This window comes from Emys orbicularis, chromosome 22 (genome assembly GCF_028017835.1).
Source record: "Emys orbicularis isolate rEmyOrb1 chromosome 22, rEmyOrb1.hap1, whole genome shotgun sequence".
Lineage (NCBI taxonomy): Eukaryota > Metazoa > Chordata > Testudines > Emydidae > Emys > Emys orbicularis.
The window spans coordinates 22,019,038-22,087,904 of NC_088704.1; the positions used below are offsets into that span (position 1 = coordinate 22,019,038).

The 68,867-nt window shown below is 53.3% G+C and overlaps 2 protein-coding genes across 2 annotated transcripts; one reads left to right on the forward strand and one right to left on the reverse strand.

The window, feature by feature from the left end:
- The first annotated feature begins 4,942 nt into the window (after positions 1-4,942).
- HES3 (hes family bHLH transcription factor 3) lies at positions 4,943-6,575 on the forward strand. The gene is made up of 3 exons (XM_065421209.1): positions 4,943-5,023; positions 5,205-5,286; positions 6,184-6,575. Exons 1-3 carry the CDS (start codon positions 4,943-4,945, stop codon positions 6,573-6,575), a joined length of 555 nt encoding a protein of 184 aa, XP_065277281.1.
- A 16,639-nt stretch (positions 6,576-23,214) lies between these two features.
- GPR153 (G protein-coupled receptor 153) lies at positions 23,215-48,466 on the reverse strand. The gene is made up of 5 exons (XM_065421453.1): positions 48,111-48,466; positions 44,879-45,308; positions 27,700-27,889; positions 26,197-26,381; positions 23,215-23,982 (listed from the first exon to the last, which is right to left on the reverse strand). The coding sequence occupies exons 1-5, from the start codon at positions 48,464-48,466 to the stop codon at positions 23,215-23,217; spliced, it is 1,929 nt and encodes a 642-aa protein (XP_065277525.1).
- Positions 48,467-68,867: the final 20,401 nt, after the last annotated feature.

Sequence of the window (68,867 nt, forward strand, 5' to 3'; positions counted from 1 at the left end):
CAATGGCTCTTTGAGAGTCAGAAGCAATGTTCAGCTGGTTTGAAAGCCGATCAGCTTTGCAGTGTCTTGTTTAATTACGCTCTGCACTTCACCAAGTGCCCTTTGCTTCCTTGGCTTCCTTTGTTCTAGTGAGATCAGCATAACAAGGATCATTTGGTTGCTAAAAGAGCCTCCTTTGGAAGACTTACAGAAGCCATCGGGGGTTTATGACAAGGAAGCATATCATTAGGTGACAAATTACCCTAAACAAGACCTGGAGTTTCCCCTAACAATACAGACCACTGCCTAATTCTCACTGCACTTTCTCTTTGAGCAGCTACCAGCAACAATTCCCTCTCTAGTCATTTTAAATCACATTGTGGTTTGAAAGAGTCCTCAGTTCTTCCAGCCTGTGATATCTGAATCTTTAGGGCTATGGCAAGCTGTGGCCCTAGCATTGTATTTACAATATTAATAGCCCTTAACAGAACTGCTTAGGCACCAGATTGAGTGATGTGCAGATGAATGGGGACATGGGCCCAGCCCCTAAGTGTGTGTTCAATAAAGGGGATGCCACTGCCCAGTGCTGTGGTGGGCCCAGATGCCTGTACTGGGCAGGCTGGGAACCTGTCCTGCAACGCTCTAGTAGTACTGGCTGTCCCCTTTGCTAGCACTGCGGTGCTAAAGGGTCCCTCCCGTGCTTTGGGGGGCTGTGCCAGGACGGGCCATGACTCGCGCGCGCCTGTGATGTACTATTCATATTGCAGCAGTGCCTAGGGCCCCCATCACCGAGCCGGGCCCCATTGTGCTTGGCGCTGTACAAAGGCGGCAGCCCCTGCCCCGGAGGAGAGGGGCCTGGGCAGATGCTGGGGGTGGGAGGAGGAGGCTCCAGAAGGACCGGGGTTTGCGGGGTGGGGAGGCTCCCCACCTGCCCTCCCAGCCCAGGGCTGCCTTGGCTCTGAAGGGCAAACCCAGGGGGTTTCCCCCGCTCCAGCCCGTGCGCTGGGCCGCCTCCTTCGAAGGGCAGAGCCCCAGCACTGGAAGGGGCTTTGCAGGGTCCCCATCCCCGCCGGCAGCCTGCTCAGCGGCCCCTCTGCGCCCCGCCCCGCACTCCACCAGCCGGACAGCGCTCCCAGGGGCCCGGCTGGGGCGAGCCCCCCCAGGGCCGGCGGGTGCCCAGCTCGGCGGGGCAGGCGGGTCTGGCTCCCCGGCGCTCACAGGCTGCCCCAGCGCGGCCCCCGAGCTGGCAGCGGATTGAAAGGCCGGGGGCGGGCCCGCGATTCTCCACGCTGCGAGGTGCCGCCCGAGCGGCCCGGGCCAGACAAGCTCCAGCGAGCGGCCCCCCGCGGGGAGAAGGGGCCCGGCCGGCGGCGGGGGGCTGCAGCCGGCCGTGGAGACCGGGCGCGGGCGGGGGGAGCCCAGGGGCCCGCAGGCAGGCAGGGCAGGGGCCGGTCACCGGGGGCAGGTGCGGCTGGAGCGCCCCGGCTCTCTGGGCATTGCCGCTCGGCTCCAGATTCCCTCTGGCCAGACCCCCCGTGCCCGCGGGTCCGGCGTGCCGGGCTCGCCCGCTCCCTGCCCGGGGTCCGAGCGAAGAGCGTGTCGCGCCCAGGAGAGGCGGTGTAACCCCCCCCCCCCCCAGCCGCCCAGGGGTGCTGGGGGCCGGGGTGGTGCCGGGGGGGGGGGGGGCGAGTCTGCAGCGGCTGGTTGGGCTGGGCCAGCATCAGCGCCGCCACCCAGCCCCCCCTCCCCTGTGGGGCTCCCGACAGACGCCCCCTTTCCACTGCGCGGGGGCAGGGCCCATGGGCTGCCCGAGCTCCTGGGTCCCTGGCGCGGCTGGGACCCGGACTGAGGCCGGAGCTCGTGGGAAGGTGATTCTCCCCCCCCCCCTGTTTAATTAAAGCGGGGACCGCGTGTCGGGACACACCCAGGCAGCCCCGAAGCTGACAGGCCGCTGGCGATGTCCCCCCGGCGGAATGCAGCGGTTGGGCCGGGCAGGGATCTGCCGTCTGCAGGCCGCACCGCGTGAGTCCTGGGCACGGGGGCTGGCACTAGGGCTGGCGGGGGGTGGTGCTACCACGTACGGGGGTTACAGTGCGGTTCAGTGGCTCTCAGCCCCCCACATCCTTCCAGCGCCCCTACTTGGGGGTCACGGGAGGAAATCCAGCTGCCTGGCATCGTTCCCCCACCTTGTTCTAGGACAAGATCCTCAGGCCTAGTCGTGGGGGGCTGGAACAATGTGTGTCGTGGGGGGAGGGGGGCGCTGAGAGCCAAACCCTGTGTATGATGGAACCACTTTAAGCCAGGGGGGCCACAGCCCCCCCCCAGCACCCCGAGTTCCAGCCCCAGGGCCTAATCGGGCCTCTGGGTTGTAGTCTCGGGCCGTGAGCATAGGTGCCTCTGCGCTGATCTGCAGGCGGGTCCCGAAGAGAGGGACGGGGGGGGGGGGGGGAGGTCGTATCCTGGACGGGTTAGAGACCAGCCTTCCGGCCACACAGCGCCCTGCCTCCGCGCTGGGCAGGTATGGGCGGGGGTAATAGGATGGCAGAGCTGGTGCCCCCCCCCCCAACCCCTCCATCCCTGGTGGCCCGGCCCAGGAAGGCCCCTTGGAGTGGCTGGAGCGGAGTAAGCGGACAGGAGAATAACTCCCCGGTCCCCTTCGCCGCGCCCCGCTGAGCCCGCAGCCCTTTGGTCTGTTGTCCCCAGCCAGCGGCGCAGGGCTGCAGGGACAGCGGCGACAGGCGGGATTCAGCGCAGCCCGTGGGCACTATAAAGGCGTCATTAAAGGACAAATGCCGGAACGGGGCTGCAGGCTGCTCGCTGTGCCGGGGCCCCGGCTGGGGAGCGCTGGGGGCTGGCGGCCCGTCGGGGGAGGGGGCCCCGCTTGGCGGGACGGGCAGCGGCCTGCCCAGGGGTCTGTCCGCACGGCGCCCTCGGGGACACGCAGGGACCCTGGGGCCTGGGCGCCTGGCACCGACTGACCCGCTGTGCACTAGCTATTCACATGCTGGATCCTGGCCCTTTCCGCCTGCCCTGCCCTCTGCGGGCTCGCTCCCCGCCGCCGGCTTGCCCCCCCCCCTTTCCCTACACACTGTGGGGTGAACCTGGGCTTGGCCCCTCAGCTATGGGCCCGAGCCTGCACCTCTCCCGTTGAAGTCAAGGACACGGCCCCCCCGGGTCCATTTCAGCACCCCAGGGCGGCCACGAGGCACTCAGCAGGGCATCCTGGAGGTTTGGCTTTTAGCAGCGTGCGAGGAGCGGAGAAGTTTGGGGGGTCCCCTCCCCAGCGAGCGGGAGAACCCACGTTTAAGGACCCCCCCCCCCCGCGGGTTTGCTGGCGACCCGGTGCTAGAGCAGGGGCGCGGGCTGGCTGCAGCCTTCACTTTGCATTCTGCCTGCGCTGGTAAAAAGCGCCGCGGCCCGGGCTCACACAAACGGTTTGTGGCTTTGCAAACATCTGGGGTTTTGTATCTGGGACCAGACCTAATTGTCTATTATAAAAACCTTTTAAATGAGTGAGCTGGAGGAATTTCGACTTTGGAAGGCAATTTTGAAGCGAGGCGAATCCGGGAACGCCTCCATCCCCTCCGCCCGCTCTTTGCTGAGTTCCCACGTGCAGTCGGGGAAGGGGCTCCCGGAATAGTTATGGCTCTGAGGACAAAAGCCAGCCGAAGAGAGAGGAAAGCGCCCCCCGCAGCACAGCGAGTGCACGGGGCAGGAGAGAGGGAGAATTCCCTGGCTTTACAGAGGGCCCGGGACCCTGCCTGGGTCCGGGGAGCTGGAAACAACAGGTCCCTGGACCTCTCCTGGGGGAATCCCACGTGCACCTGTGAGCGCGCGGGGCTGGCCTGGCCCTGCCATGCTTTAATGAAACATATGTTCGCTCATGTCTCCGCTTAGAGCGGAGAAATCGCGCCTCCGCGCTCTTTGAAGGGCTGCAAGCAGAAAATTGCTGCATTGTCCGGGCATTAGGGCCGCTAATCTAGCCTGGCCTCCCCGCGCCAAGCGTGAAACGCGACCAGAAAGGAGGACTTGCTGGGCCTAGTTGATATGTCTTCATCTCCCGGCGGCCCGCCTGGCACGGGGCTCTCCCAGAGGCTGGCCGGGGCCGGGCCGCGTGCGGACTGCAGGGAACAAACCCTTCGCTAATTAGCAGTGCCCCGCGGAGGGACTCGACCTGCCCCAGCAGCTTCGGTAGCGCGCTAGGGATCCCCGGGGCGCACAGACTGCAGCGGCGGGACCCGAGCATAAGCCAGCTGGTGTCTGCGAGCGCTGGGGCGTGCGCGGCGCTGTACAGCCAGTCACGGCCCAAACAAGCCCGTGCAGCCAGAGCCGCGTGTTCTCCGGCACCCAGGGGCACGGAACACAAAGGGATCCCTATGAGAGTTCAGAGCCGCACGGCAAGGGCTTGGTGAACCCCCGTGGGGGGGGGGGCAGAGATAACTCGAGTGATGCCATTTGCTTCCCAACACGGAGCCCCCCCCCCCCCCCCGAGGTGTGGCGGGCTGGGCGGTGGCTCCCGTTCTTTAAATCCAGTGAAACACACAAACGGCACTTGAACATCTTGGTAAAAGTCATTGTAACCCTTCCCAGCCTCCCTCGCCTCGCCAATCACAGCTCCTGGGCCCCAGAATTCCCCCTTCCCCAGCTGCCCGCCCCCGGCCCTTGCCCCCCTCGGGGAGGCGCTCAGCGCCTGAATGCCGGTATTGACATGTAAAGTGGGTCCCCGGTATAAATCCTGCCTCCCTCCCCCGGCTGCGAACTCCCGGGGCCGCTCGTTCCCGGAGAGGGGGAACATGGTCACCCAGCCCGGAGGGCAGGAGAAACCGCAGCTTTGCAGCTTCCGCAAGGTTTGCTAGCAGCACTCGGCCGGAGGAAAGAAGCGGGCCGGGGGCCGGGGGCCGGGGGAGTGAAAGCCAAACCCCGGTAACATTTCCCTTCTCCCCCGCAGATCTCAAAACCCTTGATGGAGAAGAAGAGAAGAGCCAGGATCAATGTGTCTCTGGAGCAACTGAAGGCTCTGCTAGAAAAGCACTATTCTCACCACGTGAGTCACCCCCCCCCCCCCCGGTACCCACTACCCCTCGCCCCCAGATCACCACACTGTCTAGACAGGTTTCCCAGGCCAGCGGGCACTTCTTGGCTCCGCCTTTACAGTGGAACCGAATCACTGGACTATGGCCCGTTCAGTACGTTATTGATCGCGGTGGGTCTCTCTCTCTCTCCAGATCAGAAAGCGCAAACTGGAGAAGGCAGATATCCTGGAGCTGAGCGTCAAGTACATGAAAAGCCTCCAGAATTCTGTCCAAGGTAAAACTTCCGTTGCCCTCCCGTCTCCTCGCGGGAGTAGCAGGGCTCATGGCGGTTGTTGCTGGGTAGAAGGGGCTTGTGTTAATCTGGATCGAAGCTCAAGGTTGCGGGGTCCCGCCGGTTGCATCCCAATGATGCGAATCCACGAGCTGTGGTGCAAGGAGCCAGAATCTCATCTGGGGCACCGGGGCGGCAGCAGTGTCTGGTTATTGGGCTGCCTTCGGCCGTGCCTGGGCTCCCTGGGCGCCTCAAGACACTGGTTTGAAATTTACTCTGGATTTAGATCCCACGCCCTGTTAGATCGATGGCACCGAGCCCCGTGTGGACACGACTCTGCCCGGTCCCTTTGCTCGGTCAATTGCAGTTTCTATGAATCCCTTGGAGCCTCCGTGGCTCGCAGGCTGGGGCGGAGCAGTGCCGGACTGGCCGGAGAGCCCGCGGCGGTAACTGGACCCCCCAGAGGGGGAGGGGCCGAGTAGCAGCTGTTTTCCTGGCTTGTCTGCAGGCCGGATTAGGGCAGGCGCGTGCCGCGCGGATTGGCCCCGTCCTCCTCCCAAGAGCAGGTTGCACTCAGGCAGGACGGGTTGCGCGCGCAGGAGAGAGCCGCGAGTAACGCAGAGTCCTGGATCCACGCGCCCCAGTGTGGCGAAGCGGGGCTCCCCCAGCGCCCACTGGCTGTTCAGAGACCCCGCGCCCCGCTGGCCAGGGGCCCAGCGCAGAGTCTTGGGCTCCCAGCGGTGCGGATCTGCAGGATGGGGCGGGCAGGAGCAGCAGTGATGCTATCGGGGTGGGCCCTGGAGGCTCCCGGCTGGCATTGATGGGGCGGGCTGGGGCCCTCCCCGGCGCCGGGGGGGTCCCGCTGCTGCAAGGCTGCTGATCCGCTCTCCGTTCTCCCAGGGGCTGACTACCAGGCCGGCTTCCGGAGCTGCCTGCACGGGGTGAACCAGTTCCTGCTGCGCTCCGAGGGGGCCAGCGAAGCTTCCTCCTTCCACCTGCTGCAGGAGCTCGCCCGGGCCTCCCCGCGGGTGAGCGGCTCCGGCTGCAGCACCACGGACAGCAGCCCCCTCGCGCCGCGCCCGGGGCCCCGGGGCTCCCGGCCCGGCGGCCGCGCGGCCGAGCAGAGGGGGCCTGTGCAGAAAGCCGGCGGCTCCACCCAGCGCCCCCGGGCCCCTGGCGCTCCCAGCTCCCAGCCCCGGACTGAGCCGGGCGCTGCTGCCCCGCGGCGCGGCCCCGTGCAGCAAAGACCCTCCGGGCCCAGCAGGAGCCAGGCACTGTGGCGGCCCTGGTAGCGCGCGCCTCCCCCACGCGCGGCTTGGTCAGGAGAACGTGGGCGGGCGGGGGCGTTTCCCTGCCCGCGGGCGCTAGAGCGCAGGAGGGACGTGGCCGGGGGTTAGGCTCACCCCCGCTGGGCTCGGTCCTTCGCTAGCCAGCGCCCCGGGCGCGCAGAGCGCAGGGGCGGAGGTTCTCCGCCCAGCCGGGGAGATGCAGGACCCGGGGGACGCATTTCATTGTTTTAAATATCGCCCCCGCTTCCAAGGGGCGCCGAGGCGGCAGCGTGTTTGTACCCGGCTCCCGGGTTTAATAAACCGGCTCCCACATCCCGTGTCTCGGTTTCTTTCCCCGCACGGCCCAGCAAGGGAGCTGGCGGGGTCAGGGATGACGTGGGAGAAAGAAACACAACAAAGTTCCCGGAGAACCGAAGGCGCCTGCTCGCTCCCCGGGCCGCAGGGCGGGGGCAGAGGAGCTTCAAATATTAAACGAGTTTGAACAAAACTCTCAAGGCAGCTGGGAGCGTTGAAACGCGGAACGGCGGGGAGCAAAGCGATGCTGCAAAAGGCAAAGTGCCCCCCAGAGCCGGGACATTGTCCGCGGGAAGCAGGGACCCGTGTAGGGCGGCCCATTGGCTCCAGCCAAGGTCCTGCACAGGGGACACGATCCTGGGGAGGCTGCAGGGTGCAGAGCGTCTCCTGCCGCCCGGACAAACGCTCAAAGGGCGGCGACTGTGCCGGACATTCCTTAGGCCCGTCCACACTGGACCCCGTCGGGAGCCGCCTTGCGCAGCCTGCCCGCAGAGCGCCGGTGGGGGACACACCCCGGCCCCTTTGCCTCGATCAGACTTCTCCCCTCCAACGCCTGGCAGTCACTGCTGCTTTCCACCCCAGAGCAAGTGCGCGTCCCCCTGGTGCTCGGCTGTTTGCAGTCAGCCCAGGCTGTGGGGCTAACCAGCCGCCAGCTCCTCCCCCCCCCGAGGACCTTCCCGGCCAGGGAAAGGCTGGGGGAACAGGAGGCTTCCATGGAAAAGAACATTTCGGCCTCTCCCTGAGCCTGAACCACTTAATGAAACAGGCAGGTGGGGATTAACCAGTGCGTCTAAAGTACCCAGCCTCAGCTCCTAATTCCTGAGACCTTTTACTCCCAAACCACCTAGCAAAAGCATCCTGCCGCTAACCCACGGCTAGCCTGACCCCAGGACTCTCAGTAACTGGGACTATTCGCCTGCCAGTGCCAGCCCAGAGGGGGCCCTAAGCAGGAATACTTCCCCCCCCCCATGCCAAAACAGGCAGGTGCTTATAATGAAAAGTGAATAGGGGCCCCCCCTGAGGGTTCAGGGCCCTAAGCAAGTGCTTAGTCTGCTTCCGCCTAGGGCCGGCTCTGGCCGCTTCACCCCTTGAATGGTGAATGAAGAAACTAGGCACCGGCAGAAAACCCTGCACCATGCCAGGTCACTGCGGGCCTGCAGGGCCTGCCTTGCTGGACTGGGTCTGCTCCTGGCCCCTGACCCGCTGGGCCCAGCTGGCAGCACCTGCAGCTCCCATGCTGGCTGTGGGTTACTGGTAATGCTCCCCTGGACTGGATGCAGTTCCAGGCACCCACCCAAGGACTGTGCTTTGTGCTGGGGGCCTGCCCTGTGTCAGGTGCCTAAGGGGGATAAAAAGCCACCGCAGGCCCTGCCCCGCAGAAGCTCCACCTTTTTGTGCCCTAGGACTCTCCAAGCACCTTTTCTCAGCACAGCTATTTAGCACAGTTCCGGATAGTCTCATTGACCCCTTCGGGAAGGAAGGAAGGAGTGTGGCAGCAGGGGGGGTTGAGCTCACTCCCTGCTACATTTCAGCATTTGTTTGTTTCTTTCTTTCGGAAAAGCAGCCTCAGGCCCTTGGTTCCAAGCCCCAAATTTACCAGCTTTTATGTGCCAAAGACTAACAGGCAATGTTTAAACACCCCCACGTGCGTGTGTGTGTGTGGTTTATTAGGGAGAGATGTGTGACTTTCAACCTGGGGAGTACTGTGAAGTATCACCGTGCAAAAAATATATACAAAGAGCACTTACAATTCTGCGATGTTGCTTCCAAGCCAGAGCTACTGTGCTGCATCTCCAGTGAGCAGATAAGGTTGTAGGTTTAGCAGAAATTTACAAGGCCATTGCAGAGAAACTAAATTAATTCTTTGCCTCGGTCTTCACTGAAGAGGATGTGAGGGAGTTTCCCACACCTGAGCCATTCATTTTAGCAGACAAATCTGAGAAACTGTCCCAGATTGAGGTGTCATTAGAGGAGGTTTGGGAACAAATTGAGAAATTAAACAGTAATTAGAACAGAAATTAAACAGTAATAAGTCACAAGGACCAGATGGTATTTACCCAAGGGTTCTGAAGGAACTCAAATGCAAAATTGCAGAATTACTTACTGTGGTATGTAATCTGTCACTTAAATCAGCCTCTGTAACAGATGACTGCAGATAACGTAACACCTATTTTTAAAAAAGACTGCAGAGGTGATCCTGGCAACTACAGGCCAGTAAGTCAAACTTCAGTACCAGGGAAATTGGTTGAAACTTATAGTAAAAAAACAGAATTATCAGACACATAGGTGAACATATGTTGGGGAAGCATCAACATAGCATGTGTACAGGGAAATCATGCCTCACCAATCTATTAGAATTCTTAGAGGGTGTCAGCAAACATGTGGACAAGGGTAATCCAATGGATATAGTGTACTTGGACTTTTAGAAAGTCTTTGACAAGGTCCCTCACCCAAGGCTCTTAAGCAAAATAAGCAGCTGTGGGATAAGAGGGAGAGTCATCTCATGGATCAGTAACTGGTTAAAGGATAGGAAACAAAGGGTAGGAATAAATGATCAGTTTTCAGAATGGAGAGAGGTAAATAGTGGAGTCCCTCCAGGATCTGTACGGGGACCAGTGCTGTTCAACGTATTCATAAATGAGCTGGAAAAGGGGGTAAACAGTGAGGTGGCAAAGTTTGTAGATGATACAAAATTACTCAAGATAGTTAAGTTCAAAGCTGACTGCAAAAATTACAAAGGGATCTCACAAAACTGGGTGACTGGACAAGAAAATGTCAGATGAAATTTGTTGTTGATAAATGAAAAGTACATAATTCCAACTATACTTACAAAATGGTGGGTCTAAATTAGATATTACCACTAAAGAAGAGATATTGGAATCATTGTGGATAGTTTTCTGAAAACATCTGCTCAATGTGCAGTGGCAGTCAAAAAAAGCTAACAATGTAAGTAACCAGTAGGAAATGGATAGATAATAAGCCAGAAATTATCATAATGCCACTAGATAAATCTAGGGTATGCCCACATCTTGAATACTACATGCAGTTCCGATTGCCCCATCTCAAAAATATGTATTAGAATTGGAAAAAGTACAGAGAAGGGCAACAAAAATTATTAGGGATATGGAACAGCTTCCATATGAGGAGAGATTAAAAAGACTGGGACTGTTCATCTTAGAAAAGAGACGACTGAGGGGGGATATGATAGAGGTCTATAAAATCATGCCTGGTGTGGAGAAAGTGAATAAGGAAGTTTATTACCCCTTCACATAACACAAGAAACAGAAAAAAATAGGCAGCAGGTTTAAACCAAACATAAGGAAGTACTTATTCACACAACGCACAGTCAACCTGTGGAATTCATTGTCAGGGGATGTTGTGAAGGACAGAAGTATAACTGGATTTAAAAAAGAATTGGATAAATTCATAGCGGACCAGTCCATGGCTATTAGCCAACATGGTCAGGGATGCAGCCCTATGCTCTGGGTGTCCCTAAACCTCTGACTGCCAGAAGTTGGGACTGGACAACAGGGGATGGCTTACTTGATAGTTACTAGAGCCCTGCAAATCCACGGATATCCACTTTATATCCACATCCACAGATGCCAATGAGTATATCCACGGACCATCAACATACCCGTAGGAAAACACCCTGGTTCAGTAGGAGAAAAACATCATCATCAACCAGGCATAGTCTGCTAAGGACCATTGCACCAGCTAGCATGACCATGGTTGATGGTGTCCCACCAGGCTTCCTGTAGGGAAGTTCCCACTCTGTCTCAATCCTGTGAATCCATGAATCTCTGGGGCAGGCAGCACCAGGCAGGGGTAGGGATGCCCCCTTTGCCCGTGAATGGAGAGTTTGCGAGAACACAGACTGCAAACTGTCGTTTCTTTTGCACTGGTGGAAGGCTTTTGTTAGGGACTGCAGGGAGCATGCGTTGCAAGAGCAGGAGGCAAACAAGGCCCAGACTTACAGTCAAGTGTCATTTATCATTCCGCCTCTCTGGAGCAGATGCCCTGAGCCTGCATGAGCAGGAACATTCTGCTCGTGGGAGAGGGAGCTGCTTTTAGTGGGTTGCATTGAGATTCACACTGTTACCTTCACTGTTGTGATTTCTCCCGCCCAAGCGCACGCTGCGTGCATACAGCCACTTCACCCCCAAGGGGCTCGCCCCGCTCAGAGCTTTCACCAACATTATCTTCAAAGTTTTGAATGGACTCCCAGGGAGCCAGATCCTCAGTGGTGCAAACCTGAACAGCCGCACTGGCTTCAGGCTCTGCCCTTACACCAGGATCTGGGTGTTCCTTGGCAGAAACATAGACCCGCCTGTTTATTAGCAGCTGCTAGGAAAACCTGCCAGTCCCCAAAAGATCATTTTACCTGCTCTGTCGGCATTTACTGAGGCCTGTGGTGTAGGATGAGCTGTAAGCGATTGCAGCCTCCCACCTCCCAGCCTGCCTTTGTGCCCTCCCGGGGCAGGGTGTGCTCCAGGCACCTCCAGGGCTCTTTTCCCTTCACACACACATTAAGTGGCACTAATTATGCACTAAGTAGCCAGTCATGTTTTGAGTTACACGGTAATTGAAGTGTTCCTCCAGCATGTCACAATCCTTTGTTTGCTTTCCACATGCCGACCAGTGAAAGTTAATGCTAGCAGCTTCCGCTGGCCCATGGTCACCGTTCCCGGAGCAACCTGCTGACTTATCTCCCTGACAGTCGTGGAGCGTAGGAGTGCTTTCTTTGGCTCTGTCTACGTAAGATTTGGACCTAGTGCCCATCACCGTGTTATCTGTGCTGCACAAAGCCCAGAACAGCAGGCCTTTCTCTCTGGGGCAGAGCAGGCATGCTCACTAAAGACAAGATGCAAAAAGTGAGTGTTGTAAAAAACTGGCGGACAGGAGGGAGCAAGACTAACATGCTTTTCCGAGGACCCACCATGGGCCCAGCATGTAGGTCCTGAGGTTTAACATGCCCCATTAAGGGAGGCCCCCCATCAACCCCCCCCTTTGTGCAGGGCTGGTGATAAACTCCCTGAGCTGAGGGTAACCGCCAGCCTGTGTCTGAAGTTAAGTGCTTTGGCGGGGGCCCGGAGTCAGCAGCAGGGCACCTCGCAGCTACTCCCTCCAGCTACTCAAGCAGCCCCAGGCCACGCCCCTGGCACCCAGCCCCCACCCTCCAATCAACCGTACCCCTACATTACAAGACAGCCGGGTCCTCCGGCACCTCCAGGTGCTGTGGACAAGCCATAAGGAGCTTGCAGAGGGAAGGGAGGGCAGGAATTTCTAGCAACTCCCTGCACTGTCTCCTGGGATTTTCACTTTGGCTTGGAGCCTGCAGAGTGAGCAGCCAGGAGAAGAAAAGGCCCTGCTATTAACATGACACTGGGACTAGTCAAGGGGTAGAAGAGAGCTGATGGTGGAAGAAAAGGGGCACTGGGGCCACGCTGCCACATCCCCCACTGCAGGAAGAGCTGAAGGCACAGGCATCCCTTCGCACTGTGAGCTGCAGCAGTGCCCAGCCGAGCTCTCTGCACGAACTGCTGAAGGTCTCTCAGAGGTTGCGATGGGCAGCAGTTGGAGCAGCACATCCATGGCCATGGGGGTACAGAGTGGCCCAGGTTGCTGCCTGTCTCCCTACTTGGGCACCTCCATGGTTATTTGTACCTGAATGTTCACAGGGCCGGAGGATTCTGGCTGGTAGGAACTAGCGTATTCTGCAGCACAAGGCCTGGAGACTGCTAACTTCTCACCGGTCACACCAGCTGCTTATCTTACTACTCTCAATGATCCAGCAGCTGTTTGTCATGAGAGCGCTCAGACCTGGGACGTCTTCTATACATCACGTCGGTCTGAAGAGTTGGAGAAACTGGGGTGCTAATGGCAGACCCTCCTTTTATGATATTCTTCCTTATGTCCACACCCTAAATTCCTACTTAAGGTGTCATCAGAGTTTCATCTTAGTCAGTCTATTCATTTACCATTCCCTCCCTCCCCCCGACATAATTCTCAACAGGAGGCTCTCTTTCATACCTTAGATGACAGACGAGCATTGGCCTTCTATCTAGATAGATGTAGTTTGTGTAATTATATTTTGCCATCATCGCCTGGTAATTCACAATCCAAAATTGTAGGGTTGCAGATGAGTGTAACTTCCATGTCTGGTGAGCTGCATGCTAGGTCATCGCTGAGCCTCAGAGAGAGGGAAGCGATTTCTGTCTCTTCCATTTCACGTTTTTCCCCATGAAGAGGAATTAGGGTAGCGCCTGTAGTAGCTTGTGTTTGAACAACTGGTCACAAAAGGTCACATTGCTTCCTGGGCCAGCTGTCAGAGAAAGAGACTTCATCCCAGTCGCCAGCAGTGAGTGGAGACAGGCAGTTGTCCTGTGAGTGAGCAGGGGCAGAAGAGTCATTTTAAAGCCCTGATCACTGCTAAGATCTCAGCATGTGAAGAAGTTTATTCAGGGGCATTTAGAAAGGGTTAATGATTAACCTTCCGGGTTATAAAATGTTTTACCCATCCAGTCTGCAACTGAACCACTAAGTGCCTTTCACAAAGAGAGGAAGGCAATTAAGCAGACCCATAAATGAGAGAGACATGCAAACCCTAGAGAGACAATATCCCACCCTATTGTCTGTGTTCCCCCTTTCATCCTTAGACATGGGGGAGGAGAGGGTTTTATTGCTCGGGGGATTGTCACAGCCATAGTGCAGCAAAGATGGACATGTTGGTGGAGAATCTTCCCGAAAGCATAAGCCTTGATCATTCTTGTGTCTTATTGGCAAAGCCATAGAAGATCAAAACAAAGAAGCCGGGAGACCCCTTACAATAGGCCGGCGGAGGATTTTAGAAAGACAGACATGCTTTCCCAGCGATGGGAGAGGGACACTGCCTCATCCCACAATTTTGCTCAGTGAATGACAACGATAAGCATCTTTCCAATGGCCATAATTTGATACAGTTTTGTTTTTAACCCATCCTAGTGTGGCTGCGAGAATCACAGCTGGTGAAAGCGCTCCTAGGTGAGATGCACAGCAGAGCGCCTGTACCGTTAATGATGCCAGACAGGCCTGGTCTCCTGGGACCCACTCACTGTTGCTTGGAATGGCTTGGCCTTCTTCGCAGTTGTCTTTAGCAGCGTTCTTTCACTGCTCCTGCCTTTTCCTGTGAACTCACGTTCCTACGGGAGAGAGAGGAAAGACACAGAGTGCCAGATCCTTCTTTGGTAGATGCTTTATGGAGCTCTTCCAGTTTCTGCTGACGTACCCTTATGCCCACACTAGGTACGTGTGACAGTGAATGGAAACAGCTTATGTTAATGTGCCTCACTTCACCACCACGCCTTCCTTCCAGCTCCAAAAGGAGCCTCCTGCCTCGTGTCCAAGTAGCCTCTCGGAGAGACAAAAGCCCTTTTACTCTCTGAAGCCGCCCCCTTGTTGGGGTCAGTGTGTCACAGCAAACAATGATGGGACTGTTCTGCAACCTCTGCCCCTCTAGATGGCAGCACCGGCACACGCATGAAAGAGCCATTGCCTTGCCAGGCTGTGCAGAGACGCTGAAGAGCGAGTTGTCCCCAGAAGAGCAGCAAGGATGCTAGAAAGATGACTGTGGCCTTACCAGAATCTCACTGCAGCCAATGGAGGATCTGGGTTTCTTTGCAAACCAGTGCCTGTGCAGGGGAGCAAATACCCCAGCCAGGACAGCGCTGCTGAGCGAGGCTCCGGGGGGCCCTGTGTCCCCCTGGGCAGCTTGTCAGAAATAAAGATATTAAGCTCTGTTGTCCAATGTCATTCCAGCCACCAGTGAAACTTCAGCCACACTCTGCCCGAAGCTCAGCTGGAGTTCAGGTCCATGTTGCACAGGGAGGCAGACAGTCCCTTTTTTCTCTCCACTGCGCCTTGGATACCAAGGGGATGGGCGCGATACAAGAACCCAGAGAGAAGGCACATGTGGGTCCAAGTGGACAGGCTCATTCCTCCATGCACTGCAAGCATGAAGTGGAGTTTCTGAGCATTTGCCTGTAATTCCAGTCACTGTTTCCCCAGTTTCACCCTGCTGCTTTCATAACTAAAGGCAGCAGGTGATTCTCCTCCCGGTGGAGGATCCCTAACCCATCTTGCACAAGGCTGCCATAAAACATAGGTGAGATCATCTGACCAGAAGCTGGTGAGTCTGTCATGCAGTCTAGGCACTCATCCGACATCGCTTTTCAGCTTGCTCCGGGAAGCTCCTACCATCATGAGGCTGTGTCGACAGAGAACCCAGCCTTGACAAATCAGAACAAATGGGGAAATCTCTGCAAGATCAGACCTGCTAGTCTGCTCTCCACGTAGACATAACTGGGGCCTAAAAGCTTAAAAACCATAAGCGTTCAGGTGTTACTCCAAACTCAGCTGTAGTCTGTGGAGGGGGGCAGGGCATACGTTCTCCTCAAGGGCACTGACTCACATGGTCCAGGATGAGGGAAGTCATCACCATGAGCTGGCTGTTCAGTGAGTTGTGTGAACGCAGTTCGGCTCACCAGTGCAGTTTTTAGTGAGCAGGTGTGTCCTTCATACTAACCTCAGACATTACTGGTACTAGGGATCGTACTTGCTGGTAATTCCTGCAGAGCAATCAACAGCTAGGGAGGTTGAGATAAGCTTCAGCTCTGGGGCAGGTGGATCCTACTTGCTTGGATTCGTTCTGGGGACTTCAGGTTCTGGTCCCTCTCCCCAGCACAAAGCCCGCCTGAGGGGACTCAAACACATTGAAGTTGGTACATTCAGCACTTAGCAATACAAGGAGCCATTCCCCAGCCCCATGCACTACAGTGACATTTCGAGGGGGGACATTGCAGCCAACTGCCCAGAAATTCTCACTGATGCAAACAAAATGGAGCTGGTTCTGTCAGTTTTGACATCACTAAGTTCTGTTTTGGGACGAGCAGGCAAGCCCACTGGAGCAAGTGATAGCAGAAATGGGCCCAGGACAGAGTTTTGATGATTTAGGGTGGGAGTTTCCAAAAGTGCGTAATCATTTGGGAGCGCAAGTCCCAGGGAATGTGAGTGGGATTCCTGCTATTCCCAGAGTGCCTTGGGAGCAGGAATTGCTTCCCACTGTTGCACTGGGCCAGGGTTATGAGAATGCAGGAAAGCTGTGGCCTGCACCTGAAGAAATAGAAATGAAGTGACAGGACAATGTACATACCAAGTAGCAAGGTGAATGGAGTGTAAACAATACGGAAGGGATTTTTATTCAGTCCTTTACAAAGAGAAACCCTCAAGTTGTCAAAAAAGAGCAAACTACAAACGAATCAGAAATACTGTGAATAAAATGCTTTAAACTTTATACTTAAGACAAATCCACTTAGACCAATAGAAAGAATTGTTGCAAAGCATCAACATCACTGACAGAATGGAGATCTTACAAATGCATAGTACACACAGAACAGTTTAAAGAAGTAGTTTGAGTTCCAACAAAAGTACCTTATTGGAATAAATTGGAATTTACAAAACATCAATCATTATTGTGCAATAAAAAGACATTGTCTAGTTATCCCAAAGAATGGAGCAGCCTTTGTATTCTTTTTTTTTCTCCAAAATTCAGTAAAAATCAGGATTGGCTCTCTGCGATACGGTGGCACAAAACACATTCTTTTCAGAATATTGCCTTTTGACACTAAAAATAGTTAAAAAGATACAGTACTACAAATTGTTAACAACTGCTTAAAGCCTTGTTCTCCCCTGGTTAGAGGTGAAACACAAAGAGGTCACCAACAGAATTATTAATAAATGACCAGCATCAATATTTTTAATCCTTAAAGGCACAACATCACTTTCTGGTGGTGGAATTTTATCAATAGGAATAAAACATCCACCCAGACGCTCTGTTTAACCCCTTGTTTCTAAGTTTGTGGTTCTTTTTTTTTATTGCAATTGAAAAATGAATTAGTTAGAATGGTTCATTTAAACATTGTGCATTCCAAATTATAAGCATACCTCACACCTGTCCCCTAGACACAGAGACTCTCTTCACTCACTTAGGAGAAATCTCATTCTTCGGGACCCCGTTGAGAAGAGCTCAAGATTGAGTATTTTTTGCTTATGACAAACAACTAAGGATTCAAACGTAACACTGAAACCGACTGTGTTTCTTTAATGTTTCATTCATGGCTTTGAAGTTTAAGTGAATTAATGGCAGGGTCTGGATTGTTCTTTTACAGTCAGGGTTAGATTTGTCAAAAAGAAACACACCTCAAACCCAACAGAATTCAACGGGTGGCTCCAATTTCAGAGGAGTTGAATTTTGGTTCCAAATGCATTTTATTTTCAGTCTAGTGCAGTTGGCAGCACTTCATGTGTATAATTTAAATCAGTCTATTTCAGTAAAATGTACCGGTTCTTTGAATTCAGTCTGCATTTGTATGCTTCAGACCATCAATGACACAACTCAACTGCGGCTCTGTCTGTTGACTCTTTCACTGCAAAAGGCGGCAGAGTTTTCTGGCGATCTGTTATAGACTATTTCTTGCAGCGGAGGAGGATTCTCCCACCCCTTCTTCACATTCAGGCAAAGCAGATAGTTTAGCCACATGCTTTCCCTGGAATTCCTTTCCCCATCAGTGCTGATTAACAAGGTACCAGGGGTTACACAGGTGCCGCTCAGTACTCTCGCTGTGCAGGGAATTGGGGCAGCAGGCAGCATTCTTTAAGGAACTGGTAACAATGGTACTTTGCACTCAAAAGCACTTTTCACTGAGGGATCACAGCCCCGTGAGAAAGGCAAACGTTACTAAACTGCCACCACAGCTGAGGAAACCGAGGCACACAGAAGTGGTGTGAGCTTGGACAAGTCACTTGTCCTATGAGCAGCAGAGCCATGAACAGGATCCAGGAGTCCTGCCTCGCAGCCCCTCTAGACCCAACCGGCCTCCCTGTGCAGAGCAGGAAGGTTATCGGAGAGATGCTTTCTATTTACCTCCACCCCAGGGCAATCGGGGCTGATGGGAAAGGAAATGGCAGAGAACTACAGGGCAAGGCAGAGGTCCTGGTCACAGTCTTGTCAGCCCTCCTGAGCATGCTGCTGACACCCCTCAGCGCTCGCTTGTGAGCTAGCAAAATCTCACTTATTAGAAAATAAGCAGCTGGGGCACAGAGTCCCGTCAAAAGCGCTACTGGTAACTTTTCTATGGCATATGTATATTTTCTGTTCTCAGAGTGCTCCTGCTAGCATCGGGGAATCTCATCTGAGAGTGTAGCTGGTCTAACGCAAAGAAATGCAAGAGTACATGAAACCAATACATGCATGTTACCATATTTTACAGTATATATCGGGTTGCATTCACACAAGCATAACATCACAGACCAGGGAGGGAATGTCCCTCTTTATGCAGCACGTGGGGACTGCCCGTGAATACGGCATGCAGCTTGGGGCATCCCCATTCCAGGTGGCTAAAACAAATCGGAGGGGATCAAGATAGAGGGGCCCAGAGCATGATAGGTTCAGAGGGGCTGCTGACCTAACCAAACACTGAAAGAGCTAAGTATGAATAACTCAGCAGAGAGACCAGTAAGAGCGGCAGGGAACAGCCACAGTGTAAGTACTTAACAGAGAGCAATGAGTTTATCAAAGGGAAAGTTTAGGGTGGAAGTCAGGACAAATGTCCTAACGATGTTGATAGGACTCTGGAAGAGTCTCCCCAGGGAAAGAGGGTTAGCACTTCACCGGGAATGTGTGTTAATGCTAAACAATCTGTTCCACTTTGTATTAACCTGGGACACTGGGAATACCTTTCCCAGACCTGCAGAACAGCTCTGTGGGGCTTGAAAGTGTCTCTCTCACCAACAGAAGTGGGTCCAATAAAAGATTCTCACCCGCCTTGTCTCTCTGATATCTGGGGACCAACACTGCTACACAACACTGCAAACAGTAGGTTCTATAGTCAAATGTAACTTTTGCAACAACGATTCTCCCTGTTATAAGCTGCTATTGAAAAACCACAATATTCATCCCTTCCAAGCCGTCTGGAAAGGGCTATACTTGGGCTCACTATCAGATATGACGACCAGCCATATGGCTTCTGCTCCGCAAATGCAGACCTCGGGGTAAAAACATACGCCCATTTCCTGATAACCCCTGCAGGACAGAAGAGCACTGTGAACACCCTGGCTGCCGAGCAGAAAGGCCACGTCTCCTCTTAGCAACTCGATGTACAACTTGCCACTTCTGTCCCCGCCACCTGCAATGGCTGGGAATGGGGCAGAGTGACCCACTCCAGGCAACTCGGAGGCACTGGCAGGCTCCAGGGAGATTCACATCCAAGCCACTTTGCACAGCAGGGTGGATTAGGCTGACACAGACCTTTGAGGTAATAGAAGGGAAGGTAAAAATAGAAGGTAAAAAATGGCAGGGAAATCCCGATGGCTCTTACCTTCCCCAGCCATTTGGGGAGGGAGGGATAGCTCAGTGGTTTGAGCATTGGCCTGCTAAACCCAGGGTTGTGAGTTCAATCCTTGAGGGGGCCACTTGGGGATCTGGGGCAAAATCAGTACTTGGTCCTGCTAGTGAAGGCAGGGGGCTGGACTCGATGACCTGTCAAGGTCCCTTCCAGTTCTAGGAGATGGGATATCTCCATTAATTATTATTATTATAGCCCTCTAAAGCTGCCTTTGGGGGACTGATTTCTAAAGGTGTTTAAAATACACTGCAACCCGAGACTAGATGTTACTTGTTCACAGAACTCGCCATGCTCCAGGTTTCCTACTTCCAGGGAGCAAGTCAGAGGGGATTGGGAGTCAAGACTGGGGCTGTCCTCCCTGGGTGATTTTGGGGGCAAGACCCTTCCCGTCTCTGTGCCTCAGGGCTGCAGAGCAGCACCAGGGTAGCCAGAGATGCGATTTCAAAGTGATGTAGTTAAACTGGTGCAAAAGGTTGTGTGTAGGTGTCTTTCGGTCTAAGCCAGGCTTATCTCATAAGTTTAGCTGAAATTAAAGAGGGTTAAACTAAACTGGAATAAGCCACTCCTGAACCGAAATACAAGGGTCCACACAGGCAAGTGCAGGGCAGGGGCCCAGTCCTTACATCAGAGCTCAGCCAACACCAGGGGAAGTCATGCTGCACCATAAGCAGTCTGGACAAAGACAAGGACTCTACCTCCCCATCAGTAAAATGGCCCAATTCACGTATGTTTGCAAAGCACTCTGGCTCTTTTGGAGCTAGCGATGTGCTAAGCACCGTCAGGGAGTGTATGTAGCTCAAACATAGATTTTAAGAAGCCCAGGCTGAGGGAAGCAACAGAAAAGGATTGAAACCCTTTGCAAGCCAGATACTGTAACCCTCAAGCCCCAGCCTACGCCCAGGAGTTGAAGAAGAGAGGGGGCTACAGCTAGAGAAACAGGAGTAACAGCCTGGTGGGTGGATTAACTGATGGGCAGAAATATCTGCATTAGAGGTGCAAGCCAACTGGAACAGGAAACAAGATGAGAGCCCAGCAGAAAGCCAGCCACTCCTCCCTGCTCTTCCAAGGCACCAGCATCCATCAGCTGATGCACGTAACAGGGAGGGGTGCTACTGTAGCAGGTGTGTTTTGGCTCTGATGGGAGGAGCAGACGAGACTTTGACGTGGCAACTCTCAGTATTTTCCAGGGTACGTTGGCGGGGCTTGGGAAATAATCAGTGAATATTTCCGTTTTCTCTCTGCCTGTAATCAGGGTTTTTTCCTATTAGCCTAAATTGTATCCCAGTTATGAACTGCAGGGCAGGACACTGAAGCCTTCCACAGCTCTGAACTGGTTCAAGGAGCTAACAGCAAGCATGGCAGGGCCGGGACATATGCATTGTTAGTGCTGGATACACAATCAGTGCAGAGTGGCCTGCCACTGGGTACCAGTGTTCAAGTGGAAAAGTCAAAGCAGAGATCCATTGTTGAGGCTTCAGTTCCCCCCATTAGCAGCGTTCAGACTGTGGCTGGGAAGGGAACAGAAATGGCTGTGCCAGACCCATGCTTCTGATTGCTGCAGTTGGGGAAGAAAAGGAGTGTGTATGTGTGTGTGTGTGGGGGGGGGGGGGTACCAGTCATCACCAGCTTTGTTTTTTCCACTTCAAACATTGCTTGGTATAGTTTTAAGGACACAGAAATTAGCTCCACAGAGTGAACCTGCCACTTTACCTTTAGCTTGTGTCTGTATCAGCGGTGAAACCACAGGACACAAATTAGCTGGATTTCACAACATGAACCCAAAGGAGCAGGAGGCACCAATTCTCCAGTTTCATGCAGGTCCAGAGCAACAAGACTGAGATCTGCACGAATGCACAAGAGCAACGGAGCCTCGTGCGATCCTGTACAACGGAGCCTCGTGCGAGCCTGTACAACGGAGCCTCGTGCGAGCCTGTACAAGAAATGGATCCTCGGGCTGTGGCAGAACCCACGAGCACTCTGACTCTAGGAACTACGACTCTCAGCCTCGGCAGTGAGTTATGAAGATGCACTAAGTGAATCACAGATCTGTCTACGGTCACCGGCCATTACAGAATCTAGAAAAATGAGCCTAATTCACTTAGCCTGCCTTAAAGCTGGCCTCTGTTCTTGGTCCACTGGAGCCAGTGTCATTAGCTTATCAGGTACCAATCTTCTCCTTTTTTTCCCCCTAGAGAAATCAGGTATAAAATTTAATTCACAGTAATTAAAAAAATAACAATGAGGGTTCAAGTATTACAAAATACTGAGCCCCTTTCCCCTTGCCCGGCCCTGGGCTCTATCTGCTTCTTAGCTTAGCTCGATGCTGTTAGTTCCCTTCCATTATGCAAGACACTGTACGCACATGCACCCTACACATACTCAAAAAGTAGCACTTGGAAATTGGTAAGGGTCATGAGTGGAATGTAACTTCTCCCCACGAGCGAGAGTCCTAGTGAAACAAAGGAGCTCACAGAAAGTCTCCACCCCACCCCCCTTCCCCTGGACCCCCCTCTCCCTCCAGGCAGAACAGAGTGATCCTGACTCTGCGGAGTTTGCTGCATTGTAGCAGAACAGCAGGTTAACCCAGAGGCCTGGACACCGCCATTGAAATGGAAATGTCGCCTCCTCTTCCCTCCTGACCCACCTCTCTTTGTGGCTCACAGACAGTGTCAAGAAAGGACAGAAGAGACACACTGGTTTTGTCGGTGATTAACTCAGCCTTTCGCTGGCAACAAAAGCTTTTCAGTGCCTGAATTCTGCCCAGTGTATCAATGTTCCCTGCAAAACACACCCCATTCTTCTGCCCTCAGAAAGGCCTTGCCCTCAAATGCGGTGGGGGAGAGAGGGGGGGAGAGGCTGAGTTTGTCAGCCCAGAGCAATCTCTGGCTGGGTCTTGTTTTTAATCACATCAATAGGGGAAGAAAAAAACACCCTAATTTTTTCTAAATGTCAAAACTGAATCTATTCGCTCTGCTCAGGAAGCAGCTGTTTCTGTCTGGAGCAGCCTGGATGCATTGCAATGGCCCAGACGCACAGCACGCTCTAGCAACAACATCAGCCGAGTGTTGCCATAATGTTTTCTTACCTGCCATATGCTGAGCCCCATGTTTCCATCTGACTGTGACTAACCCAACTCCGTAACAGCGCTCAGTCTGTTTCCAGAGCACGAACACGGGCCAGTTCGTACTGTTCAATCCCCCTTTCCCCAGACAGAGAGGGAGCCAGGTCTTGAATAAGTCACACACACACACACACACACACCAGCCCTGCACTATTAGGCACTGTAGTGTCAGGCTACCGTACCTTGGAAATAAGGCTGCTTCCCTTGGTGAGCCAACCGCTCTGACTAAAATGAGAAATATCTTTATTCTTCTCTAAAGGAAACGCAAGCTCAACTTTCAACCCCAGCCTGAACAGGAGGATGCAGCGTGTTAGCGATCACTACAGAGATAAATGATGCACGTGTAACAGCTACTAATAAATACCAGGAGAGAACATGGGGTTCAGCTAAACCCCCACCAGCCTTTTACAGACGGCACAATCCTGCTGCCCAGAATAAAGCAGAGTATTCACTCTGTGCTGCAGCACCTGCTCCGATCCCCCCATCCCAGGCTCCCCTGCCATCCACACACAGAAAGGGTCTGGAAGGATGGTGCTGTGGTTTTGTCCACCTGAGTAGGAATTTCAAACATTTTGACACCATCCTCAGATCAGACATTCCTTTCTGTGACATTCCACGTCAGTCTCTCAGCCTCCCTTTCTTTATGCATGAGAAAACGTCAGATTTCTTTGGTGCTTTGCTCAGCTCCCGCTACTAAACCAAGACCACCTCTTTGAAGGACATAAGGAAAGCCATAGGAACCCAACACACACGGCAGAGGTGGCATTGGGGTCCAGCACACCTGCTCCTAGGAGGCCGAGCCGATGGAGTCGGAATGAAATGTTATATACCCAGAGGATGCAGAAGGGGAGCTTAAAAAGCTAGTGCTGCTTCCTTTGCTCCCACCTTTCTGTAGATTGTCCTGCTCCCCCCAGGAGATGCTCAAACTCGTCCGAAATCCCCCTGACTCGGAGCAGCTGCTGCTTGCTGGGCGGCTGTCTAGTGCCTGGGCCTCCCCGAGTTCGAAGGGAGTTTGGCTCCTGCAGGGGGCTCTGTTTCCCTCGGGAAAGAGGCATCTGGGGTCCTCCTGGGCGCGGAGAGGCCTGGGCACAGCGAGGGTGCAGCCCTTCCCCTGCGCCGAGAACCTGCGCAGCACCTGAGGCTCCCGCTCAAAGTCGGTCAGAGGGAAGTTGGAGCGCACGCTGGCCTGGGGCAGAAAAGACTCAGGCAGGAGGGAGACGGAAGACGAGTGCATGGGGCTTTTCCTGGGGCTGGGCAGGGGGCTCTCGTCAATGAAGTTCACCACTTCCTCCTTGCTGAAGCACTTGTACAGGTCCTTGCGGGAGAGCGGCTGGAGTGAGATGACGCTCTCCGCAGACTTCCGGCGCTTGCGGTAGGGGAGCCGCTCCTCGTGGTAGGAGGTCAGGCTGCTCCTCTTCTGTGCATGCCGCGGGATGAGGAGGTGGGCCAGCCTGGCCGCGTCCTCACCCGCCCCCCAGCGCTGGAGGTAGGCTGAAATCTGGCCCGTAGTCCAAATGTCCGTTTCATCGTGAGAATAACGCCTCAGAGGCGGGACCTGGAGAAGAGGAGAGAAAATACAACACAGGTCAGCCTTCCCCGCCTGGCCTGGGAGCTTCGTCGTCAGAGCTATGGAGTCATGTCAAACAAAACATTTATGGCACGTCAATGACTTGGTGCTGGATACAAACAGATCAGAGAAAGTCCTGACTGCCTGGTGCTCCTGCCGTTGGCCAGGGCAAGCTGGACGCAGCTCAGTGCAGACACACATTAGGCATTTATGGCGCTTCCTCAAGAATTTTCCATGCGGGTGGCACAGGGAGGGTCTAACCCCCGGGGAGAGGTTCCACAGGGTCCCCAGAGCTGCTGCCAGTGCTGTGCGGGTGGCACCATGACTGGAGCTAAGGCCGAGAAGAACATCCCTTTCCAAAGCCACGTGTTTTCACTGACTCCTGCTGAGTCGCTGCTATGGAACGATCTCCCGCACTGTGCAGAGGCAGGATGGTGTGACGGACAGGACACTGAACAGGGACTCAAGAAACCCGGCTCCAACGCTAACTCTCTGTGTGACCTTGGGCAAATTGCTTCTCCTCTCTGGGTCCGTGTTCCCCTCCCGCCCTGGGTCCATTGGGATGACACGTTCTTTGGGGCTGTGCCTGGCACAACGGGTACTGGCCTCAGTGGCACTACCACAGTGCAAATTAACAACAACTGATTGCTGGGAAATAGAGAAAATGGAAATGGAATAGGCGCACACAAGAGCAATGAACCTGGCTGCCCAACTTCTGGTACTCGCAGCTGCTCCAATTTTAAGTAAGCCTGTAAAGTTTTAGGACACAACATGGGTTCGGTGGGGTCAATGCTACCGCAAAGCGATTCTGAGGGAATAATGCTGACATCTGTCGGTTCCACTGGGTCTCAGAAGCAGGCAGTAAAATACAGAGCAAGTCGATTACACACAGCCTTTCTTACGGCCATCTCTCAAGGTGTTTCGCATGCAATAAGAGACAGTCCAGAGGTGTGTCATTTGGACAAGGCCTCATCTTGCACAATGTACTTTGCTGTTTTAAAGGCCTAGTCTGGAATCACAGCAAATTCAGAGGGTGCTGTACCCTGGGGTGTGAGCTCCATTTTGGAACAGTCAGGAGCCCGCCACAAGGGGCGCTGCAGTCAGCTGTTCTTGGGCCGAGACCCCTGATGGGTGCAAGCAACTGCCAAAAGTTAATTTGACATTTACAAGGAAACTCCACGGATCCCTCAAAACTGGACGAGCAGAGTGAATTGACGTACTCCAGGCTGAACTGCCGGCCAATATTAAACCTTTTCTTACAAGTGATTGTGTGGAGTGCAATGGGGCAGCTGTGAAAATCGGCCATGCCCTAGCAAATCCTGACTGATTTTCCGCCAATCATAACGTGGCACATTCTGGTAGGTTTGTAATTAATGTTTATAAAAACTTCCAATAAATGAATTATTACTTGTCAATTGTTTAATTCCTCAGGGCTGCCCTCCTTCGGTGTGGTCAGCACTATAATCAAGTATACTAAAAAAAAAATACAAACAGAATAAAGTGGGGGAGGGGAGGTTTGCATCTTACAAGGTCACTGATCAATGAGAGAGCATACAACAGCAAAGCAGAATAAGCAAAGGTCAAGCAAGGTCTCACCTAGGGGTCAGCGAGCCAAGGGACAGTTACTTTGCCCAGGGACTTTAAATGGCTCCAGTAATGGCCAGTCCATCTTATATAAAGTTACTTTGCTCCCATTCACCCGTCTCCTGCTCATCCTCTGCTGCGCTGCCGTCACCCACTAACTTTCCACTGAACTCCATGGAATGGTAAGACATGCTCATCCACACAGCACCAACTGGGCTCTTCCTGGCTGTGCCTGGGACGCAGGGCAGGCAAGCCAGTGCTCGCCGTCTGGACACTCGACAGCAGGCAAGGTACATTCCCAAACTGGACAGACATGGACTGTCCAACAGGAGTGAGCTGAATGTGCCCAGATACACCTGCCGGCGCCGCAGGGGCGTCGCGCGGGGACACACCTGGCAGCGCCGCGGGGACACACCTGGCGGCGCCGCGGGGGCGTCGCGCGGGGACACACCTGGCGGCGCCGCGGGCGCCTGTTGCACCTGGAATGCTGAGCCACAGCCAAGCAATTCACACATTTTTTCATACTTTGTAGGCACTTTCTCTTTCCAAGAGCATGTTCCAAGGCTGCTCAGAGGGGAAGGCTGCTGTTCAGCCACTGCCCATCCCGGAGCCCATTACCTGCAGATACTGCATTTTGTTCTCCTGCACCGATCGCACAGGATACACCTGAGGGATTCCTCTCTCCAGGGCCGAGAAGTCGTACTTGGCAATGTGCTCCAGTGCTAAGATATCCCCTCCGTAGTTATAGTCGTAAGGCCTCTCGTACATCAGGTCGGTGTGAATCGCACCATCCAGGCTGGTCTCTGCAAGGGGTTGGTTTCACAATTAGTTTGGAAGGGAAATAAGCACGTGCAATTTAGACCCAGGAGGGAGACGTGGTGCTCTGGTGGGCAGAGCTCTGCTAGCGGAGTCTAGGCAGGAGATTCTCCAGCGGCAGGGCCGGTGGAAGGATGTTTCGCGCCCTAGGCGAAACTTCCACCTTGCGCCCACCCCGTCCCCGAGCCCCCACGCTGAGGTGCCCCCCCCCCCGCGGCGGCTCCCCCCCTCCACCCTGAGGCACGCCCCCTGCCCCAGCTCACCGGCGCCGCAAGCCTGGGAGGTGGGAGAAGTGAAGCAGCCACAGCGTGCTCGGGGAGGAGGCGGGGCAGGGGTGAGCTGGGGTGGGGAGTTCCCCTGCGTGCCGCCCACCCCCCTTGCTGCAGGCGGCCCTCCCCGCGCTCCACTGCCCCAGCTCCCTCCGCCTAAATGCCAGCGGCGACCGGGGCGGCCGAAGATCCGGCCGCCATGGTCGCTACCGAAGAAAATGATGCCCCCCAAATCCTAGCGCCCTAGGCAACCGCCTAGGTCGCCCAAATGGTTGCACCGGCCCTGTCCAGCGGTACCAAGAGCGCTACGTCATCGACTGTTCTTAGCCCGAGGAGCCAGGGTCGCTGGGTCGCTCAGGACTAAATTAAAATGAATCTCCAGCCCAATTCCACGCGCCGCTCCTGGGGGGGCTGATGAGAACACAGCGATTCCACCTCCTCAGAGACGAGGCCGGGAGATGGGATTCACGTCCCAGGGCTGCAGATGGGGGGGCTTTAGAGGACACTCGACTGCAGAGCGGCGAAGGATGGGGTGGTTCAGAACGGGCATCACTAAGGAGCGCCCATTCAGGGATGGGGACCGTGCCCCACTCGAACCACCACTGGCATCATGGAGGGCTGCCATGCCCACCCAGGCTGCACCCACACTGGTGCTCCAACCCCACCCGCGGGAGGGTGGAAGAATGTGGCACAGTAACAGTTAAGGGCATGTGGGTGCCTGGTAACTCCAGACAGGAGAAGACTCCCGGCAAGTGACCCGTTTGCCCACCACCAGGCTTGGAATCGTCTTGGCTAGGCCTGGCTTTGGCTGACCAACCATAGAAACGCATTTGCAGCCACTTCATTGCCCATCACCCAGCCCTCTGCACCCCCATGTTAAAATGCAGAGGGTGCATTGTCAGTGGCGCAGCCCGCCGCTCAGCGGACACAGGACAAGCACCCCGGGAAGGGGTACTGCCGTGGCGGGCGCAGGCTGCCTCAGGCAGCTGCCCAGGGCATCCATCAGGTGTCAGCACAGGGCGTCGCTCGCTCTCACCTTCATCTGCGTCGTCGTTGGACATGATGGCCACGCACTTCTCCCAGATGGACCTTATGTCTGCTCGGTAGCGATCGCAGGCCCAGAGGAAGAGGGGGAGGAGCAGGGACTGGATGACCGAGCACCAGAGAACACACAACACCATCCAGCTGTAGGACATGTCAGACTTCAGGCTGGCAAAGCTCACCACCTGGGACATCAAAACCCCAATGTGTTAGTTACTCAGAATGGAACCATCGGTGCTCAGATGCTGGGGGCACGGCCCCCAAACTGGCCTGGCCCATCGACTCAGGGCCTGCGTGTGCCCCAGAGGTTAGTGCTGCGCCCTGCACAAACGGAGGCCCAGGCTGGATCCCCAGGCCGGCTGGCTGGCAAAATGCTGTGGAGACCTGGCCCGGGGCTAGCCATGTGCACTGCTTTCCAGCAGACCCAGCTCCTGGTCCCTGGGCTGGCAGAGTAACTGCTCTGGGCAGGCTCCGAATGGAGCCCTACACAGCCCCGCAACCCAGAAGCCTCCATGGGGGTGGGCGAGTCCTTAGCTTTCAAGCCGAGCATCCCAGCCCTGTCTTCCCTTCTCCAGGGAGCGGAGGGCAGGGACGCCTGGGAGGCGCCGGTACCCAGCACACAGCTGCTCTGAAGGCCCTGCCTGCACTGCTGGGTGTTGCGTTTGGAGGGCAGCACTTACAGCTGCCACCTCAGGGCCTTGCTCAGGGAGTGAGAGCCACAGACTGTGTCTGGGGGAGATGACGACCCAGGTGTCAGATTGTACCCCCAAGGGTGGCTCCAGCACCACATGCTCGCCCCATACTTCGGGGTGGAGGGGGCGGGTACCTTGCTGGCCTCACGCGTCATGTGTCAGCGCTGGAGCATCGGGAGGAGGCAGTGATTACAGACTCCCACACGCTGCGTGTGAACAGCACCTGGTGCAAAGGGGCCCAGCCCGGCTGACAGGCAGAGCTGGCATCACGGCCTTCCACACCCTCTACGCCGTGGCCTCCCTGCCCTGCCTCCCCTGCCCAGGAAGGGATACAGTCACTGCTACGCCGCTGTTATTCTTGGCACGGTCCCTCCCTCCCCAGGAGTGAGCAGGCTCAGAGACGCACTGAGCTCTGCTCTCCAAAGTGCTGCACGGAGCTCCCGGGAGCGTCACAGCCGTGGCCAAGCAGCCGAGCGTAATGAACACAAGTCCAAGGCAAGAGCAGCGTCACGTCCAGCAGGCATTCTCCGTCACTCTCTGCATCAGCCACTGTCTGGTGCCAGGACACTCCTGAGCGCTCAACATCTCTGTTAACACCGAAACAGGCCTTCATGCACCTGAACCAACTGGGTAACAACTGCGTGGGGCAGGGCGAGTCTGGAAGAGGGGCCCTGCTAACCGGCCTTCTCAGCAACCTGTGAAAGCCTCCAGGCACCTGGCAACCTGCTCCTCTCCAATCCATACGAGAGCCAAAAGCCCAGAGCAGCCTCACCAAGGGAAGCCCACTCAGTTCCAAGCCTGCAGTGCCCTGCAGAGAACAAAGCCTTCTTCTGCGGCTGCCTCCACTTGGGCCCGGTTTCCAGACCCGCTTGGCACACACATTGCTTGATGCAGGGGCACTGCCCTGATGTCAACATCCCACTTGTGACATCAGAGCTAGTCTCAGAGTGAGGCTTATGAGGTCATCAAGAGGATGACGGGAACAAGCAGCAGGGTCCAGAGAACCCAGAAGGAACAAGAATAGGAAGAACAGGGGCAGTAGCAGATGTGCCCAAGGAGAGATTCCCAGTTCCCCCACCAGCGCAGCAGGTATGAGATAGCGGCTTGCATGCAAACGGAGCAGGAGAGTCCTTCACCCCTTGAGCTCCTAGTGCAAAGTCCTCAGCGTAATTCACGCAGGACAATGACACAACCCACCCCAGTTACCACCAGCAAAACAATCTCACCGAGAGCAGCACTGACCAGGGCTGCAGCTGGCAGAGGTTAGAGGGCCACAATCCTGCTGCCATCAGCCACAACGCAGGCAAACAAGCATCTGCGCTTTCTCCTACATTCGGTTCCAGGATCTTTAAAGTTCAGTTCAGTTTGAGTCACTCCTGCAGGAGTTTCCCTCTCCCCTGCTTCCCATGCACCAGAGCTCCCTCTGTCATTCTCAGGCTCCCACACACAGATTCACTGACAGCCACTGCTCCATCCCTTCAATGTGGGATTTCACCATCCCTGCCTGGTCAGAGGGAAGCAGTGTGTGTGTCCAGGTGCAAAGTCCCTTGAGTGGAGAAAGTGCGGAGAAAGGCAGCGTTCTCCTCCTCTGAGAGCCCCCTAACTCCAGCTGAAGGCAATGGAGCTGAGCGCATGCAGCCTCGCGGAGGATCAGGCCCTAGATTCCGGACAAAAGGCAGACAGGCGAGACCGAGGTGGCTTTGCATTGTACTAAGCTCCGTGATACTCACTGGGGTGGTTTTGTCTTTACACGGAGAAACTCCTGTGCAATCTTTGCAGCATCAGTCTCCTGGTAGCAACCCCACCCCGCCCCCACACTTAGCTCCCACGTTCATCAGCCAATCAAGCCGCTGCTGATCAGATGAAATGCCATGCTGGTCTCTCTGGGGCTCCTGGTATCAAATAATGATTACACAAAAGTCACAAGTGAAAACAGCCTTTTGCAGGCACAGCGCCCCCAACCACTCACACTGCCATAGGGAGGCTGGCCGCAAAACCGCGTCCCCTCTTAACACACCTGCCTCCTCCAGCCAGAATTAACAGCAGCCACCCCGACCTTGACAACTGCACCACACGCCAGAAAGCAGGCGGCCCACGCAGCCACTCTGCGGGCGGCAGGGCAGGGCCCCTCCTTCAGTGATTTGCAGACAAAGTCGAGACCAGAGCTGTAAGGACGGACTCAGACAACACGCTCCGGGCTCAGGTGCAGCCGTTTTTCTCAGTGTTTGGGAGCTCGGTCTGCAAAATATAAAGCACTTGGCTGCGCTTTCCCAGACCCAATTTTGACAAGAAAATGACACGTGCCAGCTCCAGTGGGATCACCTGTCCTGACAGCGGGGCTGCGGCGACACCCTCCTCCCTCCAGCAGAGCACGAGCAGAACTGACAACTCTTGCCCAGTGTCAGCCAAGCACTGCTAATCCAGCTTGACACACATGCTGGCTATTAGGCACCTCCCTGCTCCTGCAGAATTTGGAGAGGAGACTGCGGACTCTGGATAGAACTTCCAACATTCTGTCGGCTTCTTGGGATGGTAAAAATTAGATTCAAAGAGGGCACGTTGTCAGGGCCCTGGCGATGGCGAGCCTAAAAGATGCAAGTGCTGGTTCGCAGCCTGCAACCCAAGCCCTGCCCAGCAAACACCCTCCCGCAGAGAGTATTTTTCCTGATTTAATGCCCAAACGTAGCAATTATTCCATCTTTCCCCCTCACTCCCAAGGGCAGGGCATTTCAGTCGCTTTTAGAAGCTGATTACAAGCTTGATGTTCAGAGCAAGCACATGCTAGGGGTTAAATACACGGACCCTGCTAAGCGCACTTCATGCAGGTCTCATGAGACTTCGCCCCAGTGATGCAAGTGGAGCGAAGATGCAATAAAATGATGAATGCTGAAGGAGCTGCTAGGTAACAATGAGGACCCTGAGATGTAACAGCTTTAGGAACAGTGTGTGTGACCAAGTCAGCCAAGGGAAGTTCTTCTGTACTGGATTATAAGACTTTCCTGTCTGAATGTGTTGCTCTAGCTTAATAAGAAGAACAAACAGAAATGCAGGCACACATTCTCCCTGGATAAGCAACCTCCCACCAAACACTGTGGGTGGCAGTTCCAAGGCAATGGCCTACTTCCAGGCCGAAGGGCACAGCTGGCTTGGCATGCTGGGAGCTAGAGAGCAAAGGACAGTAAGGAGTTAAAAAGCACGTCCCTGGAGAAGATGGGTCAGGGAGTTCTAACAGGAGGACAAGCTGTCAGCCCTCCCTGGGAGATTGGCCTTTCCAGACCCAGGGAAGGGTAAGCCTCATGGAGAGGCAGGTATGCGTAGAGGTTGGTTTATTGCTTTTAAGACCTGTTTTCTCTGACATGCTTTTGTTCCAGTAAATTATACTTTGCTTTAAGGAGGGGGTCAGTTCACTAATTACCACTGGAGGGAACAGACTGCAGGGTACGACCCAAGTCAGATCTGCGGAGGCGAGTACCAGGGGAATGCCAGGCAGGGCCCAGTCTGTGAAGGGGAAACGTGCGTGATTCTGCCCAAGCCAGGTGATGGCTCAAGGCTGGGGGCAGGGGCACTCCACGAGCGGAGGAGGGCAGAGGTGCTGATTGCCCGATAACAGTGCCAATCTCCCCCCCCATCTCCAAGTCCATACAAGCAATGCAAACTGAAAGCTTCTCTAGGTTTCCTACTCTGGCAAATGGCTCCATGCTCTCCGCCCATCTGCTGGAAAGGACATGGGCCCTGTGGGTCACTGGTGCCGACAGTGCCCCAGCCGGTGTCATTCTCATCAACGGTCCAAAATCTTACACAGGAAATCACGATTATTCTGCCAAGGTCTCTCTTTGGGGGACTGCCCCTCCCACTCATTAGCTGCTCCAGAGCACTTTGTAGCATCTTGACGACGGCAGCTAACACCAGGCTGCAAGTGAGTGCAAGCGTTCGGCTGTCTCCTCTCTACGTGAACTTGCTCAATGCACTTGGAGCCTCCTGTCTATGGCACCGTTGCTAGGCTGGATACACAGCGATTTGGTGTGAATCCCACAAGCCCTCACTTGTCTATCCTACGCGCATGGTCAAGTGAAGCACGCGCTTAAGCGCTTTCCTGAATCGGGGCATGAAAGAGCCACTTATCTACACCCACCCTGCAAGGCTGGAATGACTTTTTGCATGTCAAAAGTGCTGCCTGTCTCCCGTCCACTCCTCTGAGCTTTCTCCACGCTGGGTTCCAGATGGCAGACAGCAAGTCTGGACTGCTGGGGTTAGGAATTAACATGTTGCTGTTGAAACAAAAGGAAGAGGCCTGGTCTATTAAATTAAAACAACCTCTCTGCAGCGTGGTAGGATAGAGGCCATTTCCCCAGTGGGCTGGCGCATCTAATGCCAGTTCCAGAGCCAAGGAGCTGCACGCAATCACGGACGGCCAGCCCTGTAGCACAAACCACCCAATTATTAATGTTTCAGAATTTGGAAAAGAAAAATACAGCCAGAATATGCAAACTGATTCATATTAATCAAGACTAACTATAGTGCTTCCCCCTGTTAATTAATGGTTCATTAACATAATGGTGTAAGTCAAATTCAAATGAACTTAATTTGAGCTTTATAAATTGACTGCTTAACATCGCCTGGCATGGAGTATCAGCATCATCGCTGTTTGTTAAATCCTGCTTCAAGTAACATCATGAATGGGCTGCAAGGCCAGGAGCAAATTCCTGCTGGAGGAGGGGAGGCTGGCTCACTCGCCAGGGCAGCATTCGCATTTTTAACTTTGCTATCATAAAAATCAGTTTAGTGCTTGTCAGAGGCACCCGATCGGCAGTTTTGGACACTGCCGTTTATTTGCACCAGGTGTATTTATCCCCAGTGCAGAAACAGCACAGGCCACAGCTGTGTAAATTCCACACTCACACCCCAACATGCCTCAGCGGGGATATGGAGGATCATGCCCTGCAGACCGGGAGTGATCTGGGTTAGGGTCTGTCACTCACCGCACGTCTGGACGGTACCCAGCACTATGGGCCCCGACCATGACCTCCAGGTACTGCGTCTTCCTAGGTGGCATCTCCATTCCTGGAGGTTTGCAACCACAGCAATGCAAATCCTCTGCTAATATCTGTGGATGAATAGTCCATTTGGTCCACCCAGGATACCACATCATCCATCCAAGATCTTCTTTTCTGCCTCCTGTTCTTCTGCCATTAGCTTTCCTTTTCAGTGCCCGTAAACATGCGGCATCCGCTGAACCTCTTGCAATGCGCCCTGCAAATCAAATCTTTGTTTTCATAAGATCGCTTACTAGCATTTGCTGCGTTCCAGTGGTGCTGACAATACCCTGCAGTATCCTGGACGAACCTTATGGAATTAAGATGAACTTTATTGAATTAAGTTAAATCTTATTGAACCAGGGTTAATATCTTTGTGTATATTGTATTAAAAATGCAGTTGTGTATGTGTTATTGTGGCATTGAATGTACCTTCTCTAGCAGGGAGGGAGATGCTAATGTATTTCCTCCATTATCAACCCCTGGAAGCCCCCCTCCCAGAGAGATGTATGTACTAGTTCAAACTGTATTCGCCAGGGAAGAAAGGGTTCTTGGATAAATAGCCTGGTTTAAAACTGGTGCAGAACCTTCTCCCGGATCCAGCCAATGGACAAGGCCCCAATCCTTAGGGTAGGGGTGGAAGGACTGGGGGCTAGTTCTGAGCTGAGGCTGTGTTGACCTTGTGGCCACAAGGAAACCCAGGGGCGGGGTGCTGACAGACAGCTCCTGCCAGAATCCAGGTTAGGGTTGGGATGAACCCTGGTAAGATTATTTGCATGCATGCAGGTTCTTTTATTGCCTTTAATATGCTTTCTCTGTAATGCTTTTTACCTTAAGAATAAAGCAGGCCTGCACGGGGAGTGCTGTGTGCTGCCATATAACTATTGCAGTTACACCTGTTCACTGGGAGTAGGTGTCCTCGGGCCACCTGGTCTGTGCTGAGAATTACACAGAGTAGGCAGGGAACGGCGCATCATGGAAACACCCCAGCCAGGAGGGAGAGGGGCTTTAGGTCTCTGCCCAGAAGGGCAACAGCTGGGGAGGCGGAAGCCAGAGAGTGGGTGCCCATGTCGGATTGCTAAGGGGAAATCCAGGCGCAGTTGCCCTGAATGGTGACACCCACCATCTCTAATACTTCTTCACTGTTACAGTCTAGCCAGGAGATCTTCAGAATTATTCTATACACCATAATTCAAAGGATTGGGGGTTGTTTTTTATTATTGATTATTTGAATGTCCCAAGTTTCACAGCCATAGTTTAACGCAGACCAACTGTATGTTTTAAGAGACTAAGTCTTCAGATGGATATCCCGTCTCATCAGACAGTTATTCTTCCAGAATCTCTTCTGGTTTTGCTATTCTGGTGCTGACTTCAGTATCTGATTGTCCATCTTCTGTAACGATGCTTCCTAAACAGCAATAATGTCTCACTTGCTGTTTGGCTGCTTCATTCGCTGGAACCTTGCACGTTTCCCCAGGTTCTTTGTGCACAATGCTAGTTTTTGTCTTGTTCGTATTCAAGTCTAGACCCGATTCTTCGCCACATTCATGTATAATCTCCACTAACTTCATCCAACCTTAGAATCATAGAATCATAGAATATCAGGGTTGGAAGGGACCTCAGGAGGTCATCTAGTCCAACCCCCTGCTCAAAGCAGGACCAATTCCCAACTAAATCATCCCAGCCAGGGCTTTGCCAAGCCTGACCTTAAAAACCTCCAAGGAACCTTCTTTTGAAGGAGCCACCAGCACTGTGCCCTCTGCATGACAAATGGTGCTCACCCACTCTAGGTACTACCACAATATAAACGTTCATGAACAATATCGGTAAGAGGGTATTTGCTGCCTGCAGCTCAGTCAGTCCTTGGCCTCTCTGAAGAGGCTGATGATGAGGGGGCCCAGTTAGGAGGGTGATGTGGCACCTGTGCACTAGGAAAGAAAGACGCCACCAGCTGGTCCCCCTCCAGCCACTGACCACAAGGTAACGACTTTCAGCCATGACCGACCCCAGCCAAATCTGAGCCACTGGCCTGAGGGCAAAAGGCTCACTCCTTCCCCCTCTCCCTGCTGCAGCTTTCCCCTGCTCTAGCCAAGGTCAGCTCCTCCCCATCCATGCCGCTCTGGGGTAGGGGAAGCAGTGCCTCAAGGGGCTGGGGAACCCAGGCCAAGTGCCATGTGAGGAGGGGGAAACCTCTGTACTAGCAGCACCTGCTTCATCCTCACCCCCGCCCCCCAAAAATGGCCAGAAACTCATCCCACGAGCCAAGTCCCACAGTCCCGTGCGAGGCTATGGTGAGCTGCTGGAGAATTTCTTGGGAATTCTGCGAGTTACAGACCAGATTCAGCAGCATGGCCCTAAGCAGCATTTTATCATGAGTCCCACGATCCTGTGTGTTTTTCTGAAAGCTGCAGCTCCAGGACTCCTGTGATTACAAGAGGATCTTTGCTCCGGTTGTTAACAAGGGAGTCTCTAGGTCTCCTGGTTGCAGAGAAAAGCTTGAAAACATGAACCCCAAAGGTGCCAAACCGCAAAGTTATTTTTTAAAGGTCTCATGATCTTTAAGCCACCCTCAGGATTTTGGGGGGCCTGACTTGTGTTTTTTGAGCACTTGGGATTGGCACTATTGCCCTAAGCCATCCAGTCCCCACCTCAAGGCATTCTGGTTTTTATTTAACTGGACACATCAACTGAACTAAACAAAACAATAGCTCTAAGTCAGGCATCTACATATTAAATGTAAGAAGCATTTCTATGCCCTTCAGTTAATGAGTGCAGACACGACTATGCTTAAGAAAGTGAAGCAGAACTGCAAGAATTAGGGCAGTTAAATCATATGCTTGAGTAGATATGCTAATTAATGAGCATGCCCACTGAATGCCGACTGACTCAACATTTCCTGATAAACAGGGAGCGTCATTCTAGGAGGTTGAAATATTGGGGTGTTTCTCCCTGATCTGATTATTTCAGCAAGCTAACCCTTCCGTGCTGTTTATAATGGGTCAGCGGCAGTACAAATGTTTGAGAGCCCTAAGAAAGCCTCATGAGTTAGTAACACTGGGAATTATTTGCAGGGCTTTGGTATTAAGTTAAAGAACAGCTAGTTGTTCCCTTCAAAACCTTTACATTACCCCAGGATATCTGATACAACAACGTCCCCTTGAAAACAGCCTGCCCAGCACGCGGGATACTTTCCAAAGACAAACACGCATAACCGACCCTGCCAATGTTCATTAAAAGAGGGACAGGTTTTGCGCACTTACTCCTATGGTTGGCATTGACTTAGCTGCTGTTGTCCAGCAGAGATCAACAGAACAGTCCCCTGCACAGGTAGGGCGACCAGACAGCATATGTGAAAAATTGGGACGGGGGTGGGGGGTAATAGGCCCCTATATAAGAGAAAGCTCCAAATATCAGGACTGTCCCTGTAAAATCGGGACATCTGGTCACCCTATGCACAGATGGGTTTTTCTGGGAACAATTGGCTGATGATATCTACAGCTTTCAGATCTCCAGAGATCCTTAATGCTGCAGAAATATTCTTCCTTTAATCAGGACTATACGAGAAGTTAGGAGTGGTGAAATCGGATTGCAGGCTGATCCACCGGGTGAATTACCTCCACAGATTTCACTGTGTGACTGTGTAAGATTTTAATTTTTTAAGCTGATCACACCAACCTCCCGATCTTACATTTTTTGCTCTCAATATTTAATACAAGTTCCGTAATAGGAAGCATTCAGAGACCTGCCTTTGGCACATATCAACTGCTGAAATGAAAACTTAAAACAAAACCCCAAAAGAGCCCAAGGATGAAGAGCCATCTGAACTGCTCCATGCCCAGCTGCTGAATTCCGCATCGTCTTCCCGTCACTCTGTCTGGCTGGTACGGTTGAGTTAACTTGCCAGAACAAACCCACCACAACAACTCAGCGAGCAGCATTATGCCAACGCTTTCCCTTTTCCATGCCCTTCTGTAACCTGGGTTCTCCTGACCTCCCGTGCTGCTGCCTGCCACCTTTCATGCTGTAACTCAGGCCTGACACATGAAGTTTCAGAACAGGATTCACACCGAATGGGTTTCAGAGACCCCAGGCCAGGGGTCCAGCACAACCAGCCCAGAGGAAAGAATCAATGACCCAGCCCCAGCCTGGAATCAGAGCTGCTGACGGCGATGCATGTGGGAACGAGGCAGCGGGGACAAGAGCCTAGAAAAGGCTCAAAGACTTTGGGCTGCAAAGATTTTCCATAGGAGGATTCTTTGCGGGGGAGGCACAATAGAGACCAGCGCCCACTGACGGTCTGGACACGGGCTGTCTCCTGGTGCCTGGCCAAGCCTCCCCACTTGGATCTGAAACGACAAGCAGAACGGAGCCTTGGAACGAGCGTTTCAGTCACTCCCGTCACTTTCCAAACCAAGGGCAAGGGAACATTGAGGCGCAGCCAGGGAGACGTGAGATGTGCTCGGCACTGCTTGGCATGGGAATGTCTGGGTTTTGTAATCACAAGCCTGTGGAATCAAACCCCGCAGACGTTCTGGGCACGACAACCCAGCCGAGTTCAACAGGACGAAGCACTGTGAGCAGCTTCCCTTGAATGTGCAAACAGAAACCTGCCCGAATCGCCCCACTGGAGCAGCAGAGACAGAGCCGGGCGCTCGCTCGCTCAAGCTTCACCCGAGTGCCTGGAGCAGTTTTAGAAGCATTTTGTTGTCACAGTGTGCTAAGGACAGAACAGCTGGAAGCATTTCAGAGCACGGTCCTTGCATTTAACAGTTCACCTTGCTGCAGAAAACCTGCATTATAACAAGGGAGCTGGAGGAGACAAGGGGACCGAGCAGAGTGTGTGCGAAGGAAAAGCTAATGAGAGCAAAGGCTATTGCAGCAGGAAAACAGCCCTCCCTGCTCCATGGCCCTCAGCAATGCTGGCTGACAGAGAGCTCAGGGCACTGGGACGAGACAGCACCGTTCACCCCCAGCTCGTTGGCAGCCTGGGACAGCACAGCTGGCTCCCTGGCTGGCAGGCTCAGCAGAAAGGCCCAATACTGTTCCCTTTCCTCCCCCGCCCACGTGGCACCTCTAGTGCTGGGCTGAAGCACATGGGGGGAGCTCGCACTGCCCAGCCTCACACCCAGCTTGGCTTGAGCTCATCCACTTCCAGAGCTGTCATTGCATTACCTTCCACTAGTGCAACGTCCCCATCAGAGAGACAAGGCACCACCCAAGGACGTGTGCCCACACTGCACCCAGGCAGGCCCAGAGAAAAGCTGGTACCAGGATGTCAGTGTGGCATCCTGTTAGCTAGGGTAAGCACAGCCAGTGGACACTGTGTTAAACACACCAGTTGTGTCGACACGGAGCTCGGCGCTAACAGCGTGTTCGTTACCACGGAGTCTCTCTTGAGGCCATTTCCCAGTGCAGACAAGCCCCGGAAGGCTTGGGCTGCACTTAGCAGTTATGTCAGCACAGCCATGCTGGTCAGGGTGTGAAAAACCACACCCGACTGATGGAGCTGTGCTGACAACAACCAGCATAACGGTTGCTGTGTTGACAGAAGCAAACCTTGTTTGGGGAAATGGCATTCCTACAACAGGAGAACGGACTCTGCGTCCGCTGCCAGAGGCTCCATGGTGCTGTCCTTGAATTAGAACTCGTGCCTAGATGGTAGTGCAAGGGCTCCTGAAGAGTGCGCTGCACCAGGTGCTCTCCAGCATCCACGTGGGGCCCTCGCTTACCACATGCTAAAGCCACCTCCTCAGGAGTCTGCACTAGCTACAGGGCGGGTGCAAGGATGTTCCGCGCCCTAGGCAAAACTTCTATATTGCGCCCCCCCCCTCCCCGAGCCCTGTGGCAGCTCCCCACCCCCCCTCCGCCCTGAGGCGCCCCCCCGCGGCAGCTTCCCCCGGCCCGGGGAGCCATGCAGCAGCTCCCCACCCCAGCTCACCTCTGCTCCGCCTCCTCCCCGAGCATGCCGTCGCCGGTCCACTTCTCCCGCCTCCCAGGCTTGTGACGCCAATCAGCTGTTTGGTGCCGCAAGCCTGGGAGGGAGAGAAGCAGAGCAGGGCGGCCTGCTCAGGGGAAGAGGCGGAGCAGAGGTGAGCTGGGGCGGGGAGTTCCCCTGCATGCCACCCCCCACCCTTACTTTCTGCAGGCAGCCCTCCGCGCCCCCCTGCCCCAGCTCCCTCCGCCTAAATGCCGATGACGACCGGGGCAGCCGAAGATCCGGCTGCCGCGGTCGCCGCCGAAGGACCCGAAATGCCGCCCCCAAAATGCTAGCACCCTAGGCGACCGCCTAGGTTGCCTAATGGGTTGCACCAGCCCTGACTAGCTAGCAGGGCTGGCCAGGACTCTGGGGGAAGCCTCTGGATGCTGCTCCACAACCAGCCACAGCAGTGTTGGCATCTGGCCCCGGGCCTCCGGCATGGGAGACCAGAACATGCCGCTGCAGGCACCACGAGCAGCCCCTCCTCCCAAGGGGAACATGAGAGAGGAAATGTGCATCCCTTTCCTCCTGTCCTCAGTGTTTATTATGTAAATTCCAGCAGAGAACGTTCCCCCCTTAGGGTCTGATACATTTAGACAGCGAATACTTCAAAAGAACAAGGAGTCCTTTTTATCTGCTCGTCTCATTGGCACGTCTCCTCCACGCCATGCTCCCCAGCGCACCCGGGGCCATGCCTGGCCCAGCCGCTCCAGCAGAGCGCAGGGCACACAACGCTGCCTGTTCCCCATGCTTCACCTCCTGCACATCTCCGGGGATTTTCAGCCCAAGATAAATTCTTGCTCTGCTGAGGCTTTTTCCAAGAGCAGAATTTTAAGTAAGAATCCTGTCAGCACCGAGCTATTTAAAAATCCCAGCCATCAGCTCCAACAGTCACATGCTCTCAGAGCCCGGGGTCATCTTTAGCACCTTCCAAATAAAATCCGCTCATCCGGCACTCGCTCACACTCTCCCCCGCCCCTCTCTTACGGGCTCCGGATTTCTGTCCCCCTTCCCATGTTCCCTGCCTCTCCAGGGAGCAGACTCCCCTCCCCCCGGGGGGGGGGACAAGCTGGCCTTTACTGCCTTGTCTTTTGGACTGATCCACCAATGGCCAGGGACAGGCTGTGGGATCCTTAGTCCAAAGAGAAGCAGCAGCTACCCAGGAATGAGTCACTGACTTTGGAGGCCAGAGGCCAGCTCCCCTCAGCCACGAGAGGCTATATTTAGGAGGGGCTGGCGCAGGGAGGTCCTGGGAAATGTTCCGGTCTGTCGGCTCGGCAAACAGGGCGCCGTGTCGCGAGGGCGTTGCGCTGAGGAGGGGTGGGTGGCTTAGCGAGAGGACCAACTGTCGAGGCACACGTCTTGCTCTCGCCAAGGTGCAGAGGGCCTCGGAAGACCAGGTGGGGCCCCGCCCTGGACCATCGGGCACAAAAGGAGCCTGCCGTGCCCTAACAGGAGTCATGGCTACAGAGCTATCCCCACATTAGCCACACAGGGCTGATGGGGCCCAGCCAGTTCCTGAGGTACAAGCTGCGGATGCTCCTGAAGAGGCAGAAGCAGCAGCGGGAGGATGAATGGGGGAGCAAAGGGGGATGATCCTGCCGGTGACGGGTGGAAAAACAGAGAAAAACCAAACATAAAAAGGTGCCAAGCCCCAGTGGAATCAGGTCAGATTTAAAGCGGAAACAATACACTTGCTGCATTCAAATTAGGCATCTAATGAAGCATGAAATATAATTTCAGGCTGCTGAATTAGTGTCCGGCGGTGCAGAAAAGCACTGGATTGGCCTGGCTGTCTGTAAACACAGCCTACCAACGACACCTACCCTGGCCTACCAACCTCCCACCCACCTCTGACTGCCCCCCTCCCCGGCTGTGCGTTACTGTACATAGCTCACGGCGACAGGACATCAGCAGCGCAGCTCCAGCGTCACACCAGCGCCACTGAGAGCCAACGGGGCTCCTCGTCCCCCCGGTGAGAGGGAGCGGGAGCGTAGGGACGGGCAGGGAAGGCGAGTGCCAGAGAAATGGGCAGGAGGTTCCCAGGGCACTCAGAAGGGCTGGCATTGCCCCCCGCCTCCTGCCCACTGAGCCAGGCGAGAAGAATGTCTGCAAATGAGGAATCCCCGTTGGCCAGCAGGCGTCTCCTCCGCGAGTGCCCCAGCCCGAGGGCGCTGCACTGCCAACGTGCTCCACAGTCAGCACCGGCTTCAGGCAGCCAGCCTCGGCGTCCCTGGCAGGTTAAGGGACTTGCCTAGGGACACAGATTCAGTCAGTGGCAGACTCGGGATAAGGGATTCAGGTACTATGGTGGCAGGGGTCGTGGAAGTTGGGAGAGATGGAGCTCGGCTGTTTCTGGCTCCTAGGCCCCTCCTCGCCCACTACCATCTGGCTGCTTTCTCAAAGGCACAAACACAGGGGCTCCTACAGCGCAGGGGGGGCTATGGGCCTGAAAAGGCAAATCACCCTCCATAGATTTAGCCAGTCATTTATTAATAACTCTCCAAGCCAGCACGCCAGACTTCTCAGGAGCATCGGCGGGTTATTAGCAGGCTGCAAAGCTCTGCCCCACCAGGGTGAACCGCGCCCCATCGCCCATCTGGGGCCATGTCTCCAGGGTGGAATGCAATCACACTCTCCACAGGGGCTATCGCTTACTGACTCATGGCTTCCGAGAGTGGATATTATTTGCTGGCAAGGTGTGGATGAGCTGGCAGCTCAGGGAACAAAATCTCAGCCAGGCAACACGTCTCTGTCATGTTTTGCCTGCACAACAACAGGCTTTTTTGAACGGCTTTAGCAACAGGCCTTCCTCTGTGCAGGCTGGGCCAAAGGCCTGTACCAGCTCTCCATCCATTGCAATGCACGTACACGTATTCTCGCCTGACGAGGGTCCTGCCAGTGCTTCTCCCTTCTCTCCCCAGAGAAGCCAAAGATACACACAGAGTCCTGCTTAGAGGAGCTGCACCAGCTACCAAAAGAACCAAGTGAATAAATGTTACAGCCGAAGCAGGGAAATCTGCATCACTTGCCTCTGCTGGGCATTTCATAAGCTACTTCCCATGCAGTAATTACAGGCACTTACCACCCCCAGCTGCCTGGTGTGAACGCTGGGCCTGCCACAAGTCCAGCATTATCTTAAAAGCCACAGGATTCCCATCCCCACCATACACGACAGCCACCGAATAAAGCATTGCGGGCACTTGCCCAGGCAGTTCTCAGGTCCACGCCTTTTTCTCTGGCTAACTCCAGGTGCACAGCCCTCCCTGTCTCCAGTCCTGTGCTCACAGCCCCCTCTCGTGATGGAGAGGAGGGGCCGGCACGCCCCATGGCCACTCGCCCCCATTCTCCACCACAAGCCAAACATGGGAAGTGCTGGGGCAGGACCAATCAGAGGCGTCACATGGCTTGGGATGATTTAGCTGGGGATTGGTCCTGCGTTGAGCAGGGGGTTGGACTAGATACCTCCTGAGGTCCCTTCCAACCCTGATAGTCTATGATTCTGCTCCCTTCTGGGGCCTCGCTTTCCTTGCCCTAAAGCTGCTGGAATTCATCTGCATGAATCGATGTACTCACATGCCCCCCCCCCACACTGTGGTATCTGGGTGCCTCACTGGCATCCCTCCCCCCACCCCACAAAGCTGGGCAGTGCTACTGCCCCATGCTGCCGATGGGAATGCAGGCACAGAGAGACCTGCCCAAGGTCACTCAGGGAGGCAGTGGCAGAGTTGGGAACTGAACCACATTCCCCAGGGGTCCAGCCCAGTGTCTTAACCACAAGCCCGTCCCAGCTGCCCCACCACAAGGCTCCCCAGACCCCCGCACAGGCAGATGGGACGGCTACACGTGCACTTGGCTCCTGCCTCAGTAACTCTCTGTGCTGAGCGGATTTGACAATGCTCAGGCCGGGGGGTCAGACCTGCCAGCGTCCCAGCTCCTCTCTTCACTAAGGCTGATCTTTAATTCCCAGCTCCCGACATGCACTGCCTTCCCCCTATCCCTGCGCTCCTATTGCGCAGGCAGGCTTGTATGAGAACGGCACTTCAAAGACATCGTTATTCTGCATTTCATCAGCATTAAACCATCTTTGCCATTTATTAGCCTTTCAATTCATTCCATATTCTGGCTCTGGCTACATTCCTCCTCACAGCGCACCCAGCCCACTTGGTTCCGGGCATGCACATCGGTCCTGCAGTCTCTGCACCAACCCCGTTCAACTGCCCCGACAACGCGGGACGTCACTCGCTCCAGGCCCGGCGCTCCCTCCGTCCCACACAGCCCTGCAGAGACGCCCTGTGATTTATTAGCAGTGGAAACTCTGAATCACAGAACTCCAGAAAAGTGCCAAAGTTCAAGGCACGAATCCCACAGCCTCCCCCTCTGCCTCCACTGCTGCGTGAGGCTGTTTCCTTGCTGCTCTCACATATGCATGTCAGAGGCCAGTTTCGCAGGTCTGGGTCCTAGCAGGCTGAGAGCTATGGTAGCAATGTGCGTTCACACAGAGCAGGAGTGAAACCCGGCTCAGGAAAGAGCTGCAGGATCCCGGCTCCCAAGCAATGGTGCAGGAGCTGGCACTGAGCAGGGACCCAGCGCTTCCCCAGGGAGCCCGGCTGTCTGCACTCACACCGCCGGTAGACTACGGGGGACCTTCTCATGGAATTCCCCACGTGGAGAAACCTGCCCAGGAGGCAGGACATTCAGTGAGGTTCCTCTCAAGCAACTTCCCCAGACCACTCTCTTGAGGGTGTGGGGTTTGCCCCATTGCCCCAGAACCCACAGCTCTCAGGGGATCTGCTAGAGGCCAGGGCAAAGGCCGTATAGACATGCGGGTGGGAGCAGTGGTTTCCACAGCACAGAGGGACTCTGACCAGGAGCTATTACAGCTCTAGGCCAAGGGATGAGGGGTACAATCCCCCAGAGGCAACAGACCTCCCCTTCCACACAGGCAGGGAGAGAACCCCTCCTCAGCTTGTCCTCAGAGCATGGCCTTGCGCTCTGGCCCTGGCGCTTCTGGGAACAGCTGCAGGACGCCGAGGAGGGGGTGGCAGGGGAGAGTCTGCGGTAATTTCGCTCCAGTACCCAGCCAATTCAGAAAACCCAGGTCACCTGATTATTCTTTGTTAGCGAAACATCCTTCAGCCCCGGGTACCGAGCCCCAACAGCGGCACTGTCCCAGCCCCACGCCGGGGGAGCACAAACGCCAAGTCATGATTTCCATGGCACCACCAAACCTGCAACCAGCACCCAAACTGCCCCCGTCCCCTGTGGGATTGGAAGGGCAACTTTCCACAGTCCAGCAGCAAGTGCCCCAGGAACGAGCGTGTGCTGCTGCATTTACCCTGGGCGAACGTTGCCTGAAATGCCCCCTCTGGGCGCCAGAAACCTCCGGTCCGGGGTTGCATCAGCCTGGGCAGCTTTCCCCCTTTGTGCACTAGTCACTAATCCAACCCCTCCTGCCCAGCGGTCACTCACCAGGATGGGAAAGCCCATCAGGAAATCATAAATGAACACGATCCCGGTGACCAGGTAGGTGATTTGCAGAGAGGTCTTGATGGGCTCGGAGCCGTCGATGGACGAGCGCCGTTTGCCCTCCGCGTCCTCCACCACGATGGCAGGCACGTTGAACTTGTTCCTGTCGACGCTGTGCCCCATTTGGACGGAGAAGGTCTGGAAGAGGGCGATGCTGGTGCAGACGACGCCCATCGCCACACTGCCGCTGATGAGGAGCAGGAAGCAGACGCCGAAGCCCAGGCCGATCTCAGTGACAATGAAGCGACAGTCCCTGGCGTAGAAGCGCTCGGTGGTGTCATGCCATCCGACTGCTGGCAAGGTGGAGAGGATGAAGGACACCATCCAAATGCCCATCACAGTGTGAACAGCTTGTTTCTTGGTATTGCTCAACCTGTGGAGAGAAAGACAGTATTCCGTGGGTACAGACGAGACCCGCAGGGCAGTGCTGGCTGGAGAAGACCCAGAGGTACCAACTGCCCCCAAATGCCATGTCACCACCAGGGCAAAGGCGCTCACGATACGAAGATAAAAAGGAAAACAGCCTCGCAAGCCACAATGGAGCCGTGACCAGGTGGGCGGCTGACCCTGACCCCCTGCTGAGGATGAGGTGATGTGGGAGGAAGAGGGCGTGAATTATTTGTGCTTGTGTCAAACTGGCCGAGCGAGCTGAGGAGGAATTGAGCTGGGCACACAAGCAGATACCAATCCATCTCCAACCTTGCGTCACAAGCGCTTGTCAGGTTTCTAACTGGTACCTAGCCCGCCCATGCGGAATTCACCTCCTCCTCGGCACTGCCAGCCAGGGCCTGTGGTAACTGCCCCTCTCCAGCCGCCAGCCAAGCAACCCTCCTGCTTTCAGCTCCTGCAGAATGCGGCAGCTGGCTACAAACGCAGGGCCCGGCCCTGCAAGGTGCTGAGCGACTTCAACTCCCACCAACTCCGCACACCTCACAGGGCCGGGCCTGGACTTCACCGACACACAAGCCTGCAAGAGCCTGAGACGCTGCTGCCCTGACCCACAGCACCAAGCTCAGGATGGGGAGGCTGCATTTGCCTCGTGCCCACCCGACCTGAGCGCGCCGTGCTACCTCTCAGGCGTGGCGGGGCGGTTCGGACGTTAGCTGCACTGGGGTTTCTCTGTGTGCGGCTGGATCCTCACCCTGTCCTGCCGCCCCGAGTGCCGCGGCAAGGGGATGATTTCTGGCAGCCTAGTTCAGCTCCATGGTGCTATTCAAGCTTCTTTCTGGTCACTGGAAAAAATACAATTGCTCCAGGGAGGGTGTCACCACCCAGCCCGACTCCTGCACCATGTCCAGCCTTCTGCTTTCGGTAAAGCAGCTCACAGAGCCAGAGAACGGCGGCCTTCGGCAAGTGGAGGAGCTGACTGGGCAGGGTGCTATGCTTGGCTCCCCCCAGGCTGCTGAACAGAAAAGGGTCTGTCTACACAGCACTGGCAGGTGTGAGGCCGAGCTCAGGCAGACACGTTAGCTCTGCTTGAACCAGAGCATTAAAAACAGCATGCGGCTGCGGTGGTCTGGGCAGAGGCATGGGCGAGCTGCCCGGGTACGATCCTGCCTGGCCCCTGGGTACGTACTCAGCCAGCCAGCCCTAGCCGTGAGGCCATACTCCTATTTTTAGGCACTAGCTTGAGTCAAACTGGTGTACGTATGTCCAGCCAAGCGGGGAACGAGGCCTCCCAGCTGCTGTGTAGACAGCCCAGGAGAGCAGCATTATTCATATTTCATCTTTTCATACTGTGGCAATTCTGTTCAATCGTAAAAACACCCAATGCAGCGTTTTTCCTACTTTAAACAGATAAATACTCTTATGGGATCAGCTCTTTGATTGTTGCTTAGAACTTCAAATGACATGTAGAAACTACATTCGTCTCAGCAGCAGGCTCTCACTAGAGCCACCGACCGATTCCATACAGGCTGCCAAACGCCAACAGACAATAGAGACTGCTGATCCTGACGGACGGATTCAATTTGGAGGACTAGGGGTAAACTCCAGGCAGTGTCTCACCTAGCTGAGTGCTGCTGGGAAGTGTGGCAGTGTCAGGCTCAGGCTGGCATGACTGACAGGCTCCAAATTGAGAAACGTTTCTATAGAGATTCTCCAAGACTGAAGCTCTGCTAATAAACCCCAAGAGAAGAGTCATTTTCATTTTGCTTTATGCTCTTTTGAAGGCGCCTATCAGATATTGTGTCGTCTATTTATAAGTAACTACTCCTGCAGCATCTGAATAAAAAAAAAAAGGCTAAGGAGAGAGAGCTAATGGAAAGCAGTTGGTTAAAGGGAGATAAAAGGAAATATTCAGAGAACAGTTCCAGGGGCATGTACAAGAAATGAGAATGAGACAGACACGAAGTTGTTTTTTATGTAAACATCTCTCCAGCTAGAAGAAAAGGATTCTGGAGGGCTGCTGCAGCAGTTTTCACACGCTGGGAGTCGCATAGCTCCTCTTGGCCAGGCCGTTTTCACAATTCCCCAAAAGCCCCAGGGAGCACACACAGTGCAACCAGCTTCCCAGTGGGGTGGTTGGAATCCACCCGAGCAGGAAACAATTCTACAGTACCGGGAGATATTAGAGAAAATGTATTTAAATTGCAAAGGAAGTGATAAAAGAGGATTAGACCCAAAAATATCAGAGACAGCAGGAACTTGTACTGAATGTTTATTCTTTCAGCTTCTGAAATGCAGCAAAATCATAAACTCCTAAGGATAATTCTTTGATCAACTGCCTTAATATTCTTTCTCCAAAATATCAGGCCTAACACTGCTCTGCCTCTGTATGCAGAATTCAGATGGGACGTTTGCTGTTTGAAGGGGGAACTGAAAAGCTTTTTTTTATCATCCTAGTTCCAGTTCTGTAGCGAGGGAAATACAGAACTCTGGACTCTCATCTCGGCAGGGAAGTGCAAAAGGAGCCAGCTTTCCAATCCATCATGCTCCCAGAACGTGGCAATGGATTAGCTCATTCTAAAAGCCGAGATTTTAACTGAAACCATGCTGTTTGTGCTGCTCAGAGCTGGTCGCCAGGGTCAGTCCATTTCTATATACAAGGGGTTCCCCATCTCTAGACTTACTTCATGCCAGCTTGGAATGCATGTCATTGCACTCGATGGATTTTTATCATGTTTTAAAAATAAAAATGTGATTGAGTTAGAAAAGGAGGGAGAGAGAAATTTACCTGTAATTGACTGGCCAGCGGACCATCCACATCCGATGGTAGGACAGGGAGGTGACTGAGAAGCAGGTGACCAAGGTTAAGGTATAGAAGGTGGAGACAAAGACCTTGCAGAGGCCTTCGCTCCATTCATAGTCTGAGCGCTGCCGCCGGAGCTCGATCACAGAGTACATAGTAATGGGGATGGCTATGTTAAGGATGTGAGTCCCAGCCAGTGTGCAGATAAGGAACTCCAGGGGCTTCCATTTCTTCTGCTTGGCACTTACACTCAGAATCCCCCAGGTGTTGGCTAGAACGGAGATCCCCGAGCAGACCAGCCAAGCTACCGCATTGTTGTGTAGTCTCTGATCATCATTCATGGTGGAGGGTGGAGGCACCTTCAGATGAGGCAAGTTGTGGATGACGTACAAGGAAGAAGGAGGGAAGTAAATACATCCTACAGCAGAGTGCAATCCATCCAGGGCGCCTTAGGGAGGGATCGCTCGCTGCAGGGGAGGACCCAACACCAAACGACTCCGGAACCTGCAGGAATACAGAGGGTCTGGCAGGTTAAAAGCCCCTCTCATACGTTTTGCCTGTCGTTCCTACTGCTGTGTGCGCAATGGACACGCAGCTGAACGCTGCCGTCCCCAGCGCAGGTCCCTCCAGGACAATGGGGAGGCAAACGGGCAGGGCAAGCTGGCACTGCGGCTCCCCATGTGGCTAACGACAAGGGGGTCAGGGCTGTCAATCCAGCACCCTCCCCCAGTACTAACGTCACCCAACCCAACCCCCCTTCATGGCCAGTCACAAGATGCTGGGAGCTTGGGTAAAACCCAGGAATAAATATTAGACTGCAGGCTACCATGGAAGGGCACCGGCTCCACAGCAGGTCTAGCCAGCACACGGGGGGTGCCGCTCCGCACAGTCGGCTTCGTGTGCACAGCCCCCCCCCCCCCCCCCGGAAGTGCAGCTAAGCACAAGCCGGCTCCAAACACAGCCTGCGTCGTGCAGACCCAGAACTGTCCCCGGAGGTGTGTGACTGGCAGGGTCTGGCAGCGCTGGGCTCGCTACCCCGTGTTTAAAAGGTGTGAACGCAAACGCTTGGGGGAAGGGGTGGAGTGGGGGAGGGGCTTGGGGCAGAGTTGGGGGTCGAGCCCTCCCCTCCCCCCCCCCCCAGGCAGTTTTGAAAGTCGGCGCCTGTGCCAGGGGACTGTGACTCCATGTTCAGTGCCTGAGGAGGCCGCACTTGGTGCAGTTGGATGGTGAAATCACAGAGGTTGGTGCCCCGGTTTCTCGCACTCTGCCCTGAGGTTGGTACTCACGCTCTTGCATTGCCATTGGGAGCGTCACATGCACAGTGCCCCATGGCAGAACACCCTGCATCCCCGAGATGGCGTGGCACAGCGCAGCAGCTCTGCCCACGGGCCACCCAAGATGCGTGCATGGCAGAAGCGCTGGAGTTCTTATTCTTCCACCAATTATGAGACAGAACCTGAGAGTCAGAGACTATCCTGGGCCAGGCTCCTGCCGTGCTGCTGGGGTTTGTAAAATCACTGCACTTAACAGAGAATGAAGTGATGGGCCTAGGAACTCTGGCTCTGGAGGTCTGACTTTCAGCAGATGCTGGAATCCTGATAACCCAACGTATACCACTGCATCACTGTCGGGGGCTTGTGAGCCCCGACTCAGACAGAGACAACAGCAGCTGAGCTACAAGGAGCTTTACCTGTGGTTCAGTGTCTGCACCCCTAGGAAAGAAGGGAAAGTTATCGAAGGGGGAAGGGAGTGTTTGTGTGGATCGCTCTTTGGGTTGTAGTGGCCACAGCGCTGCCAGTGGCAGAAGAAAATTGCTACATATTCTGTCACAAGTTGAGATTTGTTTTGTTTCTTAATGTTTCCTTACCAAGGTTAGTTTGGGGGAAATCAGGAAAGTTTGGGGGAAATCAGGAAAATGTACAATTTCTACAGATGTCCCTCCAAAACCAGCAACTTGATATTTGGTTAATTAAAAAAAACCCTCTCTTTATCATGCACTTGAAGTTAATTTTGTGTTGTATTCTCTTCAGACTCTGCTTAATGAATCGTACTTGACGGAAAGTATTTGACATTAGCTGTCACAATGTGATTCACTGTTTAATCTGAAAAGCGTTTTGCTGCAGTTACAGAGCCTTAAAAATATGATATGTTTTTCATTAAAACACTCGCAACCCCCGAGACTCCAGTGCCTGAAAATCGAGATCATCAGCACCACCATGTGCTGCTTCCTCAGTGAGGCAGACAGGCCCACACCCCAGCATTCGCTAGGCCAGGAAGGTAATTGCCCCCCCGGAGCTGTGGCCCTGTAAAGGGAAATCATGTCTTACTAATCTATTAGTTCTTTGAAGGGGTCAACAAACATGTGGACAAGGGGGATCCAGTGGACATAGTGTACTTAGATTTCCAGAAAGCCTTTGACAAGGTCCCTCACAAAAAGCTCTTACGTAAATTAAGCTGTCATGGGATAAGGGGGAAGGTCCTTTCATGGATTGAGAACTGGTTGAAAGACAGGGAACAAAGGAATAAATGGTAAATTTTCAGAATGGAGAGGGGTAACTAGTGGCGTTCCCCAAGGGTCAGTCCTAGGACCAATCCTATTCAACTTATTCATAAATGATCCGGAGAAAGGGGTAAACAGTGAGGTGGCAAAGTTTGCAGACGATACTAAACTGCTCAAGATAGTTAAGACCAAAGCATACTGTGAAGAACTTCAAAAAGATCTCACAAAAATAAGTGATTGGGCAACAAAATGGCAAATGAAATGTAATGTGGATAAATGTAAAGTAATGCACATTGGAAAAAAATAACCCCAACTATACATACAATGTGATGGGGGCTAATTTAGCTACAACTAATCAGGAAAGAGATCTTGGAGTCATCGTGGATAGTTCTCTGAAGACGTCCACGCAGTGTGCAGCGGCCGTCAAAAAAGCAAACAGGATGTTAGGAATAATTTAAAAAAGGGATAGAAGACGGAGAATATCTTATTGCCCTTATATAAATCCATGGTACGTCCACATCTTGAATACTGTGTACAGATGTGGTCTCCTCATCTCAAAAAAGATATACTGTCATTAGAAAAGGTTCAGAGAAGGGCAACTAAAATGATTAGGGGTTTGGAACGAGTCCCGTATGAGGAGAGATTAAAGAGGCTAGGACTTTTCAGCTTGGAAAAAAGGAGACTAAGGGGGGATATGATAGAGGTATATAAAATCATGAGTGGTGTGGAAAAGTGAATAAGGAAAAGTTATTTACTTGTTCCCATAATATAAGAACTAGGGGCCACCAAATGAAATTAATGGGCAGCAGGTTTAAAACAAATAAAAGGAAGTTCTTCACACGGCGCACAGTCAACTTGTGGAACTCCTTGCCTGAGGAGGTTGTGAAGGCTAGGACTATAACAGGGTTTAAAAGAGAACTAGATAAATTCATGGAGGTTAAGTCCATTAATTGCTATTAGCCAGGATGGGTAAGGAATGGTGTCCCTAGCCTCTGTTTGTCAGAGGGTGGAGGTGGATGGCAGGAGAGAGATCACTTGATCATTACCTGTTAGGTTCATTCCCTCTGGGGCACCTGGCATTGGCCACTGTCGGTAGACAGGATACTGGGCTAGATGAACCCTTGGTCTGACCCAGTACGGCCGTTCTTATGTAACACCACCGTTCCCCACTCCTGCCGTTTGAACTGAAATCACAGCTCAAAAGAGTCTGTATGACCAATATCAGGGGGTAGCCGTGTTAGTCTGTATCTACAAAAACAACAAGGAGTCTGGTGGCACCTTAAAGACTAAGGGATTTATTTGGGCATAAGCTTTTGAAGTGGGTAAAAACCTCACTTCAAGTGAGGTTTTTACCCACGAAAGCTTATGCCCAAATAAATCTGTTAGTCTTTAAGGTGCCACCAGACTCCTTGTTGTTTTTGTATGACCAATAACGCCCCACCTGGGGGTTTGCCCTCTCAGCTCCCCCCAACACCTCCCAGGAGGCGCGCCCACCCCCAGAGACCCTCTGTAAGCATCTCCCTGTCACAAGTCTTTGCAGGTGCTCGGAAGCCCAGCGATGGCTGAAGCTGCGGCCGGAGCCCGGGATGACACGTCCCAGCTCAGGGGCAGCAGGATGGTGCATGGGGATGAACGTGACCGGATCGCCTGCTCGCCTGACACAGGCCAACGCCCACGCGCCTGGCCCAGGAACTCCCGGCCTTCGTTCTCGCCCTTCCTTGTGCACTCAAAGCAGGACTAAGCACCCCATGAGAAGGAACCACCCCACAGCCCCACCCTCCCGCAGGAGTCACAGGGGCAGCAGCACAGGAACCCCCAGAGCATGGAGTCTTGGCAATAAGACCCTACTGAGATGCATGGTGCAGCTCCCAGAGCTGTTGTTTCAGGCTGCCCACAGACTCAGGAGGGCATCACCACACCAGTTATCCTGGGTTTCTATTGCCCCTTCACAGCCACAAAAACTAAAACTTTCATTTAAAAAGAAAAGGCAAGCGGGTAGTCTGAACTCATCACAAGACTCCAGGGGCTGGGGCCTTTGGCACAGAGATCTACAATGCGCCTGTCTTAATCTGGACTTGCTTCTCTCCCGGGTTTGCCAGCCCCCTTCAGGATGAGAATCACCTGTTTTTACAGGCTTCCATGTGGGCTGGGACTGATTGGGGCTGAGGCTGGGAGAGTGTTTTAATGGGGTCTTCTGGGGTTGGGGAGATTTTCCCTTTCCAGGAGGTCTGGGTCTCATTTGCAGTTCCTATTTTCAACGGCTGTAACGTGCAGAGTGTTTGACGGGTACCCTGGGAAATCTAAATATATAAACACACACTAAAAATAGAAAACCAAGTCAGAGCTGCTTGGGGGCTCTGCGGCTCATCCTCAGCCTGAGACGGGAAGTCGGGGGTAACACAGGAATTATTTTACAGATACCTGGTGAAATCCAGCCACATTTGTTAAAAATACACTTAGAATATTGAAAATATGTGGCTATTTCTGCAGAGGATACACTAGCTCCCCCTCTTTTTTGACTGCCATGGCAACCCAACCCTCATCAAGGGTATAAATATATATTTGGCCAAATGCCTCTTCCAGCAGTTCAGGCACAACCAGCACAAGTCCGAACCCTCAAATATGTATCATATCAGACAAACCAACTGGGACACTCATTCTTTGGCACAAGACAAACATTAATTTTGACCCCTTACAGAGAGGGGAAATCATTGCCCTTCTAAAGGATGCAAGGCAAGGTGCTATAATTAGACTCCTTGTGAATAAACACAAGCCAGGAATCTGAATCCCGTCCAGAACAGCATTTCACTTTCACATTCCTTATGCAGGACACCTTGATTTCAGGTCTCCTGGACTTCTTTGGCAGCCTAGCACCTATTTCAGCAGCACACAGCGGTGCAAGCAGATGGATTCCCTTGCACTGTTGCAAATCTATACAAGGAAGTGGTGAAACGTTAGGTGTTCTGGCTTCACCAAAGCATGGAAACCTCACCACTTGCATGATTTAAACCTGGGCTGGGCAGAGCACTGAAGAACGCACTGAAGGGAAAGATTCAACCCGTGCAGAAGGAGGAACTAGAAAGGACCCTAGACATCTTTCCCACCTCTAGCTTGGGGTTATTAGACAAGTGGAAAGTGAGGTACTTTCATTTGTGCACTACAATTTCATCAACACTCCCCTTCACCTAGAAATACTATTAACAATTCTGTATTTATACCCAAAATACAGGATACCCAGCGTTTCTGGATTTTACCAATAAAAGCTGGTAAGACGACATCAAAGACTACGCCAGGAGAGGAAGAAGGATTGTGATTAAGACACTGAGTGGGGCTCAGGAGATCTATGTTCAACTCCTGCCGCTGCCACAGACTCCAAGTGACTTTGGGCAAGTCACAGGCTCCCTGTGTCTCAGATCTGAAGAACAGGGACCGCGATGCTCTCTGCCGCCTACCCCTTTCGTGTCTTATGTATTTGAGCTGTAAGCTCTTTGGGGCAGGACCTGTCCTGCTATGCACAGGTGGTAAAGTACTAAGCCTCGATATTGCGGGGCCTCCGAGCACTCCTGGAACACCGCTATAAATCATTTCCCAGGTTGTGTTTAAATGAGCTCGGAGAATAACCCATTTTAGCTATTTAACATTATGTTTTCGTTTTTCAGCTTTCCCATTGGATTATGTCCCCAAGTGTGCTGTTGAAAGGTTAAATATATTCAGCGACAGAGAAAGCAGGACGATGAAGTTTGCAACTTTTTCTTTTCTGTAGGTTAAGCAAGGGAGCTTTTTCTGAGCTGAAAATTGTATTGGGGAGCAGGGCTTTGGAGCTGTGCTCCAGCTCCGCTCCAGCTCCAGGCAAAAACCTGCAGCTCCACTGCTCTGGAGCTGCTCCGCGTTCCAGCTCCGGGCTCCGCTCCAAAGCCCTGACGGGGAGTGAAAACTAGACTAAGATACCTTCAATGCTTCTCCCCCTCCAAACTGAATTGAAATGCAGCTTGTAGGGAACTCAAAGTTTATTTTATGCAAACACTGGATTTCAGAAAAGAAAAAATTATCAATCAAAATCCAAAGGTATTTACCTCCATTTCCACGGCTTGCTTTTCTGGCAGGACAGACTAGGTCATCCAGGAATCCTAGTATCAGAGCCCCGGGTCCTTCATAAGGAAGTTCTACAGATAATATAGATGTTTATGGGGCACGCCCCCTCTCCCCTTCCTGCTGGTCCCTGACTGCCAGGATGATCACAAAAGCTAGAAATGGAAGACAGTCAGTGGATCACGCAGTCCAGGTCGGTCAATCACCACTTGTGTGAGAGAAGTGTATGCGTGTGTGTGTGTGTGTCACTTTTCCCCGTGTGTGTGGGATAGGGGTGTGTGTGTCACCTCTTCCCATGTGAGTGTGTGTGTGTGGGGGGGTGGGAGCTTGGGGGGCTGTCACCCCTCCCTGTCTGAGCTCTAAAGCCTTAAAGATCAGAAGGTAAATAAAAAGAGTCCAACTCTGCAGTATTTCTTTTTAACAGGGGCTCCGTCAACTTGATGTTAATTTGAACGTTTGTACTGCATGGTTCTGATTGATTGCCGGTGAACTTGCTTGCATACGAGTAATTTTACCAGTTTTCAGCACAGGGAAATAGGGTCACCCTATGCAAGCGAAGAAGGTTGAAAACCACTGCTCTAGGTCCTACAAGATAGCCGATCCCAAGTTCTGTCCCCAGCGGTTTCAACCAGTTTGGCTGAGATCGCGTGTCAGACGATAGAGCCCCCTGGCAACTTGTCCTCACAGACTGAAGGAATCGCTAGGATCCTCTGCACCCCAGCTGCAGTTTCAAAAGTTCATTGCCTAACCCCTAAACAGGTGGGAGCTGCTGCTGGTTTTGCTTTCTAGGTCGAGAGAGTTTAAGGCCAGAAGGCACCATCTAGATCACGTAGTCTGACCTCCTGTTTTATCCCAGGACACCAGCACCACCCTGCACCCGCACACTAAGCCCAACACAGAAATGGGGCTGAAGCGTTACAGCCCCCAGGAGACTCGACTGTTACGTGTAAGGATATGATTTCCCTCCGTGACTCCTTCGGCGTCAGCACTCGGGGCAGGAAATGGGCTTGGGCAACAGCAACACCTGTGCCTGAGGCACGCACGAGGCATCTGCCTGTTATTTAGGGGCCCAAAGCTGGAGCTTCTGAGCGAGGAAGGGCAGAGGCCCCGATCAGTCCCCCCCAGGATGCTCCGGGACAAGCCTGTGACAGAGGCTAGGACCAGAGAAGCCGTGGGCTCGATTTGGGCCTTCTGAGTGGACTCGTTATCCCAGAAGAGATGGAGTTTTGCTTTAGCTTTGAGAGACTGGTGAGGGAAACTGAGGCAGTGGCTGCAGTACTGTGGCAACAAGGCAAGGCCCTCTCACTCTAACCGAGTGCTGGTATAACCAGGTCAGCCGCTGACCAGCGACCTGCACTCCGGTCACATGCTATGCACAAGAGCCACAGGGCCACCCTTCCCGCTTGATTGTTCCCCACGAGGGCTGCATCCGGAGTCACACCAGTTACAGTCAGTGGAGACGCTCTGTCTAAGGAAGCAGGGACTCGGATGAAACGGGACACGATGCTGCCACTCCAGAGAGGCGCATCCTCGCCATGTGTTCGTATAGCACCGCAGAGAGGAACGTTACATTACCATGCGGCGGTGGCAAAACATTGCAGCCATCCAAACAGTGCGGCAGCATTACACAGCCTTTGAAAGCAGAGAGCTTGGACCTGGGCCATTTATCATGACAACTAATCGTGTGCAGCTTCACAGCCCAGAAACTCAGATGCTGGGAGTGAGCAGCGTTCTTCCTGGGTTTGTCTTTTCCAGTTTGCTTTCATTGCTCTCAGGTTTTATTTAGAACACAGCGATGGCTAAAAGTAACCACTGAGAGAGACTGCACTCTGGCAAGTGCCTTTCTGTACGAAAGCAGCGCAGGAATGCACCGTGATGGGTATGGCTTCGCCACACACTCAGATCCCACGGGACAAGATGGGTTTTTCCCAATTTAGGGCATGGAGTAGCCAGCAAGGCTGGGGCTTTGGTCAGATAGGAACTGACAGGGGGAGTTCAGGGGACAGAGCTGGTTGTAACTCAACCCCTCTTCACTTTAATGTAGTCATGCATCACCCTCCTGAGCAGAGATGAGTGGTGCACTCAGTTCTATGGTTTGATTTCCCAGCCTTCTGTTCAAACACACTCAATACCCCCCCCACACACAACAGTGCCCCCCCCCACACACACCTTTCCCTGAACCAGGGCTTCTCACAGAGAACGTGTGTAATGAGCTTCAGGGGTCAGTCGTGGGTCCACATTTTCATTAATGACTTGGCTAGTGGGTGGAAAGTAAGCTTATAAAATCTGCAGATGACACCACGCTTGGAGGGGTTGCAAGCACTTTGGAGAGCAGGATTACAATTCTAAACAACCTTGACAAATTGGAGAATTGGTCTGAATTCAGCAAGATGAAATTCAATAATGACAAGGAAAAATCATATGCGCAACTACAAAATGGGGAATAACTGGCGAGGTGATAGTACAGCACTGCTGGAAAACATCTGGGGGTTATACTGGATCACACACAGAATGAGAGTCAACAATGTGATGCATCTGCAACAAAGGCTGGTTTCATTCTGGGGTGTGTTAACAGGAATGTTGTGTGTAAGACATGGGAGGTGATGGTCTCGCTGTATGCAGCACTGGCGAGGCCCCAGCTGCGTACTTTAGAAAGGTTGTAGACAAACTGGACAGAGACCAGAGGAGAGCAACAGAAATAATAAAAGGTTTAGAAAACGTGACCTGTGAGGAAAGGTTAAAAAAACCGGGCATGTTTAGTCCTGAGAAAAGAGACTGAGGAGGAATCTGATACAGTCCTCAAACATGTCAAGGGCTGTTATACGGAAGACGGTGATCAATTGTTCTACATGTCCACTGAAGCAATGGGAGATTTAGGTTAGATGTTAGGGAAGTTAAGCTCTGGAACAGGCTCCAAGGGAGGTTGTGGAATCCCCGTCGTCACTGGAGGTTTTTGAGAACAGGTTGGACAATCACCTGTCAGGGATGGTCTAGGGTTACCTGGTCCTGCCTCAGCGCAGGGGTTGGACTTGACAACCTCTCGAGGGCCCTTCCAGCCCTGCCTTTCTGTGATTTCCGCAGAGCTGGGAGTCACAGCACAGCAGCCTTGTGCCAGAGGGAGTCATTTCCTGGCTTCTCTTTGAAGCCGTTCTTGAAGATGTAAGGGTTGTAGCTGCTGCACTCAGCAGGCCAGTCCTAATGCTGCACAAGCTGTAATCTATTTTCCATCAAAGAGAACCCCTGCCTGTCTCACAATCTGTCTGCCAGTCACAGCACAGCTCCCCAGACACCTCTGTGACGAACTGGGAATGTTCTTAATGTTTTCTCTGAATACTGTGTGGGTGCCTCAGTTTCCCCTATGCAGTTCTTAAGTATCTAGGTCGTGGGATAAGGGTGTATAGTTGCTGCAGAGCAAAGGGCCAGTGTACATAAATGCCCGACATTCTGTCTCCTAGCAACTGATGGCCTGGGCCCCTCCTCTGCAAGGTACCAACTGAAGGTGTTGGAGACAAAGAGATCAGGTGACCTCCTGACCCGGGAAAGAGACAATGGCCAGAAAGGAGGGGCTGGAGGGGTTTTCAGTTTGGAGTTGGCTGGGGACTAGGAGTGAGGGCAGACGGGGGTGTCGGGCTCGCTGGGCCCCAGAATGGACCCGGCAGAGGGGTCCCGTTCACTGGACCGACAAGCCCTGTTTTAGACCATGTTCCTGTCATCTAATAAACCTCTGTTTTATTGGCTGGCTAAGAATCACGTCTGACTGCGAAGTGGGGGTGCGTGCAGGACCTCTGGCTTCCCCAGGACCCCACCTGGGCAGACTCGCTGTGGGAAGCGCACAGAGGGGCATATGCTAAATGCTCCAAGGAGACACCCAGGAGGTGAAGCCGTGTAAGCTTCTTGCCCTGAAGACAGTCTGCTCCGAGGGAGAGGAGGCTCCCCAAAGTCCTGACTGGCTTTGTGGGGAGCAGTTCCAGAGCATCGCCCGGGGACTCCGTGACAACCTCACATCTCGGTACAGATTCATCTCCAGGAGCCAAAGGAGCAGAGAAGCTCACTGCAGTCAGGCCCTAGAAGAGGGTCTGGGCGGACACACATCAAACTCTCTGTGGACAATGACCCTCCGAGAGCGAGCTGGTCTAAATGGTGACCGGCTGATCACTCACTCCTGCTCCCAGGCAATGCCTGGCCACCAGGGAGGGGTCTCCCACCTCCAAAATGAACTGCTCACAATTGCCCAAGTGCAACCATTTGTTTGCAGTCTCCTTTGGAGCACCAAGTAGTGGCAGGCCAGGGGCAATCTGGACTTTAGGTCAGGCCCAACGGATCTGTGACAACTCCTGTGTTACTAATCCACAGGATGAAAGCCAACAGGATTCCTTTTGATTGCCACAGGATGAATGAAACAGAGTCAGAATCTCAGCCAAGCTGCAGGGAGCTATTCTTGGTTTTCTATCTGAAAAAAGCTGTATTTTCTTTCTTAAAAGATAACTATGGAAAAATAAACAAACTGTACAGACTGCTGTGCTGTTTGCCGTACAACACCAGTCCCCACACTGCAGAAAGTGTACAGCAGCCAGCGGTAAATTACACCTTGCATTAAACGACACAAAAGTGAGCGGAGGGACTAAGCCAGAGGCGCAGAATCAGGGAAATTCAGAGTTCACTTAGGCAGTATGCCATAACCCTGTGCTGTGGAGAGAGCTCTTGCAATGTCTAGTGCACTAAGACAGACAGAAGATCGAATTTCAGCCACAATGCAGAAGTTCCCCCTTTCGGCAGCACTTGTACTTTGTGCAGCATTTGGCAGTTTAATTTTCCTTTGGGGTGTTTTGACACTTGAGAAGGGCAGAAGGGGAAGAAGACAGAAGACAAAAAAGAAGTAAGTGTCCACCAACAGTGGATCTTCCAGACCAATTACAGACCCTTGCAAATACGGGTTCCCAAGCAGATTGGCCAGATCCTTGGCCTTCACAGAGTTCAGATGTCACCATCACAATGGTAATGATAAAACACCTTCCAAACTCTGTGATGGGCCAATGTCACTGGCAGCTGGGGGTATGTCCCCTCTATGTGGACAGAGACGTATCCATGTGAGTCCCACTAACATTAATGGGAATCCCATAGCTAATCCCCACACATGGCTGAAGACTCATTCTTCCCTCTCTTGCCTCCTGCCACCAGTAACAAGAGCGCAGGGTAAATGCACAGCTAGGACTTCTCACCTTATTCTGTTTTATAATTGCCATTTAGCTGTAAGAAAAGGCAGCGGTGCCACACAGTGCAGTCCTGGGAATGAGTGATACTTGAGTGTATGAAAGACTCATTATTCACTAAAGATCTGTAATAATCCCCTAGACATTAGCTGAATGACATGTATTTAACCACGCACCAGCGCTGTTTGGGTTCCAGAATGGCTCACCCACGTACACAGTGGAAGGACAGGCTGGGGTGTAATTTCCAGCAGCTCACATCTGCAAACACATTTTAAACATGAGCAAGCAAAGAGCCCCGTTGTATAACCCTCCTGCTGGGTTTGCACTTCATTCTTTCATGCAATCTCAGTTTTCCACCTGTCAATCAAGCTAAGCATTCTACACATACAAGCACCCTACTTACTGGTCCATGCATTACTGACACAGGCTGCACCCCAAACCCAAGCATCACCCCTCTTGTATGCTCTTACTAAGGGCTACTCGCACCACTGGCCAATGCCTTGTTGCACAAGGAAACAAGTCTCCAACCAATGACTCCTCTTAGCAAGATCTCCCAACATCATCTCTGCTTCCTGCAAGCACTAAATTAGTGGGAAACCAAGCAGATAATGAGAAAGGAAAGTTAAAATAAATAGGGATTTAAGAAAATAACTCACTGGGGAAAAAAACACAAAGGAGAAAGTTATTCATTTCCTACCTGCATGTCCAAACCATGAATGTAGAGGACAACAAAAGCCCAGACACTAGTGGTCAAAGAGGGTGGATTCACACAGGGCTGATTGTGGGATCTGTAGGAGTGGCACAGGATTTTTCATGGCATTTCCAGAGAAATCTGATGCTCTGCAAAGCCTGCAGAGCGAGTCCTGCTATACCTTGGAATTCTCCACCCTCCTTGGCCAGCAGTTGACTGGCCACAGAATGGGATACAGTCTAGCCTGGCACATCTAAGTTCCTGGCTCCAATGCAGTAGGTTGGTTCAAAAGCTGTTATCAGACACCTAATCTGGGGTCTGCCCAGGCAAGATTTCAGAAGGTTGGAAGTGAAACCAAGAACAGCTTCAACAGAAGGCCGGAACTTTGGGAGTTATATTCTTTCTGCACGAGCGCGCACACACACACACACACACGCATGCACTCCGGAAAGGGCCTTCCTTGGACTGAGTTAAAGATGGGACACGTCATTCAGGGAAGGCAGAGTGGGGGCAGGGCTGTTCCTCGTAAGAATTTGGGAGGGTGGCAGGAGAACACAACCCATGGCAGCCCAGGTGAAAGATGCCGATTTTGTTCCTAATGTCCCTTTGGTGCTAAATTAACACTATGGCTCCACTGATTGCATGGCTCACAGAAAGGGCCAGTTTCATGCGTATCAGAGAAACACACATTTTTTAATCTCCTTGCTCTCTGTCAGGAAACTCCACTTATCACGCATTCATAACTTCACCTTTCCAAGGGGGCCAGCTACGGAGCCAACTGGACTATGCACATTCTATTAAAAAGGGAGTCTCCTATCAGTCCCCAGAAGGTTGATATGAGGTTCTGAACCTCTTAGCAAAGCGAAGTGCTTGTAACTCCCTGGGCGCAGCACTGACAAACCCTTTCAAACCGCAGATGTGGTGACGGGGCTCTTCAGTGCTGTCCTCAGCTGATGTAGGAAGGCTGCTCCTCTCACGCTGCCGGCAGGACGCGCGCGAACTGAGACGTTTGGCTCTGTGAAAAATCACATCACTGGGAATCATTTTTCAGAAAGAAAATCGAGAAAAATCAATAGTGGCTTTTCCGCCTTCTGCAGCAGCTACGTGAGAAGCGACACAAGAACTTGCTGTATCCTCCTAGCTTGGGAATAGACGCCAACACCCACCAGCCCGCTCTGGAAGCTGGATAGGACTTAGTAACTTGAACTGCAGCAGAGCAGGGGGAAGGAGGGGAGGTGTTTAATCCTGCTCTCCACTCTCGGGAGCCATGTCTTTGTTAGTAGCATTTATTTATATTTCTGTGGCACCCACAGGCCCCAAACGAGCCTGAGCAAAGACGGGCACTGCCCGGAGAGCTCAAAGGCTAGGATTATGGCAAGATGCCACAGGTGGTCAGACAGACAAACACGGGAGGGGCAGCTTCAAGGGAGCCACTCCAGCTTTACACCAGTGGAGTAACAGAAGAATCTGGCCCCAAGACACCAACAATAAGCTTAAAAGCATTTTGTTGCCAAACCTGACAGCTGGGCCAGGTGCCTCTTGGCGTATGGAGCAGCGTCTCCATCACTCACACGCTCTCCTCACCGGATCTGAGGGCAGCCACTCCCCCCAAGACTGGCCAGGCGGGCGGGCGAGCTGCTGCACCGATCAGGTGCTAGGAAGCACTAAAAGCACAGCAGTCACTGCCGGCCAAAGGAAGCCTGCGTGCATTAGCTCTGCCAAGTTTGCCATCTTCAGCTGCTTGGAGCCAGAGATCCAGAATCCCCCGCTGAACATCACTTCCCCCGACTGCACGGCCAGCAGCTGCCTGGCCAGCACGGCACTCTTCAGAGGGCAGCAGGAGAAATCCCAGAGCAGGGGTCTGGCAATTATTTCACTAGGGCAATAAGACAAAGCCATCCATCCGGACCCAAGGAGGTGAGAACAGACAAGAACAAGCAGATCTTCTCGTAAATGCTGCCTCCATTTCCAATATCCTTAAGTCAGAAAACCACCACCACCGGCATGCCCCATTTAAAAACAATAAAATGCTTTTGCTCTCTGGCTGCTATAGTTATGGACATGTGACAGAGCTATAGTTATTCTGTACTGTATGGCCATTGCATTACCTGGGCTATATTAGTATTGATCGGCTACAGCTGCTGTTTTTGCAGATCTCATTAAATATTAAACTTAAATGATGCCAATATTCTCCGCTGTGAAAACACACCCCAAAGAGGCTAACGAAACACAGCGACCATTTTAATTATTTAGGCAGTGCCATAACTGCCCTGGCGCTTTAACTCAAGAAGCGATGAAGAGAAACGACAGGCACAAAAGCTCTCCTCCGAATGAACGGAATGTCCTTTGCAACAATGCAAAGTCACGGGCGACCTGAGTTCGGGCCCCTTGACCTGTTGGCCAGTAGGGGCAGCTGCCAAGCCCCAGGGAAGGGAGAGGTCCCGATCATTTTAGGCTGAGCTCTGGGCTGGTGGTGTCTTCCTCTCTCCGCAGCCGCTCTGAAAGAGACTGTCAAGAAATACCTTCTTGTGACGTGGGCATTTCTCCAGTAGCCCCTTAGGACACTTTGATTCTGCAGCCAGGAGTAATCAAACAGCTGAATGAGACTGCTCTCCTCTGTAAAGCACTTTGAGATGTACTGATGAAAGGATCTCTGTAAGAGCCGGTATTAGTGTTATAATAAAGCAGCTTATTCCCATCTTGATACATGCTGCAAACTGCCATATACACAAATGTGTTTCATGTGTGCCTAGAGAATAGAATAACCCTAAGGCTGCAACAGATTCCTCACAGTCATTTACTTTAAACTACTTCCAGTCCAGACAAAATAGCAGCTAAATAGTGCTAGGGTAGGCAGATATTAAGTTAGATCTAACTAAATTCACCAGGTGCAACCTCTTCTTTCTGTGGTTCACATGGTTCTGAATAAAGATACACAGTGTGTGGAAGTTGCCAAGAATACAAGCTTGCCTTTTGTTTGTTAGTTTGGTTTTGGAGGGGAAGGCCCAGAAAGAGAGTAGAAAGAAACATTTAAAAATGACAGGCTTTTAAGAAACAAATGTTACTTATTTCAAACATAGAGGTGGAGAGGAGGCCTTCTTTCCTGCATGTGGCTGCTAACCAAAACTGCCGAAGCTCTAATGTGTTTTAATGCAGTGCCCATTGCAGCAGCATCAGGAACAATGATGCTGGAACATCACTGGAACAATTCAGAGACATCACAGCCTCTCAACCAGAGGCAACCAGTTCACGTCTCTACAGAGCCAAATCCTGCATCCCTGCAGTGTTCATGCTCCCACTGCGGGGAAAAGGATCTGAAGATTTTCACCCATATGCCTGCTCTGAAATGTAATTAACAGGCTGACTAAGCCAACACAAAGTTGAATCCAAGTGATTTGAGAGTATAGACCATTAAGAGCTTTTACAAAAGCCCATTTTCACTTGCAACAGATTATTGCATGCTTCAGAAGGGTCCCTATTTTCAGCTCTAGACAGGGGAGGGAAACCCATTCTCAACACCACCATTGTAACCAGCACACGCAGGGAGCCTCACCTCATCCTCACCTGTCCACGAGTGTGAGATGTCACCTACGCTGCAAGAGGAATTCAATGTGCACACTAGATAAGTGGCGAGTCCTTGCTGGCTGAGGAGCACACTAGCTGTAGGAAAGTCTTGTCAGAACCAAAGCTTAGGCTGACATTCATTTTTCAGGTCGGGTGGTCTAAACTGCAGTCTACACTGCAGAGGTGCTGTGAATATGCTGACTACAGCAAGAATAGCTGCAGGCTTGTATCTGATTACCGGAGCATTTAACGATGGAGATACACACAGGAGTTTATGGCAGGATGTTCTTTTGTGCACACATCGCACTAAGATTATCGGTGGCATGTATTCTTGTAATCTGTACCACCTGCCTCATGGGCTGTGTTTACTTGTGGCAGACTCTGCGTCTCTTGGGTCAGAGCAAAGGCTACCACACACCTCTGAGTCCTTGTTTCTACCCTGGAATCCTTGCTGGAGCCTGGACATTGCCTCTGGGCAAGGCCAACACCAGACAAGCATCGTGGAAGTTTTTGTGAGTCTAGCGGGACAATTCCTGGAATCACAGGAGTTACAGATGGAAATGACCTATTAGATCTTCCAGTCCATCTCTGCAAATACAGGACTCTTCCCTATTGTACCTCTTCTAGTGTTTCCTCTAGTTTTACGTTCACCAAGTGGCAGTACTTTTACCCCTTCCACTGCAAAGTTATTGGCATCAGTAATGTTGGGCCCCCCTTTGCACAGTGCTTTGAGATCTACAGGGGAAACAGATTCATAGTCTAATCAAGGCCAGAAGAGACTACTAGAATCATCCAGTCTGATCTCCTGCAGAACACAGGCAGTGATTTCACCCAGTTACCTGGTGTTGAGCCCAATAATTGAACATGCAATACCAGTATTATTCATATGTTGTTCCGCAGACCAAGAGAGCTCACTGCTATTAATATTCGTAAACACCCTCCTTCCTCACACCTCACACCAATAATTCCTCTACCTCCTCGGCGGACTATCACACCTCACTTGGATTTATCCAAGCTGTACATCTTCAGCTATATTTACTCTATACTCCTCAGCCAAGCCCCTCGCCTGAGTATCTCTGAGCTGCCACCGGTTTGCCAATATTTCCCAGCAACGCGATGCCCAGAACTGACCCCTGGGCTAGATGTGATTGCACCAGAGCAGCACAGAGCAACCATTGGCTCCTTCCTCCACGCCAGGCTGTCTCTTCACATGCAGCCCCAGGTAACCTGGCCTGCTTGGCAGCCACCCCACAGCACAAACTCCTGTCTCACTGCTCGCCTGCCATCACCCCAACGGTGCGCGCAGCACTTCTGCTTTCCAGCCCAAATGTTCCAATTACTCCCCACTGCATTCCTCTCTCCTCCCCATGTTCAGCTCACTTCACTGGATAGGTTTTTAATCTTTCCATGCCCCATTTTTTATTTCTCTGTCCTCAAGGATATTCTCAAATGCTCCCAATTAATATCATTGGTACATTTCATTAAGATGCTGTTCACCCTCTTCTAGATCATTCATGAAAATGTTAAACAAGACCACACCTAGCACTGATTTCTATAGCACTAGATAGCTCCCCCCAATTCAATACATCGCCAATTAGCATTGCTCTTTGTTGGTGGCCTTTTAGTCCGTTTTCAATCCACTGGAGTGTGTTATGTGATGAACAGAGCACTATCTGGATTATAAAACAAACAAACAGAACCACATTTAAATGCCTAATTTGTTTACCTCCCACCCTGCTTCCCAAACAATAAACCTTTACATTGTACAGTTATTAAGGGAAATCTGAGTTGCTGTTATTTGGCTCCAATGTGTTAAGTCCTTGAGGGAGGAGTAATGAGAGGAAATCAGTAAAGGGAAGTTTTAAGGCAAGAATGAGGCTGTAAAAGAATCACCCATGGAAATGATAGAAACCCCATTGCCTGAATCCTTTAATGCTAGATCAGACAATAGCTAGACTGTGTAAAAGAGGGCAGTACAGTGCAATGGGAGGAGGACAGTCTAAAAAGGCCTTTTTAGCATCTAACTTTTCCAGTTCTGAACCATGTCTCTGTGGTTATGAATAATTCAACCCTGCCTTCCCAAGGGTTCAAGATGCAATAATTTGGGAGTGAAAATCAAGTGCTGGTTGATATGCTGCAGGGACCTGCAGAAATTAGAGTCTCTGCTTGTTGTGTATAAGAAAGCTTACTAATATTGCCAAACACCATGCTGTTTGGTTGTGAATACAGAGGACTTCATGCGAGACATTTCAGACCAGCTAGTTTAGTTTGAACAGGGTGAGATGGCGCTGGATGGGAAGTGTCCTTTTTTCATTTGATGGCTGTTGGTATTTCTAACACACGCTGTTCTCACAGACATGTCTGGAGTATTAGGCTATTTTGCAGCCTTAGCTGAAAATGAGTCATTTTTTTGGTAATGGGACTATAGGATCAGAGAAGGTAGAGATGGAAAAGACCCATTAGAGCGTCCACTCCAGCTGCCTGCAGTTGCAGAACAGAATCCCTCATCAAAAGCTGTACGCCAGGGACAGCGTCATGGATGCGCCGGACCTGCCAGTTCTCTTTGACAGGTGCGGGTGATGTGCCCTGCCTGTGCAGGCAGCACCTCCTCCCACTTGGTCACTTCGTTCCTGCCAGCAAACAAAGGATGGGAACACACAAGAATCCTAGTCCCCTCTCGGAGGCAGACATGGTCCCTGCCGCAGGGACGAAGCCAGGGCCCCTCACCTGCCCAGCCGCAGCAGGGATAGAGAAGTACAAACCGTTTCCAAACATTTTTAAAAAATCTCTCTCAAAAGTGGCTAAAAACCAGCGTAGGAAGCGAAATCCAGCAGGTTACTGACCAGAGGGATTTTCTACAGCCAGGTGACTGAGCACCTGCAAGCATGAATCCAGCAAGCCCTGACAGCCCCTGATTTACATCCCTGCAGCTACAGCTGGGTGGCCGTAGTGGGAAGGGAAACAATCCGGCCAAGCCCAGACAAATCTCCGGGGCTCGTGGAGGAGGACGGCAGCCGGGGAAGCGCTCGGGTTCCAGGCGGGGGGGTTCCCAGGCGGTAGTCGGGCTGTCACAGGCAGCCAGCCCCAGGGCACAGGGTCCGGGCGAGTGAAGTCCCCGGGGTAGCCCGGTGTCCAGGTGTGGGCGGAGCCCCGGACAGGTATCCAGGTGCAAGTGCCACCCCGGGGGGGGGGGGCAGGGCTCGGCGCACCCCCCCCCCCCCAGCACCGGGGGCGGGGGGGCCCTGGGTGTCGCCGCCTGTCCAGCGCCAGGGGCGGCCAGCCCCGTGCTACGGGGGGACGCGCCTCCCCCGGCTGCAGCAGCAACCCCCCGCCCCCGATGCATTCCGCCCCCGAGCCCCGGCGGGCTCCAGCTCTTACCTGGCGGGGCTGGAGCAGCCCGCAGCCCGCTGTCCCGGTGGCCGGGCTCCCGGCTCGGGGCGGGGCGGGGCGGGCAGGCGCATGCCTGGCCGCGCTCCCCGGCTCCGAGCCCCTCCCGCGCCGCGCCGCGCCGCGCCGTGCCAGGGCGGGGCGGGATTCCCCGGCCGCCCCCGCCTGGCTGGGACCCGCGGGCGGAGCGTGTCCCCCGCCGGCTGCTGCCCACGCGCCGCCCGGGGCCGGGCTCTGCAGACACGGGGAGCGCGGCCAGGGGACCCCGGGACTGCGGGAGGAGCCGGGGGCGCTGAGAGCCCTTGAACCGGACTCGGACTGTAACCCCCAGCCAAGGGGTGCGCAGCGCCCCCGTCCCAGCCCCTGTGTGTCCGGCGGAGGGTGGCCGGAGGGGGGCAGCGCCCCTAGTCTCTGCCCCCCCCCCCCCCAGCTAGGGTGACCAGATGTCCCGATTTTATAGGGACAGTCCAGATATTTGGGGCTTTTTCTTACATAGGTGCCCCTGTGTGTGTCCAGCGAGGGTTGGCTGGGGGGGGGCAGCACCCCAGTCCCAGCCCCTGTGTGTGTCCGTCGGGGGGCGGCCAGCAGTGACCTGACTTGGCCAGTGGCAGGGCCCAGCCAGGGCCCAGCTGCATGTGGCAGTGGAGGGTGCCCCGGAGTCTCTAGGAATTAAAGATTCTGTCCGGCGATGGCACCTCCCGGAAGACGTCCAACCACAACCGGCCGTGCTGGCTCGAAGGGACCCGTGTGCTGGGTCCCACCGGCGGAGCACACGGGAAGGGCAGCCGGGAGTGCTCTGCCTTGTCACACGGACCCCAGGAAGCTGGGGTTTGACTGGAGTATCCCGGTTAGAAAGACCCCCCCCCCCCATCTCCACTCCGGAGCCCAGTGACAGTGCATTTATCGCTGCCTGCTCTCAGCTATTCCAAGGGCTGCGTGACCCTGAGGGCACCGGGCCATGTCTCCAGCCCTCAGATCATGCTTACCTGCAAAGGCCGGATTTAGAGGTCTCACCCTGTGGAAAATGATCAGATTTCCTGAGGTGTCAAATGTAAATCACAGCAGAGCCCCTCACACTTCACTGTGTCTCAGAGCATCCAGGGGAGGCCAGGCCCTTGGCCTCCTTATCCCAGGGGAGGGAGGCACAGGGAGATTAAATAACTGGCCTAAGGGCACACAGGAAGTCAGTAGTGCAGGGACTGGAACAGGGATCGCCCAGGTGCCAAGACAATGGAGCTAAGCCTGGGCCATCAGCATCTCTGAAGCAGAAAAATCAGCCAGGGAGCCTAGAAGAGCAAACA

Coding starts and splice junctions, on each gene's coding strand:
- HES3 (XM_065421209.1), top strand. CDS start 4,943: ATGGAGAAGAAGAGAAGAGCCAGGATCAATGTGTCTCTGGAGCAACTG. Junction 5,024..5,204: donor AAAAGCACTATTCTCACCAC/GTGAGTCACCCC, acceptor CTCTCTCTCCAG/ATCAGAAAGCGCAAACTGGA. Junction 5,287..6,183: donor CCTCCAGAATTCTGTCCAAG/GTAAAACTTCCG, acceptor CCGTTCTCCCAG/GGGCTGACTACCAGGCCGGC.
- GPR153 (XM_065421453.1), bottom strand. CDS start 48,466: ATGAATGATGATCAGAGACTACACAACAATGCGGTAGCTTGGCTGGTC. Junction 26,382..27,699: donor CAACGACGACGCAGATGAAG/GTGAGAGCGAGC, acceptor AACCCCTTGCAG/AGACCAGCCTGGATGGTGCG. Junction 23,983..26,196: donor ACAAAATGCAGTATCTGCAG/GTAATGGGCTCC, acceptor CCTCTTCTCCAG/GTCCCGCCTCTGAGGCGTTA.